The sequence below is a fragment of the Quercus lobata genome, chromosome 12 (assembly GCF_001633185.2).
Source record: "Quercus lobata isolate SW786 chromosome 12, ValleyOak3.0 Primary Assembly, whole genome shotgun sequence".
Lineage (NCBI taxonomy): Eukaryota > Viridiplantae > Streptophyta > Magnoliopsida > Fagales > Fagaceae > Quercus > Quercus lobata.
Window position 1 is genome coordinate 23,206,014 of NC_044915.1, and position 72,089 is coordinate 23,278,102.

At 34.3% G+C, this 72,089-nt stretch overlaps 4 protein-coding genes and 1 pseudogene across 7 annotated transcripts; all 5 read left to right on the forward strand.

Annotated features, from left to right (window-relative positions):
* The first annotated feature begins 3,757 nt into the window (after positions 1–3,757).
* Positions 3,758–6,994, forward strand: LOC115970774 (protein SICKLE-like). 3 transcript variants are annotated; one of them, XM_031090376.1, is made up of 4 exons: positions 3,758–4,025; positions 4,332–4,496; positions 4,841–5,158; positions 5,995–6,994. In XM_031090376.1, exons 3-4 carry the CDS (start codon positions 4,846–4,848, stop codon positions 6,705–6,707), a joined length of 1,026 nt encoding a protein of 341 aa, XP_030946236.1. In that variant the 5' UTR covers positions 3,758–4,025; positions 4,332–4,496; positions 4,841–4,845; the 3' UTR covers positions 6,708–6,994. The 3 variants fall into 3 exon arrangements, with proteins under 3 accessions (XP_030946236.1, XP_030946238.1, XP_030946235.1); XM_031090378.1 differs by having other exon boundaries at positions 4,345–4,496; XM_031090375.1 differs by lacking the exon at positions 4,332–4,496.
* Positions 6,995–11,515: 4,521 nt separating this feature from the next.
* Positions 11,516–13,462, forward strand: LOC115972039 (ankyrin-3-like). The gene has a single exon (XM_031092176.1). The coding sequence runs from the start codon at positions 11,791–11,793 to the stop codon at positions 13,180–13,182; it is 1,392 nt and encodes a 463-aa protein (XP_030948036.1). The 5' UTR covers positions 11,516–11,790; the 3' UTR covers positions 13,183–13,462.
* Positions 13,463–17,063: 3,601 nt separating this feature from the next.
* LOC115970411 lies at positions 17,064–28,638 on the forward strand (annotated as a pseudogene).
* A 3,420-nt stretch (positions 28,639–32,058) lies between these two features.
* Positions 32,059–40,712, forward strand: LOC115970004 (TMV resistance protein N-like). The gene is made up of 3 exons (XM_031089653.1): positions 32,059–32,824; positions 34,261–35,326; positions 40,209–40,712. Exons 1-3 carry the CDS (start codon positions 32,322–32,324, stop codon positions 40,665–40,667), a joined length of 2,028 nt encoding a protein of 675 aa, XP_030945513.1. The 5' UTR covers positions 32,059–32,321; the 3' UTR covers positions 40,668–40,712.
* Positions 40,713–51,095: 10,383 nt separating this feature from the next.
* Positions 51,096–57,168, forward strand: LOC115970878 (TMV resistance protein N-like). Of its 2 annotated transcripts, XM_031090500.1 has the most exons (9): positions 51,096–51,707; positions 53,255–54,359; positions 54,675–54,950; positions 55,041–55,343; positions 55,502–55,696; positions 55,799–56,260; positions 56,348–56,357; positions 56,400–56,899; positions 57,021–57,168. In XM_031090500.1, exons 1-9 carry the CDS (start codon positions 51,475–51,477, stop codon positions 57,105–57,107), a joined length of 3,171 nt encoding a protein of 1,056 aa, XP_030946360.1. In that variant the 5' UTR covers positions 51,096–51,474; the 3' UTR covers positions 57,108–57,168. The 2 variants fall into 2 exon arrangements, with proteins under 2 accessions (XP_030946360.1, XP_030946359.1); XM_031090499.1 differs by having other exon boundaries at positions 56,348–56,899.
* The last annotated feature ends 14,921 nt before the right edge of the window (positions 57,169–72,089 follow it).

Below are 72,089 nucleotides of genomic sequence, written 5' to 3' on the forward strand. Positions count from 1 at the left end.
CACTATAAGGAGGCCCTTGTCGTGTACAGGAACAACAACAACAATAGTAAGCACTATGGTATTTGAAAACTTGAAAACCAGGAAATAGAAACAAGAATTAAGAAAAGAAAAAAAAAAGATAAGAAAAAAAGGGAATATTAGAAAGGAAGGAGAGAAAAAAGATAGAGAGTGAGGACGGTAGGCATGCACCAATAGGTTCATTCACTCTCTCCCTCTCAAAATTCTTCTCTCTGCCAGAAACGAAAGATGTTCTTGGGTGCCAACCATTTAGGTCCACTTTCCTCAAAGTGATTAATTTCTACGGCAGGATCTCCTTGAGATTATTCACTTTGAGAAGGGGTGTTCTTCCCTCTCTGGTTTTGGTCCTGTGGATCAGACTTGATTTAATTTATTTACTTTCTCAATCAGCTCACATACCACTCACTCGTTCCCTTTCACTTTTCTTATAAAATGATTGCTGTTAAAACAATGGTTATCTTTCCTTAAACGAGGTTTATCTGTTCACTTTAATAAAGATCTCAAAGTATTTGATTTTATTATTATTATCATGTTTGCCTGCTGCAACTCACTTGAAACAGTTCTGCCTGCCGTAAGCGTGCTCTTGGTAGACGAGGCATAGTTTGTGTATAAGCCGGACCAAGTTGAGTTTCAATTGGACCGGTCTCAACTCTCATACCTAGAACACTCGGGCCCCATACTGCAGAAGGCAGCCCAACCCACTTTAACCAAAAAGGCCCACTACAATGTGTTTCCCTCTACCAAGTGCAATGGGTGTATACACATTTAGAAGATGTGTCCAGTAACAATCACCCTACAGCTGAAAGACTTTTATTTGGAACCCAATTACCCAAAACAAACTATCAAAAAAATTATATTAATCTCTCTCTCTCTCTCTCTCTCTATGGTAAATTCTGAGAATACTTGCTTTGCTTCCAATGGGAGCAATTCGCATAATTAGGAAATGATGTCATGAAAGTCTAAAGAAAGCACACGTGATGTTCTCTTGATGGAACATAAACTAAACTGTTAGTTCCTGGTAGTAAACCTCAAAGCCACGAGGGGTTTTCTTGAATTTACAAGGAGAAGAAAACTGGAATCCACTAGAGAAATAGTTTGTGGTTTCCTCTACTGAGTGCAATGGGTGGTGTATACACATTTAGAAGATGTGTCCAGTAAACCCTATAGCTAAAAGACTTTTATTTGGAACCCAATTACCCAAAACCCACTATCAAAAAAAAAAAAAAAAAAAAAACTCTCTTTTGTGTGTGTGTGTGTGTGTGTAAATTCTGAGAATACTTGCTTTGCTTCCAATGAGAGCAATTCCTATAATTAGGAAATGATGTCGCGGAAGTCTAAAAAAAACACATGCGATGTTCTCTTGATGGAACATAAACTAAACCGTTAGTTCCTGGTAATAAACCTCAAATCCATGAGGGGTTTCCCTAAATCCACAAGGACAAAAAAACTGGAATCCACTAGGAGAAAAAAACTGGAATCCACTAGAGAAATAATTTGACAAACGTCTGTATTTATTGATAATAGTCTGATTTGCTTTTGACGGCTACAAAACATATAAATATTGAGAAAAACGTCTAAAACTCTAATTCGTACTAATTACGCAATTAGGTGACAAAATACCAAAATTTACCAAAAATGGCAAAATTGAGTTAAATGCAGAATCATAAACTACTGACCTTAAGGGTCGTTCCAAAACAGACGGGACCTTATTCTGACTTTTAAATTAAAAGTTATTGAGGAAAAACAAATATTACTATAAATAGTAAAAACACTGTTTTCGGGGTCCTAATGAAGGAATTCGCCTAAATTTTAGCAACGTTCATAGTATCATGAGTTTGGATTAGAATGCTATTTCCTTTCAACTTGCTAAATTTCATGCAATTTCGACACTATCACCCTAATAGCCTCTATTAACACCCCCATTTAATCTTGCGATGTGACTGCGTCCTTGTTGCTCTAAAAAGGCATGTGCTGTCTGTTCTTAGAAAATATGATAAACATGGCATTTCTATAAACTTTTGAATAAATGGACCATGAAGAGCCCTCTTTTAGTTTTTGTTTGGTACATTTATTGGATCTTAAATAATTGATCTACTAATGATTTATTGGTTCAGAGGGTATGGGGTTTGGGTGGTGAGAGACTTTTCCTTTCAATCCAAAAGGAATGCAAAAAATTGATAAAACATAGATGTCTTTGTCAGTATTAGATTGTAATTATATATATGAGAGGATGTTGTGGGGTATAATATTGCAGGGGATTTTGGCACAGAAAGAAAGTTACTATTTCTCATGTCATTTGTCTTTGTTACATATATGAATAAAATGGACTCACTAATTCTGAGTATAAATGGATATGGTGACAATAGAGCATGATGGGCTAAAGCTGGGCTGGACATCCAAGCCATTTTTAGAGGACAAAGATTACACTATGGAGGCAAATAATGGACTTACACATGAATTTCTTCATTCTTGTTTTTTTTGTGGGTAATTATTAATATAATAATATCACACACTCTGAAATATTTTTATCTTTGATCTCATTAATCATTTTTTTTGGGAGCCCAAAGACTACTAATAGCACTCACGTCACATCGGTGTATAATAGAAAAATGTGTAAAGTTTACACAATTTTGCTCAAAAATAACCTACATCAATCCGTATATAATTGTGTAAATTTACACTATCATTGTCCAATTTGTATTTACTTTTTGGGATGTTAACCAATTATAAGGGATATTGGTTTACGAGCTATTTTTAGAAATATTTAATTCCGAGAATGATAAAATAATAAATGTTGTTAATAGCTTTTTATATTTCCTATAAAAGTGGTGTCAAAACTTTTCTATTATGGTTCATTAACAATTACCTTAAAGGCATCTGTTAACATGACCCTTAGTTTTTTTATTATTTCTTTACGTATTCTGAGAATGAAGGAAAATAGTGAATGATGGTTGCTGTGCGCAAAGATAGAGAAACCATTAAAAAAAATCATGAAAAATTGATATTTTAATGTAAGAGCAAGACTTAGGTACAATACTTAGGTACTATTCCTTAAGTTTCCCTATTAAGATTCTGTCATGTAGATTTTTCCTCATGTGATGGAAGTGTATTTTTTAGTTAAGTAACTACATGACTCAATTTTAAGTGGAAAACCTAAAAAACAGTACTTAAGTTTTGTTTTTAATATAATGTAAAATAGATAATTTAATTTAAAGTATTTTGAAAAGGTGAGTATGTAAAATAGAAAAAATAAATTCTTATGCTAAAGTAAATAATAATTTTTGAACGAATTGATATGAATCTAACAAGTAACAACTTTTGTTCTTTTATGGCTAGGTGAATTTATTGCAGATTGAAATTGAACCCCAAACATGATATGGACCCATAGCAAAGGTGAATGTACCACTGAGTCCAAAAGTCATTAACAACTTACAAAGAATTTTGTTTGTTTGTTTTTTTGAAAATGATCCTTTGAAATTTTCGTATTTGGTACGACAAGAAAATAGAGTCAATGAGAAATTCAGTTAACAAAAATAACTTAAGCATTTTGGGAGGAAAATGTTTTCAGTTCCTCAAGAGTAAAATAAATTTTATGAAAAACACTTTAAAATAGAAAAAGACTTTTTCACAACATCCCATTTGACATAATTAAGGTTGAGAAATCCAATCCAATCCAATCTAATCTAATCTAATCTAATCTAATCGAACTCATGATAACTATAAAAATCACTGTGTTATTAAAAGTGTGAGTTGGGTCGAGTTACTCAAACCCAATATTAAAAAATTAAAAAACCAAAGCCCATTAATCTTCCAAAATCAACTTGAGCTTACTAGTTGGGTTGAGTTATTGGGCTGGTGGGTCTAATACACACTCACACAGCCCAACCTCTATAGCCCCAGTTTGACACACTCTTAAATCTCACTCAACGTTCTCTCTCGCCGGCGACCTCACTTCCGGCGCCGACCCGCGTTGTCTTCAGCCTTTTCAATCTTCTCTCTCTATCGAGGTTAGTAATTTTCTTTGCTTAATGTGGGTTTTTACTATTGCCTACAACCTGTCTGTTGGAATGCTTCAATGGGTTTTCAATACATTCTTGTCAATAGCTATACCAAAACTTTCTCTTAGGAACTATTGGAGCGTCCTTAATTACTTCATATGATCAAACAGTTTTTTTTTTCCTCAACCTTTGTGTATGTTTCTCTTCATGAAACTGATCATAATTTATTAAAATTGTTTGTTTTTATATGATTCTTCTGTGCATTCTTTTAGATTATTGATTAGCATTTTGCTTTTGGGTTGTTGGGTGTTTGAGAATTTGGGTTTAGGTTTCTGGAAAAAAAACATGCCTTCTTTGATCCATGATACTTCAACCTTTGTGCAAAATGCCAAGTTCATGATACTATGCTGGAGCTTTGTGTAGGATGAGGAATTAAAAATCAACATGTTATACCACAGAAACAAAATACATGAAGCTAAGGTTTGTTTCATAATTTTGCAACCCAAAACTCATGTTTCCAGTTTTTCTATTTAGATTATTCTTGCAGCATAAGTATTAGAAGTTGTTGATTGAGGAAAACGGCGATGACAAGCCATGAGACTGGAAACAACTTAAAGTATGAAAATAAGACCTTTTTTTTTTTTTTTTTAGGTATACTCTGCTGGCATTTTTGTAAACTTCGATATCAGTTTACTTGTTTTGTTATCCAGTGCTGTGATAAAAGTGGAAGCATGGAAGTTTTTGCATTGAGCTGGATGACTGTTTGTTCATATTTTTTCATGTCTTCCCGGGTTTTGAGTTGTGAATACTGTTTTGATTATCAGATTAAATGGAGGAATCAGAGAAGAGGAGAGAAAGACTGAATGCAGTGCGCATGCAAGCTGCTCAGTCTGACTTTTCAATTAATGTTGCAAGTTCTTCGATGCCTGTTTCCCTTTCTAATCCATTGATTGAAACCTCTGCAACTATGGCAGTGCAGGAGGAGTCATGTTCTCCTAGGTTTGATTTTTACACAGACCCAATGTCAGCATTCTCTGATAGCAAGAAGAGTAGCAAGGCTAGTAATCAGAACAGACCAGATTATTTCACATCTCCCAATTATTGTGGTTCTCCTATGGCACAGTTTTCACCATCTCTTCCAGGTAGTTTGTAATCTTTCATCATTTTGTCATCTCTTTTTTTCATAGGATAATATCAGATTACCACACACAAGATGCAGAGGCACCTAATAGATCAGTATGAATGCCATGAGCTGTCCAGTAATAAAAGTAGTTGTTGTGATACTTTCTTCTCTATTCCTTCTTCTATAACCTGAGCTTGAAGAAGGAAGAGGTAAGAGGGCGCTAGAGAACATGTGGTCAGGGTGAATGTGCATTTGCTTGAAACAACTCTCTGATAGCTGTTTCAACTAGACGCATTTTGTATAGCCATGCTTGTCTCTCTGATAGAGTTTTCTTAAAAATGTAATTGTAGTTCTTGGGTGATGTGATTGTTTCACATTATTAATAAAATAGTGGAAATTTGAAACTATTGTCATTCCAAAAATGCTATTCTGTTTTAGCGATTTATGGTTTTATTCTGGTGCTTTGAGTATTTGATGGTATAAGTAGGAGCCACTTATAGAGATGAAACATGGGTTGGTAGAGAACTTGCGATCAGTTGTTATTTAATGTAGCTTTAGTGAATCCTGGCCATGTTTTTTCCAAGTGGTGGGACATAGGGACTGGAAAATATTTGGATTTCCATGCTCAGGGCCTCAGGCTTCAGTTGTAACCTTGGGCAAATTAATCACTACCTCTCACATAAGCATGTCATTGTGCAAATGCATGCAGTAAAGTTTTAATCTTATTTTTAATATCAATGAAAATAAAAGGGAGATTCTTGTATTGTAATTATTGTTATCATTATCATTGTAATAATGGCCGGAATGTTTTATGATGATTATTTGTCACCTGAAGTTTCTCTTTTCTTGCTTTAGCTGGACCAATGAACCCTGGAATGGCTCTGTATTCTGCTCATCAAATCCAGATTAGCAGTTCACCCAATCAGATAACGTACCAAGAACAAGGTTCTTGTTACAGCCCTGGTCCACATAGAAGCCCAATAGGAACATCCAATCCTTTTACCATGCATCCATGGTCTCCAGAAGTCTGGAATGCACCAATAACCCCAACAAGCAGTAGTTTTCCATATAATCCATCTAGAGGGGGTCATCATCCAAGCCCTGGGTTTGGACCAAGAGGTAGCCCGCGTTTTAATACTCGGCAAGGCTGGGGTCACTTGGTCAGCCACAGTTCAAGCCCTGGTTCAGGACGAGGAGGCAGTCCTAGCCCTGGTTCAGGAAGAGGTGGGAGTCGCTGGTATGGAAGAAGCATGAGCCCTGTTTTGGGACGTAGTAGTAGACGAGGGCGAGGTTCTCATGCTCGTCTATCAGGGCCACAGCAATTTTACAATCAGTCCATGTTAGAAGACCCATGGAAGTTTTTGAAACCAGTTGAATGGAGGTGCATGAGTGCTTTAGTGAATAGTTTGAACGCCCCTGACTCATCAAAATCCAGGATTACAAAATCTCCTAGCACGAGAAAGACCAAAGTTTCAGAACCTTCAAACAAGTCAAGTTCTCAACCAAGCTTGGCTGAGTACTTGGCTACCTCATTCAATGAAGCTGTAAATGACACACCAAGTATATGACAGTTGCTGGGAGTTCCATTAAAGCTGGGAGTTCTCACTTCTCAGTAGGATTTCTAACCAGAAAGAGAAGCAGGAAGGCTTAAAAGGTGTTTGGTGGATATCTAGACTCCTGAAGGCACCAAAAGAATTTCGTATATCTCTTTGTGGAGTTTCGAAGAAACTGTTACTATTTGCAATTGCATGTAATGATCGCTTATAAAATTCAGAGTAAATTATCAGAAGGCTGCAAGCATCTGATACTGTACAAAGTAATAACATAGCAAGTTAATTATAGTTGTGTTTTGCAAGTTCTTGTGGCAACTATCAAAGGTTTCCTTTACAATTGAGTATCTTTACAATATGATTGCATTTTTGTCACCTTACCAATTAAGGTGCATGTTGACCATGTGAAAGTGAAGGCAAGAGGCAACTGATTAATCCTGAGAAGATTAAGAGCTGTCAATGATTTTAAAGGGTTCCTCACCCCCCACCCCCTCCCTCACATTAGTGCTGCCTTGGACCTTGGGTATTTATTTATAGGACTTTTCTCTTGCAGGTAATTTTCATGGACCCTACTCCTACTTCCCTTTCTCTTTAGGGCACACAGGAATCCTACACTTCCTTTTGCCCAACTCTTCGGAATTTAAAAGGCACATACTTTTTTTGGTTAAACAAGACCATAATATTAATTAACAGCAAACAAGTTTATTACAAAATAGCCTGACTTTATCAAAAGCCAGCAAAGGTTCAACCACAGGCGGTGGTTCATTCAAAATAAGGAAGTCTATTAGTTGTACTGCCCCTGCAGTCAGATAAGAGGGGTTCCAACATAAAGCTAATAGATGAGGGATTCATAAACATATAAACAAGAACTTCAATATCCATTTCTACATTAATATTATTAATTCCTAGCTGCTGACCTAGGTTAAGGCCACCTTTAAGGGCCCAGAGCTTAGCCTTGACACTAGAAGTGGTCCCTAAATTCCTTGTACGTTTGGGAGCTTCTAACCTTGAGAAACCTGCTAGCATAAATGTGTTTCTTTGGAAAAATCTGAATTATCCACCCAAAAAAAAAAAAAAAAAATCATGGGGGTAACACACTCCCTTAGCTTGCCTTTAAGCTGACTCAAAATATATTTTGGAGGGTCTTGAAAACACAAGATTCCACACAGTGGTTGCCCTCTCTGAAAGTGTTAGTGATACCAAAGACAAGAGATTAGAAGGATTTAGAATTGATCTCAGATTCTCAATTCATTACAGTTAGTTTATAGGGTTAGAATTTAGAATCACCAGTTCTAATATCATGATAAATTACCAATTATACCAAAAGTTTAAGCTATTTTTGAAATGATGAATTAAATCACTTAATCAATATTCTAACTAACATTTAGTATGGCAACCTAAAGCTAAAACCATGCCTTGAAACTAGTTTTTGTTGGCAGCATATCTTGTCCATGAAGGTATGTATAAGCTGTCCAGCCAAGCTCAAAAACATGAACCACGTTTCTCTGTTGTTAAAGAAGCAGCTTCAATGAAAGGAGGCCGCTTGTAAAACCCCTCACTCTTGCTCCTGTTGAAGTCTTACTACAATGCCTGAAGCTTTATTTGCAGGGTGGGTTGCAGGGATTGCTAATTTGTTACTAAGAATGATTTTGAGCTATAATTGTATGTTTTGCTTTCCACTTTCTAAAGCTGTGAAAAAGCTTCCATCTGATGCAGGTGTCACCCATTTAGCTTCTGAAATACCCAATATCTCAGTGCTGCTAAACAAAGAAACCTCGCAGAAATATTCAGCTGAAGGATGAACATGGTCTATTTTCTATCTCTTCTCTGGCCTAAATACAATGAAAATGGGTTGGTCTGGATAATCACTCATGGCAAGACTTGCGTTGCCACAACCCATAACCTAGGAAGTATTTTAACAGATGATCTTCATATTCTAGCACAAAGATCTCTGAGGTAGAGGTGGAATCTTCAAATTGAATTTGACATGCTGCTGAAAATATTTCAACCAAACATCATGAGGGAAAAACAAATGCACTATCTAAATGAGTAAAAGAAAGAAAATGTTATTAATTCTTCATATCAAAATGGAGAATTATAATTTCAGATTCAAAACTCATCCTATGTATACTTTCATGATTCCATTGACTATGGTTATGATGCCAATTATTACTGTTGACAAGAATGCCCAATGTAAAAAAAAAAACTATCATATAATTTCATTCTGAATCTGCATGAAGTGATGAAGTGATGTAGTGAGACTTCAAATTCTAAAAACTGAGTACCTTGCCAATTGGACATTTCTTTTTCATCTTGAGAGAGATGGTTGATAGGTAAACTTACCCCCAAGGATGTCAATTGAAATAATGTGTGAAATATGTATTCACGACACTCTCCAAAGGATTAATAGCTGAAAGTTTAAATTATCATTAATATAGCAGTAAATTCGAATTAGAAAATGAATACAAGTGGAGTTTCAATAGGCTTTTACTAGATTCTGATATTGGTCTATATACATTCACCAAGTTGGTCAATTAATGCTGTATTTTCTTTTATAATTATATTGTTAGAAATTTTTGTCTTTCTTTTATGCAATGGAATTGGGCCTGAAGGTGCATCTTTCCATATAGTTGCTTTAGTAGCTGCTGTGAACCAGTCATAATGTTTTGGTTCTTGCCTCTACAGACTGAAAAAGTAGTAAGTGGAACAAAGGTAATAATCTTGTTTGACAACTAATGGAATCAATGATTGTAACAGGGATAAGCACTATTTAGATTCTTTCATTTTCAAGGATTTATTTATTTATTAATACTATAAATGATTAAAAATTGAAGATTGAAATTTAAATTACACAGTTTTCCTTATAGTTCATATTTAAATAGGTGGATTGGCTTTCTTAAATTTTAGTTTCTACTGGAGCTTCTATTATTGTTTGGATAAGAAAATACCAATTTAGAATGAGCTTCCAACCATAGTACATTTTACTTGGATGCATATTTGTCTTTTATTTAGTTCAATAAAAATAAAAAAATTAAAACTTAGGGGCACCCTTAAATTCTTGTTATATGATTCTCTACAATTTGGAGCTTCTTTTGGCTGCTTTCAGTTTTGCCTTTAACGATGTGTATGCTGCCAATAGCATGAGAGTCTATGTCAAGACATACTTCCATGTATATCTTGACAAACCTTTGGACAAATTACACTTCTTTTATTAAGTTATTTTTGAGTCTGTTGACAAAGCATCTGCCAGAACATCAAACATTAATTGTGTTTATGTACTTGCAAGTAAGCCAGGATGTAAACCCATATCTGTTGTTTTGCTAAAAACTTTCATGGCAGTTTTGGGCTCGTGTGCACTCAACTTTCTGTCCTTTAACAACCTTTACGCCTCTGAACTAATTACGAAACACTTATGCCTGCATTCTTGGAAACCTTGTTATGAAGTTTGCAGACGATAAACCATTATTATTGATAACCAATTTTTTCTTTTTTGGGTGGAAGAAGCATATCTTAAGAGGAAAATACTTTAATCATTTATGATGATCCTTCCAAACAAAGCATAGATTCACTTTTTCAGGTAGGGAGATTCAGTACTTGTTCGGTTTGCTATTGTCAAACAACCCAAACCCAGGGAGTCATTGACAAACTGCAAACTAAGCAATGTTCTCATCTTTCATTAAAAATGTATATATATAAACAAAACAAAAAATGAAGACATTGAATGTGTAAAAAAATGAGAACATTGAATGAGAACATTAAACAAAAACGATGACTTTTTAAAAATTAACATGGCAAAACTAATTAAATGTGTAAAGTTACAATTGGTGTCATGGTTAAATAAAAAAATGAATAAGAATGTTATTTATGGCTACAAACCATACAAAGAAGGCCCATGGAAAGTGATATTATGAGCTCATTAGATTTAAAATAATCAATTTGTAGTTGCAAGCACAGACATCTTTCATTAGTCAAATGGCAATGGTCCCCATATATGTCCATGGACCAGTCATGAAATCACTACCTCTGCAAGAACAAGTGATTTGATACTAAGCTTTAGGAATAATAATTATATGCATAATTTTTTGCGAAATGTGATGGACAGTTGCTATCTACCAGACTAGAAGTTACAGGTTACTAATTTGGACCTTTTCTGAACGTCTGTAATTTCCAGTAATATAAGTCGTCATGCTTACATGATGCTTGACATTTTGGCATTCTCATTTGCATTACATGCTCCTACCAAAACCAATTAAGTGTAAGAACCATATAAATTATTTTCTCTAATGCCTAGTATGTTAAACAACTGCCTGTAAGTCTGAAATCCAATATCACTCAATTGCAATAATTATTTCGGCTTAATAATCTAATATGCCATCACTAAAGTCTAAAAGATGTGCAGTGTGTTCTGCCTGGGGACCTTGCTTTGGTTACCAGGCTACGGCAAGTCCCCTCTTAACTAAGGCACATGTTTCCTCTCATGAATGTAGCCAGCATTAGCCTAACAAAACTCACGAATATATTGTAGAATTAGTTTAAGCATTTTCTACAGAGATTTTTAATTCACTATAAGAAAAATATTTCCTAGATGAACAGTCTAATCTATCAAGATTAATAAAAATAATCTGATCTCACTGTGGAAATTGAACAAAATGCTCCTACTGGGAAGCTGCAGAAACCATCAGTTCATTTTTAAAAGTCAGACCTACACCACAAGTTGAAGTTGTTGAACTGTTCCAGTCAAACTACCAATTTTTGTATTTTTTAAGAAATAAAACAGAAGGTACCTCATTGCCTTGCACATTTGAAAAGTAAGTGCAAATGTTCAAACAGGCCAACCTTTGATTAGCGACCCTTTCAGTCCACCATCCTCTCATTTTCAATGTCTTAATCTCGCTGCCTCCATACCCAAACCAACAAACATTATCAAATATTTAGTACAAAAAACCAGAAACAGCATCTAAGCACACATCTTCTTTATCTGGCTTGCATTGAAACAGACAAACCCCAAATTCCAGTTCCAATTTTCTCAGCAAAACCAAAGACTTTCCCAAGAAACCAAAAGGGTGTGAGCAAAGCAAAAGGCAAGTCATCACTCAGCACCATGGATAGGCTGGTGAAACCAGACCTTAAAGAAATAAACTTGGCATTCAAAAAAGGCCAAAAATACACCGCCACGTTTCGTTTAACCAACCTCATGCACGCCATGGCTGTGGCAGTTTCTCTAACCACTACGAGCCCATCTGTATACTCTTTCAACCAAGCTTTCTCTGTAATCCCACCACTCTCTTCCTCAACATACACCCTCCTTATCTCTCAGCCCTCTGATAAACCTCCTCTCTCTTCTCCTCCTGATATTATCACCGTCCGATCCTCCATGCTCCCCATTGGAAAAGCTGACCAGGATTATCTCCGCCGCTTGTTTTCTAAGCCTGGACCCCATGTTTTCAGGGATGCCACCATACCCATCAACCTTGTGGGTCACCAAGTTGTTGACTTTCTCATTTCCCACCATACCCAGATCCCAGAAATTGAATTCTTTTTGAAGAAAGGGATTTCTGGTTGTACTAGGACTCAGCTCACTTCATTGCTGAAACCTGCTATATTGTATAGTAATGCTAATTTTGTTACTGAAATACTTGATGCTGGTGCTGATGTGAATTGTAAAAATTCAGATAAAAGGTCAATGATTACATTGGCTATTCGTGCCAGTGATCTTGGTATCTTGAAGGTTTTGATAGCTGCTGGTTGTAAAATTGATAATTCTGTTGACAGGATCTTGCACGAGGCGGCAGCTGTGGATAGAGTGGATTTGATGGAGTTTTGGCGTAAAAGGTTTGGAGATATTGATGTGAACTCGGTTGATTTGGATGGCCGGACGCCAATTCATGTCGCAGCAGTTAGGGGGTTTGTTGAGGTGATAAGGTTTTGTGTATCAGTTGGTGGGAAAGTTGATGTTTTGGATTGTAATGGGTGGAGTCCTCTGCATTATGCAGCTGCAGAAGGGCATTTGCAGGTTGTGAAGTACTTGTTAGAATGTTCCAATGTGAAGTATGTGTTGAATAATGAAGGGAAGACTGCTTTTGCACTTGCTGTTGATAATGGGCATTTACATTTGCTGGATTTGTTGCATTTAGGGAATGTGTTGCATAGGGCAGCAAGGGTGGATGATATTCATGGAATGAAGACTTGCCTTGCAGAAGGGGCTAACGTGAATGGGAGAGATCAGAAGGGATGGACACCTTTGCATAGGGCTGCATTCAAGGGGAGGGTTGAGAGTGTGAAGTTGTTGCTTAATAATGGTGCACAAGTTGATGTTGTTGATGATGCTGGATACACGCCACTGCATTGCGCGGTTGAGATGGGGCATGTGCAGGTTGCATTGGCGTCGATTGCTCATGGAGCTAAAGCAAATGTCAAGAGTCTCAAAGGTGTAGTTCCTTTAAATTTTGGTCGTTTCAAGAATCATCCTTCTGTTGATCATCCTGTGTCATGAGAAAGAAAGAGCTTTGAATGGAGAACGGGATTATCTGTTTTGTTGAACTTTGTTAATGTATTCTGCAATTTATATATAATCTTGTGATTTCTGTCTGATATGGATTGTAAGGAATCAATGGTTGGAGAGAAAGAGAACGGACTGTATTCCACTTCCAATCAAGGTGTACATCTGTTTCAGAAAGGGATCATATGGCCCTTGAACCTTCAATTTGGTTTAATGAAGATTTAAGTTCCCCATTCCTATGTAATGAACTGAGGTTTTTGTTTTTAAATTTTAAGGTATTGTGTCGTGTGTGTTTATTTTGTACTGTCCCATGCTTCTTATAATTTTTTTTTTATTTATTTTTTTTTATTGTTGAAAATATTATACTCTTCTCGATTGTTGTTTCTCCAGAAAACTGAGATCTTTTAAGAACTTTGCATAGCTGAGTGGCATTGAAAGGGCATTGTTGGCTGTTTGTTCTGACCAAATTGTGAAATTATGTTGTTAGTTCTTGGGCTATATTTGATAATTCAGTTAGTTCTTGCACATGAAATGTATGGAAAGAGTATTCATTTGGTGAAGCCCATTGTGGCTATGGTGTCACTGAAATGACTTGAATTTAAGCATGCCGCTTTTGAAATTGTGGAACTGAATTTTGTTGATTTGGTTTGTTGTTTCGAATTTGATTTTAATAAGCATCTTAAAATTTGTTACATCTCTCACGAAGGAACCTCCTAAGTTCCAACCAATAAATGTAGTTAATTTAGCTACTGCAGAAAGGCATGTAGAGGCTGGAAAATTCTGCCTGCCTACTTTCGCTTTGTGTGAGATGTCAGGATAAGTACAGAAATATTGCTTATTAGCTTTGGAATTAGTAACTACTTCTTAGAACTCGATTCTCTTCGCTTAGGTGTTGTGTTGCATTGAGCTGATAGAGTAGATGATGATAATAGATTAATCACTCACCCCAATCCTAGCTAGGTAGATAGAACCGGTGATTTGTCGAATCTTGTAGCAGTCCATGCTCTCATTGGACGGTAGGAAGAACATACTTCTTGTTCTACCTCTTTTTTGGATCAATGGGAGAGGAAATTTGGGAATGGGAAGATGAGGAGGTCATGGAGATTGTTGAGAAATAAAAAAGGGAAGAAATTGGAAACAAAATCTTCAAATTTTCAGCTTGAAATCAAAAGCAAAAGGAAAGGAGCCAAACAACAAAATTTGGTTAGAACAAGAGAAAAACACTAAGATAGCTCTCAAGTCTCAGCCCAAAATAAGGTTCAAACTCCCTCTAAATTTTCACAAGAAAAAATGAAAAAGAGAAGGAAATTTTTTTTGGTTATTCAGCCAAGCAAGAATTAGAGGAATGGGTTTTTCTTCTTTGAAGTTCAGTTAAAAGGAGGAACTAACAGGTGAATAGGAGTTCATAGAGAAAAATAATTTGGCGGGAAGTAAACTCCCATCATTAAGCTGGGTATGTGAGAAAAATGAGTCTTGGGCTTAGGCCCAACCCACTTCCAGTTTCTAAAAGTTTCTCTTTCAAGTCCATTTTAATCCTCCGAATTATTTAAATGCCTAAGCCCATTTTAATATTTCAAAGCTTTTCAAATAGACAAGCCCATTATGTAGCATGAGATTTTGTTTGTTTGTTTGTTTGTTTGTTTTTTTTTATTTTTTATTTTAAGGCTTGAAACCATTTCCTAGCATTTTCTAGAAAAAAAAAAAAAAATCATTTTCTATGAAAATGAAATAAAGTTTCTCTCCAAACTTCAAACTCTTCATATATCTTTATACTAAGTGTTTGTTTGGCTAACTTATTTTACTATTCAGTTTACTTTTGCTACTATTTATGACTCTCACTGCACTTTTTGGTATTATTCATGGATCCCACTGTACTATTTCAACTAACATTTACCTTTATGTACAGTACTTTCAACAAAAAGTTTTTAGTTTCAGCAAAATAAGCGGATCCCAAATAGATCCTAAGTGTGAATTTTGAAAATCCAACCGTTAGATTGCACATTCTTACTATATCCTTTATACTTGCAAAATTTTAAGAAAATCAAGGATCAATTGTTATAGAAAATTGATATGAGTGGTATCACAAGTCAAAATATTATGGGAAATTGAAAAGGCTGTTATTAGCACATAATAAGAGAAGGAAATTGTCATGGGAAATTGAAAAGATTGCTAAAATATTAATTTTTTTTCTTTTCTCATAAAAAATTTCTTAAAATGTTTTACTAACAGATGCCTTTAAGGTATTTGTTAATTTTTCCCTAAAAATATATTATATAAACTTGGTATTTTATTGTGTAATAAATTTGTAAATAATATCCTAAGTTATCAAATTATATTTATAATTTATTAATAATATAAATAGTCATTTTCATAAACAAAGATTATTCTATTAATGAATCTAATCAAATTGTCTGATTTCATTACTTTGTCTTATCAATATTCTTAAAATTTCTCGCAATTGATATCAACTTCCACACTATATATATATATATATATATATAATAATCAATTATATATCCTATATATTGATAAAACAATTTTTTTTTTGAATAAATATTTTATTGACCAAGCCATAAAGGATAATAGTTAGAAAAGTTGGGCGACCGGAGGAGATGGGCAAAACAATTTTTCTTTTTTTAAATATATATATATATATATATATATTGATGATGCCGAAAATACCACCAGTAAGTCACACGATCCTCATGCGCTCCAAATAGCACCTGCACAGCAAAAAGAAAGGACCTAGCAGAGTGCACCGGTGTGGTACTGGCCAAATACCCTCCGAAGGTCAAGGAAAAACTATTCTCACTGCTCTAGAATGCTAGAAAAGGTCAATTATGCGTACCTTAGCTAGTGAGGGTATTGAGACTTTTATAGTAGTAGAGGGTTGACCTCTTTTTCTTACTGTAGAAATATTTTCCTTATAAGAGTCTTTGTGAGCATATTTTGTGGAATCCTTTCCTTGTAGGAGTTTAACACTGAGCGTGATGTGCAACATATTTCCTTATATACCCATGCGTGGAAGTCAAGTTAAGGTTATGTCGGAACCGTCAGCTTTGTGCGTCCCCTACAGCCTTGAGCCGTCAGCTTTCCAACGTCAACGAGTTGACCCAGTCGCCCTAAAGTTCTTGATTCCCTACTGTCACTTGCCAATGGAAAAAAGTGAGGCTGATGAGTCTGATTAGAACGTCGCTTCACGCCACATCAGGGTTGTCAGCTTCACCTACTCCCTCGTCGGGGTCGTCAGCTTCGCCTACTCCCTTGTTGGGGTCATCAGTTTCGCCTACTCCCTCGTCAGGGTCGTTAGAGATTCATATATCCCCTTTAGCTTATTCTCTTCAGCTTACTGTATTCAGCTTACTGTATTCAGCTTACTATCTTCAGCTTACTATTTTCAGCTTGCTGTCTTCAGCTTAGTGTCTTCAGCTTACTGTCTTCAACTTACTCTCTTCAGCTTGTTGTCTTCAGCTTACTGTCTTCAACTTAATGTCTTCAGCTTACTCTCTTCAGCTTACTGTCTCCAGCTTACTATCTTCAAGATGTAGCCGTCAAGTATGGGGTGGAGCTGTAGACTTTACAATAAGGTTGTCTCTCATGAATGAAGTTGACAACCTTCTTATGTCCGTCACCTTTTTGTTCCGTCATGGGTTAATTACAAAATTACCCTTATCAGCTGCCCCTACTCCATAGCCTCGTCAGCTTTAGCTGATGGGTTATGGAGTTAATGTCGTGGAAATGTCATTTATATGTGATGCCTCAAGATATGTTTTCGCAAGTTTAGAGACGCATCCGTCTATTTAGTTATAGATCCGTCTGTTTGCTGTAGTCAATAACCTTATCCTAACGGGGTGAACCTGCTTACAGACTTAATCATGCACCCATCAGCTATTTATCCCCGTCTAACTGTCCAAGTCGTCACCTTTGGGTGTCGGTTGACCAACAAGGTGCTCTCATCAGCTTTAGGATGGGACCGTCAATCTCATTCTATCGTCGCTCGCGCTATGGTCGTGTTGGTAAGACTGACGACTTCGCCTAACATGGATTGATTTACCAGCGCTGCAAAACTTCTCTTATCAATGAGCACTTCCAACCGCGTGGGAGCCACGTGAGTACTGTGCGTCTCCCTCTATTGGGTTCGTCTACCTGGGGTCTGTCCCCTTTGTTGGATTCGTCCATATTGAGGTTCGCCTAATTGAGGTTCACTTCCTTTGGATCTATCTGCCCATGGAAATGTATTCGTCAGTCTTGTCATGTCGTTAGCTTTGTAGGTCTAAAAATATCCTTATCATATATATATATATATATATATATATATGAAAGACTTTCAACATATGACGTTCGCTCCTGATAATATTCTTTATCATCAAATCAAGATATCAATCCCAGATCTCTTATTCAACCATTAGAGACTTTATCAGTTGAACTAATTGAAATTCACTTTTTTTTATTTTATTAATATATTGATATCAAACAATAATAAAAAAAATGACCTGCACCAAGGACAATAATGTATGAGCGGTACCAAAAGACTAGTCATCAAACAAATTCATTGAACTCGTTATTATGGGTGTGTTTGGATACCACTTATTTTACTTAAATTGAAAAATTATTACTGAAAGTATTGTAGATAAAGGTAAAAGTTAGTTGAAACAATACAATGGGACCCATAAATAGTGCCAAAAAGTACAGTGGAGCCCATGAATAATAGCAAAATTAAGCTGAATAGTGAAATAATTTTCATTTTTCATCCTAATCGTTTGAATACTGCTTATTGCTGAAAACTGAAAACACTGTAGCAAAATAATTTTTAAACGTGTGAATATTGCTGTGGAACCCAGTTTTAACATAAAATTTGCTGAATTCTGTACTTGTAGGTCCCGTGAACAGTGCACGAGATCCACAGAAAAAGCAAAACGCGCTAAACTTTCAGTTTTCAACAACATCCAAATTCACACTACGTGTGTTTCTCTCTGCTCTCACTTTGGCTTCCTAACTAGCTAGCTCTTTTAACTCACCATTCCTTCTCTCTCTCTTGCTCTCTCTCACACAAAAATGGTAGATTTGAGAGTTTCATGTGTTTCTCTTTGTTCTCATGCTGCTTAATGCACAAGGAAATGTTGCATTGACAGCACAGACACAGAAAATGATAGCTAAGGCCAACAAAGATGGCCCTTATTTGGGTTTGGTGATTCCGAACCTATTTGAATTGAACCCTCTTCTTCAATCTACAAACTACATGTCTAGCAACCAGACCATAGACATTGCTGGTAAGTGGTAAACTGGTAATACTAGGCATACTGAAATCATTTTATTAATGGTGTTTTTTTTTTTTTTTGGTATAGAAGTTTTGAAGGGAAGGATTTTGATTTCAGTTTTTAATTGTTCTAAATGACTTACATTAAGTATGAATGGATGAATTAATTGTTTTGTTAAAGACATTTATGAATAGATTTAAGAAATATTAATATGTGGATTTGAAATGATTAGATGTAAGATATTTACTTCAAAGCCATAATTGTGTTTAGGAGGGTGTTCAACTGTCCTACAAAATGCTCTGATCTTCTTGTGATGTTCTAATTAATTTGATTAGAGCTAGGTTTGTGTCCAAGGTGTTGTCTCTTTAGCGAAGGGAAAGAGTTTGTTTAGTAGTTCTTTGATTGTAAGGTGTATAGTTTGTGAAAGGATATCTTGTACTCACTGTATATGTTGTGTTTTCTCACAACATGGTGGGTTCCATGCACTAGTGAAGCTCGCATGTGACTTGTGAGTGACCTACAGTAAAATGTATACCATGTAGGGGTGTGCTCGGTTCAACAATATTTGTTCAACAATTTACAGTATTACACATAGATTCCAACAAAAAATTGAAAATATTTTGAACTTTACCGTTGCTGCACCATAGCAGAAGCCTACCCCCATGCTTGAGTAGGGATGGCAATTTTTGCTCGACTTGCGAGTACCCGGCCTGGCCCAACCCTAATGGACCGGGTTTTACCTGGTCTGATTAGGAATAAGGTCGGGTATGGGTTTAAAAAAAAAAACTGGAGCCGGTTCAGGTCGGGTCCAGGTTTTATGAAAAAAACTTGAGACCCGGCCCGAATCTCTGCCCGTTTAAAAACCCGTTACCCTAAATTACAAAAATACCCTATATATATATACCTATAATCTAACCCTAATCCGGTAATCCCTCATTTCTTCAACCTCCCTCGCCTCCCTCAGCTCAGTTCGACACTCCCTCACTCTGACACTCCCTCTCCCTCAGCTCAGTCTCTCATTTCAGCTCACTCTGACACTCCCTCACTCCCTTACTCCGACACTCCAACACTCCCTCATTTCAGCTCAGTCACGCCTCCCTCGCCTTCTCACTCTCACGGCCTCACTCTTCCTCAGGACCGATTGAAGTTCCGGCAAGCAAAACCGAAGGTACCAAATTGCCATTTGTAATCACGAACTTTGAGATGTGTGTGAAAATTAGGTAGTTTTTATGTTTGAATTGGTTTCAGTTTTTCTGTTTCGGTTTTCCTCTACCCAAAATTGGGTAGTTTTTATTATGTGATATGATGAGATGTGTGTGAAAATTTGGATGATTGATGATGAGGTATGATGCTCTGTTTTTTGTGTGCGTGTTCTAAGTGTATTTGTTGATATTTATGTTTGAATTGGGTAATTGCCATTTGTTTGTGTTGTGCCACCTTTTACTAAAATTATTCAATGAGATTCTCTTTGGGTAATATCTTTCGATCCAGATCAGAGAAGTTTCTATACAACTTGGGTTTGATAAAGTCATATGCTTGAGCAGTTAATTTGGAGAAAAAAAAATTGTTTCCAATGCATGTAAATATTAAGTAAAAAGTCTGTTTAGTTGTAGATTGTGCTTTAGGACCAAATTGCAAAGGTTTAGGTGCTTCCCATGTAGATCTTGGTCTGCTCTCAAAATTGCAATCTGTCAACTTGTAAAGTTTCATGTGCATACAACTAGTTGCATCTTTTGGTTATTGTTTCGTGTATATACATTTACCTGGTTGCATTTTTTTGGTATTAAAAAGTGTTTTGCAAATACAAGTGCACTGCTCCATTACTTCAAAATATTCTCTCTTATTTCTTGGTCTGGTAGAATTTTAATGCCATGATATTGTTCAAATAAAAGAGGATGGAAGTGAGTTTAATGTGAGTGTGGTTTAAGTTTTTAAACTGAGATCAAGGCCCCTGAAAACATTAAAGAATGTCAGGCTTCATGTAGCACAAAGACATAGTTTAGTTGATTGGTGAAAATGACTTGAAAAAATGTCAAACACATGGCTCAAATATTGGATTGAAGTGCTGTGTTGCTTCTAATAAGGGTCAGGACCCTTTATATATATATATGGAGATTTTGTTTGTTTGGTAATTAGGATGGGATTTGATGATAAGTAATACATTGGGGATGTTGAAATCAGTGAAACTAAGTGTGAAATATGGTAGTGAATTTTTGTACACATATCTTTCACCTGATTCAAGTCTCAAAGCATTCTGTTCCCCTGTTATTTCCCTTATTTCTGCATAATTTGTTTAATGGAAGAAATTGTTTGTTTTTTGTGTTAGTTAGGAATGCAGATCCTAAAACGGAGATAGAAGACACAAACACAGACACAAACAAATATGGTTCTTCCTCGCCAAGTGGCTCTCCCTTGAGAATGGGACGTTGTCCCTTGCCAACTATGCGGTCTCCTTCGCCATTTTCATGATCACCCTCGCCATTGTCGCTTGGCAGCTCACCCTCAGGATCACCATTAAACAACGAGTAAGTGTTTGAATTTGTAGTTAATTATGTTTAATTATGATTGCTTTGATAAAATTTGTGAATCTGTGTAATTATGAATTTGTGTCTATTAATCAATGAGTATGTGTAATAATAAATTTGTGATAATTTGTTTTGAATCTAACTCCCAAACTTCTAAACCAATTAGGAATCCGAAATCCCCGACGGTGGACTTAGTGAGAGAAGACTTAGAGGTAGAGGAACAAGAAGGGATAGAGGGAGAACAAGAGCCTACAAATGAAGACTTGGATACAAGTAAAAAAAAGAAAGACTACCTCAGATGTTTGGTCTCATTTTACAAGGAAGAAAATTGATGGAAAAGTTAAAACCCAATACCATCATTGTAACAAACTTTACTTGGGTAAATTTAGCCAAGGTACAACTCATTTGCATAATCATTTAGCAAGATGTCCACGGATGAAGTTTAAAGATATAACGGATATGTGACAACAAGTCTTAATTAAACAACAAAATAAGGTGGATGGAACTATGAGTTTGAATACTTACCAGTTTGATCAAGTTAGAGTGAGGAATAAGCTTGCTCGTATGGTCATCCTACATGAATATCCCCTTTCAATGATTGACCATATTGGGTTTAAAGAATTTGTGGCCGATCTTCAACCTATGTTTAAACTTGTCACAAGAAATACTTTGAAAAGTGACATTCTTAAAATCTATGATAATGAGAGGGAGAAAGCTTTGAAAATGACGGATAAGAATAGAAGTAGGATGGAAATTACAACTGATATGTGGACTTCAAGTAACAAAAAGAGAGGGTTTATGGTCATTAGTGCTCATTTTATTGATCATACTTGGACGTTGCAAAGCCGGGTTTTAAGGTATTTTTTTTATCTATAAATTGAATGTTAAAGACTTTACATTTAGAATGTTTATTAAGTTATGTTATAATTATTCATATTATTTTTCTAGGTTTGTTTATGTTCCTTCTCCACACATGAAAGATGTCCTTCCTGAAGTCCTTGTTGATTGTTTTTTAGAGTGGAACATTGATAGGAAGTTGTCCACAATAACTGTTCATAATTGTAGTACTAATGATGTCATGATAAGACTTCTTTTGAATAAGCTTAATACTAGTTCTCTTATGTTGGATGGGTCTATGTTACATATGAGGTGTACTGCACATATTTTGAATTTGATTGTTCAAGATGGGTTGTCTCTTATTGGTGATGGTATTGAAAAGATTCGTGATAGTGTGATTTATTGGACTAAATCACCAAAAATGAGGCAAAAATTTGAAGAAAATGCACGTCAATTATGTGTTCAATGCACCAAAGAGTTAGTCTTAGATTGTAAAACTTGTCAAAATTCAACTTACTTAATGCTTTCTACTGCATTGACTTATAAAGATTTTTTCTCACGTTTGGCTAAACGTGAAATATCTTATACTTGTTTACCATATGATTATGATTGGGAGTTAGCCAAAGATATTTGTGGGAGGTTGGAGTTGTTTTATAGTGCGACTGAGTTTTTCTCTGGTCGTAAGTACCCCACAACTAATATGTATTTTACTTTGGTGTGTGAGTTGAAAATTGCATTGAATGAATAAAGTTTGTCTTCAAATGAGATGATAAGTACGATGGCAGAAAGTATGCTTGCTAAATTTAATTCTTATTGAGCTAATGTTAGTGTTGTTATGACTATTGTTGCTATCTTAGATCCAAGATATAAGATAAAGTTATTAGAGTTTTATTATCCTAACATTTGTGGTGATAATTCTGATTTGGAGATTGAAAAAATTAAGAATCTTTGTTATGATTTGCTTGATGAGTATGGAGATATAGATGAGTCCCCTGTAGATAATGAAGGAAGTTCTCATATTCCTGGAAGTACTTCAAGCCCTGTGGCACAAATGAAGTTTAGGTTAAGTGGGGCAATGTCATCTTTTGATTTGTTTGTGAACAATAGTTCAAGTAGTTCAAAGAAACATGGGAGTGCTAGAATGGAATTTGATCATTTCATTGATGAGGGAGTGTTGAAGAGGAGTGAAGATTTTGATATTTTGGGATGGTGGAAAAGTAATGGTCTCAAGTATCCTACTTTACAAAGGATTGTTAAGAGATATTTTAGCCATTCCTGTCACAACTGTTGCTTCAGAATCTACCTTTAGCACTAATGAGAGACTTTTAAGTCCACACCGTAGTAGGCTACATCCCAAGACTATAGAGGCAATGATGTGTGCTCAGAATTGGTTATGGAGTGATATCAACGGTTAGCAATTGTCTAATTTCTATTTATAAAATCAAAATTGTATTTTTATATTTGCTAGTTACAATTTGATGAAGTTTATTCCATTTTTTAATTCATTGTTGTTGTAGGTTCTTCAACTATGTCTGGAGATTGTACATTTCAATCAATTCTTGATGATGGGGAGCCTAATGAAGAGGATGGGAGTTGTGTCACAATTGTGGATGATTAGACATTTTGTATTAATTTAGTAGCCTTTTTTAATTTCTTAGACTTGTTGGATTAATTTGTTGGTTTGTAATTATTCTAAGCCTTTTTAGCCTCTTGTAATTTCTTAGCCTTTTTAATTTGTTGGTTTGTGGAGGATAAGACATTTTGTAATTTCTTAGCCTTTTTAATTTCTTAGACTTGTGGGATTTGTTTTGTAACTTTTTAATTTCTTGAACTTGTTGGATTTGTGATACTTCTTTCTTGGACTAGTTGGATTTATTTTATTTTTATGTTTAGCTGGTGATTTTAGTTATGATTTATTGATTTATAGATGTATAATTAACAAGTGATTTATTGATTTGTGATTAACCTATGATTTGAATTGATTTGGCTGCATATGATTTTGATTGATTTGGCTGCCATATAACATGGCCCAAATGCCAAAAATCTTAATACAAAAAAATCTTAATGGGCTTGAATCTGGCAAAAAAATCTTAATGGGCTTAAAAAAAAATTGGTTGGGCCAGATTTGGGCCCAAGCGACTAAACAGGGCCAGCAGGGCAGGTCTGGGCCTTGGAAAAAAAAAACCCGATTAATAATCGAGCTGGGTCCAGGTCGCGGGTCCGAGTATGCAAAAACCCGACCCGAACCCGGCCTGTTGCCATTCCTATGCTTGCGCCTACCTCCATGTCTCTGTAGTGATTTTTCAATCTAAATTGAAGATAGAACAGAGATATGTGACTTAGAGAGAAGAGAAAGGCATGGCCATGGTCCATGGGACTTAGAGAACAAAAAGAAAAGAAAAGAATGAGGTGGTTAAACGCAAAGACCATGGAGAAAATTGCAGAAGGACCGAAGGGTAAAGAGAAAAAATTGAAGCAAGAAGGGTAGAGAGAGAGAGAAAACAAAATGGGGAAGGGGGCGGTTGAAGAAAAGAAAAGGGAAGCTGAAGAAAAGAAAAAGGAAGAATAAACAGGGGTATTTCCATATTTATGCTACTACTAGGGTTTTAAAAAATTAAATAGCAAAACAATACTCACGTCCCACACAAAGGCTCAAACCTCGGATCAGCTAGCTAAACCGCACGGAGCATACCACTCAGCCACTAATCAATTATGTATTTAAGTTACATATATATATATATATATATATATATATATCGGTTGGTTCAGTTGGTTTCGGGTTGAAAAAATCTAGCACTGAAACCGAAACCGAAAATTTCGGTTTTTGAAAAATGAAACAGAAATTGAACCACACCAAAACCAAACTGAAATTTTGGACACAATTCGGTCGGTTTTGGCTGGTTCTTTCGGTTCCTCGGTTTTTTGCACACCCCTAATACCATGTATCGGAATTACATATCATGTAGGGTCCACATGCTGTGAGAGGATTGTAGGGAATTAACCCAAAATTCCTAACTTGTGAGAGACAAAAATAGAGAAAACACATGACAAAGAAAAAAAAAATCACACGCATAAGACAATATTTATGTGGTTTGGCAATTTGCTTATGTCTATGGAGTTGCAAGAATTTTACTATTATTAGGGAAAAATACAAAGTGCGGCAGTACAATATTTCAGTCTCTCAAGAACGACGACCATAAAAAAAACCCTATCGGCCTAAGTCTTTGCTCCATGAACTAAGCCTTAGAAAATCTCCCATTAAAAAACCACGCAACATTATTTGGGTTAGGTTGGGTCGTTAACTGAATCAAACATAACTAGGCTCCACAAAGCCCAACAAATCTCCCACTTGGAGACTAGTTCAATCACCAACATCAACCGCAATCCTCCAAAAAAACAATCCCTTATCCCTGCAACTCATCCTCCTGTCCTCAAGCTAGAAAGCCAACTGAAGCTGCACACAGCTTTACCTTCTCAGTAATGACACCCTTAGTCAACATGTCTGTCGGGTTCTTAGATCCACAAATCTTCTCGAGTATTACTAGCTTATCTTTAATAAGGTAACAGATAAAGTAGTATTTTGTCTGTATATGCTTCGACTTTGAATGAAAAGCCAAATTTTTTGCAAGAAAGATTGCATACAGATTGTCACTTTGTAGAATGTTTATCTCTTGTTTCTTACCCAATTCATCTAAGAAACCATGTAGCCAAATCATCTCCTTTCCAACTTTAATTGTTGCAACATACTCAGCTTCTATAGTAGACAAAGTGACAATCTTTTGTAGATTTGAGGCCTATGATATAGCTGTACCACCCAAAGTAAATACAAACCCATTAGTATTTTTTCTACTATCAATATTACCAGCAAAATTAGCATCTATATAACCCTGTAGTTTCAAACTTGCACCTGTGAAGCAAAGACATGTATCAGATGAACCCTTCAGATATCTCAGAATCCACTTGACTGCCTCCCAATACTGCTTTCTTGGCCTACTCATGAATCTGCTCACAACTCCCACTACATGTGCAATGTTTGGCCATGTACACACTATAGCATACATCAAGCTAGCTAGCTAGCTAGCTCTTTTAACTCACCATTCCTTCTCTCTCTCTTGATCTCTCTCCCACAAAAATGGTAGCTTTGAGAGTTTCATGTGTGTTTCTCTCTGTTCTCATGCTGCTTAATGCACAAGGAAATGGTTCATTGACAGCACAGATACAGAAAATGATACCTAAGGCCAACAAAGATGGCCCTTATTTGGGTTTGGTGATTCCGAACCTATTTGAACTGTACCCTCTTCTTCAATCTCCAAACAACACGTCTAACAACCGGACCATAGACATTGCTGGTAAGTGGTAAACTGGTAATACTAGGCATACTGAAATAATTTTATTAATGGTGTTTTTATTTTTATTTTTATTTTTATTTTTATTTTTATTTTTTAGAAGTTTTGAAGGGAAGGATTTTGATTTCAGTTTTTAATTGTTCTAAATGACTTACATTAAGTATGAATGGATGAATTAATTGTTTTGTTGAAGAAATTTATGAATAGATTTAAGAAATATTAATATGTGGATTTGAAATGATTAGATGTAAGATTGTGTTTAGGAGGGTGTTCAACTGTCCTACAAAATGCTCTGATCTTCTTGTCATGTTCTAATTAATTTGATTAGAGCTGGATTAATTTGTGTCCAGGTTGTTGTCTCTTTAGCGAAGGGAAGGAGTTTGTTTACTAGTTCTTTGATTGTAAGGCGTATAGTTTGTGAAAGGATATCATGTGTTCGCTGTATACACTGCTTTTTGTCACATACATGGGTTCCATGCGCTAGTGAAGCTCACATGTGACTTGTGAGAGATCTACAGTAAATGATATATCATGTACATAGGAAGTACGTATCGTGTAGAGTCCATATGCTGCAAGAGGATCAATGTGTGGAGCCCACATACTATAAGGGGTAGATGGATACCTCCAATGCATGATATACTTTTCTCTAGTTGTATAGTACGTATTTTATTTTGACCCCTGTTGTGTATTTCTAATAATAATGTCTACTTATTCATCAAAAAATAAATAAATAAAAGAAAGATAACATGGCAAGAATTTTTGTTTTATTAAAATCTTGAAATCTAAATCCATTATTTACTATCCTCCCTCCCTCAATTATTTCTTATTCTTAGGAAGAAGATTTCGGTTTGGAACCATTGGCAAGAAGAAAGTCATACTAGTTATGACTGGGCTGAGCATGGTATTATATATTCTTTTAATTTTGATTTTATTTCCTTTGGTGTTTGACCCATTTTTCTAATTTTTTCTACACTCAAATTTTATGAGGGGTTAACGATAATTGTTCTTTCTTTTTTCTTTTTTACCTAGATAAATGCAGGCATAACTACTCAGCTTTTGTTGAGCTTTTTCAATGTAGAGCGAGTAGTGCATTATGGTGTAGTAGGAACTGTGAACCCATCTATCAATAGAGGAGATGTGACCATTGCTGAATATTGGGGACATACTGCTCTTTGGAGTTGGCAGGTAGTAAATTTGATTTTCGACCTTACATCCAAATTTAGCTTTATGAGTTTGTGGATAGTGAAACTTTGTATAAAGATTGTGCATACACTCTAGTATTATAAGGAGCATCATGAAAATGGATTCTTTTCACAGGTTTCAGAGTGAATAAAATTATGTTAGAAATGCCATGTTTGTAGTAACTATAATCTAAAGTACCGTTGATTTTTTGCAAATGTTTGTCATATATATGCTGCAGAGGTATGGGCAAGGGCCTGAAGATGTGCTACCCCTGAAATCAAATGGAGATTACACGAGAGAATTTGGGTATTTAAATTTTGCAGATTATACAGTAAATGTCACAGATGGTAGCTCATATGACAACCTCTTGAACAATATTTGGTTTCAACCTGAGGAAGTTTTCCCCATAGATGGGACTCCTGAGGAAAGGGAGCATGCCTTTTGGGTCTCTGTTGATCCTCTCTACTTTGAAATCTCAAAACAGCTAGAGGTAAGTTACCTATTGTCTTCATTTTGCACTTTATATTGGTATATTTATTATAAATTTTCATCAATCAAATCATTGCTTGCTCTCTATTATTTTTGAGAAAACACAAACAAACAAATACTAATTTTGATGATTCCCCCCAAAAAAAAAAAATACTGACTTAAAAAATAATTAAGGATAAACTCCAAATTGGTTTGGATCTATCTCTTCAAACTATAAGACTATTCATAAGTATTATTTAAATAAATCACATAACTCATTAGAAAAGTCACCAAATGGATTTGAAACTAAACTTGTTCCAATAATTAATACATTGTACACCAATCAATGGTCATGCACTAGTGTATTAATTGTTTTTTTTGGAATCATGCGCTAGCGAGTAATTGTTTTCACTTCATTCCAATAATTCTCTCATGGAGGATAAATTGGGTTCGAATTCCCTCATTCCATTGTTGTGTCCCCCCCCCCCCCCCCCCCCACCCCCAACCCCAAAAAAAAAAAAAAAAAAACAATACATGTATATTGCTGGTGGCCTAAAATTTAAGTTACATGCATATTAGGGTCTTGTACTAGAAGGTTGCATTAACTCAACAACATGCTTGTCCGAGACACCAAAGGTGACCATTGTCCAAATAGGAACAAGTACAAGCATTTTCCTAAGCAATTTCGCATATTGAAACTTCATCTATAACAAATTCAATGTAAGCCCGGTAGACATAAAAAATGCATTTGTGGCTCTGATATGTCTTCAACAAAGGAAACCTTTCATCGCTTTTAGGGCTATCTTCGGCCAACCTGATAGGGGTTCATGTTAAACAACAACTTGATTTATATCTTCAAAAAAAAAAAAAAAAAAAAACTCACACATTGAAGCATGCTTTTATTAATCATATCAACTATTTTTTAAATATAATGGGGGTAATTAGACTCCCCTCCCATGAAATTTTGGGGAATGAACACTCCACTCCAAACTTGAAGGAAAAAAAAAAACTCTCCTCCTTGAGGCTTCAGGAAGATAACACTATCCACCTTCCGTTAATATTAGAAAATGGATTTTCTAATTTTTTAAAAGATTCTCTTTACCAAATTTTAATCATGGTCAAAAAGAGCATATTATAAATTCAATCTTATTTGGTGGGTAAACAAGTTGACTTTTATTTTATTTAATTTTTTGTTTGAAACAAATATATGGGCCGCAACTAAACCACCATAACATAAACTTTATGTATAGTTTATGCGGCAATATTAGATCCGATTATTATTTAAAAGCTAGGGATGTATGGGTATAACTCATATCATGCCTTCTCAATTCTAACAGGAACTCGGCGGGAGAATTCGTCCGGGTGAGCAACAATTGGCTTGCCGATGAACTCCCCTGCCCAATTTTGCCGAGTGACATTGGTCGGTACCAAGTACTTTTGTTTGCTTTAAATTTGATGCTTTTCCTTATTTTACTTACACATATACTAATTGATCTTCTTGTCATTTTGGTGCAGAAGGGAAAAGATTTAAACCGGACCTTAGAGTTGTGCATGTGAGGGACCTCAATTTTGTGCTCAGGTGGGAGATATTTGTGCACTCGGACAGATAGCTTCAGGCGTCCTACCTATTACTCAGCTACAATCTAGTATACTCTACCTAATAGTTGTTCAGCCAGACTATACTAGTGGACAGCCCTCTACTACCGTACATTGACGTACGACATTCCAATTTACTCCCCCCATCTTTAACGGTTGGTGAAGCTCGGGACCTTAGTCCCCGTATAGTCAGAGCGAAATCATTAGTACCCCTCAGAGACACTTTAGCATAAACAATCTCCAAAAATTGAGTCGTCCATAGACTTGTTGAAAGACCTCAAGATCCAGCCCCCATTCAAGTAGCCAAGCCAGCAACGGCTGAATCTGTAAATTCCTTAGGAGCAGAATCCAATACCGGTGAATAGGAAATGGTGAGTAGACGAGCAATGACTATCGACCGCTTTTTGCCTGGCGCTTGTCTAGTAGCGCAACAGTAAGAGCCCCAAGGAAGAAATCCAACTCCCCTTCCTCCTCCCCCGGCCGCTCTCAGAAGAGACAGTGCACGACAGAGCAACCTCCTACGAGCCCGGTGGATGCGCCTTAAAGAACTCCCCCCCAAGCGTCTGGGGGAATCACTATCCGAGAGCCCCCTGGCGATGTTTGGTCTATTGCACAGGTTAGGTCTCATGTCGCGTCTTGGAAGAAAAACTTAAAACCCCAACACTACCTTATCAAACCTGTTCCCTTCCTTTTAAAATATTCTCAAACCTTCCTCTCTCTTCCAAAACTGTCACAACTCTTTCTAACTCCATGGCCGATATCCTCCGCTCATCGCCATTGCCGCCACCACCACAATCGGTGATGGTTCTTTCTTTGACATACCTACTCTCTCTATCTCATGATTCACTCAAACTCAGACCCAAATGGCTCAAACTCTCTCTATCTCTTGATTCTCTATCTCACAAATTGTTGTCTCTCTCTCCTAGATTGGTAAGTCTCTCTTTTTCATCTCTTTATCTCTCAACTCAGTGGTGTAGATTGTGATGGAGATAGATAATGGTGTATTCTGATGTTGGGTCTGTGGGTCGTGAGGTTTGTTGATCTAGGTTTGTGGTGTTTGTTGATTTCTGGGTTTGTGGTGTACACTGATTTTTGTTTGTGGGTTTGTGTGTGTGTGTTGATTTCTAGGTTTGTAGTGTGTGTTGATTTGCGGTTGTGTGGTGTATGTTGATTTCTAGGTTTAATTGTTGATGTATGTCAATTTTTGGGTTTTGGATTTTGGTGGGTGTATGTTGATTTTTGGATTTTGGTTGGTGTATGTTGATTATTGTTCGATCTAAGTTTTGAATTTTGATTTGTTTGGTTATAAAGAAAGTACATGAAAGGCAAAGAAAAGAAAAGAAAAAAAGAATTAATTTACTAAAAACATGAAGAACATGAATACTAAGAACAAAAAGAACATGAATAGTAAGAACAAAAAGAACATGAACTGAAAAGAAAATTTTATTTTATTTATTTAATTATTATTTAAAAATAATTAAATAATAACTAAAATTTTATTTTATTTTATTTTAAAATAATTAAAGAAAAGAAAAAAAATGATGTGGCATTATTTAAATGCCAAATTAAAATTTATTATTAATATTTTAATAGCCACGTAGGTGTTTTGAGTGCCCACAGTGCACTCCGTTAGTTATGTAGGATATTTTTATTAGAAAGATGACGGTAGAGATAAAAACAGAATGCATTTTTCAAAATAGGGACTAAAACCAGTAAAAATAAAAGGTAGATATCAAAATGAAAATAGAGTGAAAATGTAGGGACGAAAATAATATTTCTGCCTATAAACAATTAAAGCCAACCCTTTTGGCCAAATATTTAAAAGTGCAGATCAATCAGTTTACAAATGGGGGATAAATCTAAAAGAATTGGAAAGCAAAAGTACACTGAAACAATGACTAATCAAAAAATGTAAATTGAGCAACTGAACTTATAATGTTGTCACCGGATAATTGTAGTATCACATTGGAGAGGATGTTTATTTTAACTGGGAGTGATAAAAGTATAAAATGTGCTTTCAGAGTACTATAGATTTTGGACTATTGAAAAACCAAAGAGAAAAATACTACAGGTTTCTATATATTAAAAGAGGATAAAAAATTCATTTACAAGGGTTTATTTTTCTTTTTTCGATTTGGTCTTTGGTTTTGATAATTGACAATTGTCAAACATGCTTGTAAATATAGATCATCAAGAGAATTGAAAGATCTTATCACTGAATATACAATTTTTGATTCACGACGAACTCCACATTCTGCAACGTGTGAGGGAGGGACAGTCAGGTAGTGTGAAGTGTTGAGTGACTTGAGAGTCAAGTCCACCAAGGCTGTGGTCCTGCGGAGATGTGTAGCAGTGCGATGATGACAAATGTGTAGCTTAGGGTTTGGAGTGGTTCGGATTGGGCTGGGCCTTACTAGTGGATGCAGTAGTCAGTCCAGACTATTGTACAATAGTCTTTTTTTTATTTTTTCTTTTTTTTTCCTCAAAAAAAAAAGACTATTGTATAATTTTCCCTTGCCGTGATAATTGATTTGTTGCAGCAACTTCTTGTAACAGACTTTTTTTTTTTTTTTTTTAAGGAGAAAAAAATAAGGACCTTTATAATTATATTACATCCCGAACAGGACGCCAGATGACCTCAAACGGAATAACCTAATCTCGAGAGCCTGCATGTACCACTGGTTCGTTAGTGTTTTAATATATTATCCCTTTAACCAACCATCGAAAATCGCACCAAACTTTTTGACTATCCCCACCTGCCCGCCACTTTCCCCTCATCTTCCTTGGTGGTTCTTGGAAGATCACAAGAAGACTACCGATCGACCAACTCTACAATTAATAACGTTTCGCTTCGCATTGGTCTTTTCTAATTAGCTTTGCTTAATTTCTTTCTTGGAAGAATAGTTTGTTGCTCTGCTTTCATGGCGCTAACAACCTTTTCTTCATCATTCACATCCAGCCCAAGTCCTACATGGGGTTACGAAGTATTTGTAAGTTACAATGGCGATGATACTGGCAAAAGCTTTACAGACCACCTCTTTTCTGCTCTGAAACGGCACGAGATTCGCGCCTTTAGAGATGACAAAGAGCTCCCGAGAGGAAAAGATATTTGGACCGAGCTAGAGAAGGCAATCGAGACATCAAGGATTGCTATTATAGTGTTCTCCATAAACTACGCTGCTTCGAGCTGGTGTCTGGATGAGCTGGCTAAGATCTTGGAATGCAAACGGAGCTTGCAGCAAATTGTGCTGCCCATTTTCTACAATGTGCAGCCGTCCAAGTTGCGTGCACTGAAGGGGAATTTGGCCCAAGTATTTGCCAGTCATGTGGATCGTTTCGGGGAAGATAAGGTGCAGAGGTGGAGGGCTGCTTTGACTGAGGCTGCAAACTTGGCCGGGTGGGACTCGGGAAATGACGCACATCGGTAATTCATTTTTTTGCTAAATATATTTGACAGTAATGATGTAGATACTACAAAAAAAAAAAAAGGCAAATATATATAGTGATGGTTTCTAAACTTGTATGACGTTTCTATGAGTGATTTTAGTCCTACACTTGTGATCTAGTCTAGGTACTAACAAAGTTAAAGTGATTGTTTTGATCTAAAATCTGTTTTTAAGAAACTTTTTTTAGGGTGTAAAAAGAATTTAAATTATATAAAATCTAATTAAAAAAACTTGAATATATTGACATAACAAAAAAAAAAACTTACAAAGTTACAATTTTTTTCTACTAACAAAATGAATAGGCAAAAAGTGACTAACGGGAGGTTTTTTTTTTTTTTTTTTTTTGGTTGTTGTTGTTGTTGTTGTGAGAAACGACTAATGAGAGTTAAAATGAGAACTAATAATGTTGATATGAGAGTAAAAAAAATGAAAGAAGGTCTAAAATGTTAATCATAAAGAGAAAATTTGAGAAAGTGACAGAGAAAGGGGCAAATAGTAACAAATGATAGCCATTTTGGCTAGAAGTCAAGCCGTCGAGCAAAGTTGCTAGTGTTGCTAAGTAAATCTCATGGCCAAAGTATCTCTCTTATTATCGCTTTTAGGAAAAATGAAATTGGGCAGTATTTTTATATAAAGGGTTGAACGAGTTTCGAATTAGATTAGAAGTTTTTATTTTTATTTTTTATGTTTTTTAATAGGCTTTTGTTGAATTTTTTGTTCATTTGTTGTTCTTTGGGCAATTTTTACTATTATTTAGGTTCATTTTTACTATTATTAAAGAGTTAAGGATTATGTTTGGGGGGACCAAGATAAGTTTTATGAGAAATTATACGTTTACAACAATTTCATTACAAATTTTAGGTGATAAGTTGTTATTGATGTATAAAAAAAGTGATGTCAATGGTGTGTCTAATTGAAAACTAGTAACAATGTGCTACTTAAGATCTGTTGTGAAATAATTGTGATCATAACATTACTCTATTTTTGTTGAACATACTTAAGATGCTGAAGTCATTGTGTTCAATATTTAGAGAAAATATTTTAGTTTAAAAATAATTATGCATATAAATTTTTTTTTTCAAGTATAAAATTCTATTTTGGCAACTAGGGTGTTCATTTGAACACTCTAAAATGCATATGGCGCCGTTCCTAATCATTTTTTTTCCATATAAAGTTATAAGTAGCAGTTTTTGGTTTGGCAATATCGTGTACGGGACTAAAAAAGCAATTAAGGACTAAAATAGCTCATGAGTCATGATTAAATCTTAGGGAGCAACAAAAATGTTTTTTTAGAGAAACAAACACACAAAAAAGGGAGCAATTTTGGTGTTTCATTCTATTCATGGTTAATTAGTTTCATCTTAAATAATAAATGATCGCTGACTTCTATTTTTATTTTGGATACAACTTGCAGTTCCGAGTCAAAGCTTATAGAGAAAATTATTGGAGATATTTTGATTAAATTAAATCTGGCATACTTCACTGTTACACCCTACCCAGTTGGAGTTGAGTCTCGGGTGCAAGAAATCAATAAGCATTTAGATGAGTATGCAGGTGATGTTTGCATGGTTGGCATTGGGGGGATGGGTGGCATTGGCAAAACAACAATTGCCCAAGCTCTATATAACCTAATAAAATGTAAATTCGAAGTAAGTTGCTTTCTTGAAAATATACGAACAAGATCTGAACAATCAGGTGGTCTGATTGATTTACAAGAGCAAATTATTTCCAGTGCCCAAGTAAATTCCAAGAAAAAAGTTAGGGATGTTTATGAAGGAATTGGTGTTATAAGAGACATAATTCAGAGTAAAAAGTTTCTTCTTGTTCTCGATGATGTGTGGGGCACTGATGAGTTAAGAAAGCTAGGTATTGATAAGGATTATTTTCAACCAGGAAGTATAATTATTATTACATCAAGAGCTAAGGACCTGCTACGTGGTGCTGGGTGTGATTTCATCTATGAATCACCGTTCCTGGATTACAATGAGTCTTTTCAGCTCTTTAGTTGGCATGCATTTGGAAAAGACCATCCTAATGAAAATTATGTAGAGCTCACAAACGAAGTAGTATATTATGCTAAGGGAATTCCATTGCTATTGAAAGTTTTGGGTTCTAGTCTGTTTGGCAAGAGCACGTTGGAATGGAAAAGTTCAGTGAAAGAATTAAAAGATTCTCGTTTTGACTATCTTGATATATTGATGGCAAGTTTACGTTCACTAAGCGATAAGCAGAAGGCGTTGTTTCTAAAAATTGCACTTTTCTTTGTTGGAATGGAAAAAAATTATACTTCGAAAATACTTGGAGACTCAGATTTCTCCTTTGAAAGTGAACTTGCAGTTTTGGGTCGTCGATGTCTTGTAACCATCGATTGCTTGAACAGACTGACAATGCATGATTTGATTATACAAATGGGTAAAGAAATTAACCGCAGACAATCTTCGGAAGGAGCTGGAGAATATAGCCAACTATGGTTTCATGAGGTACGTCTTTTGTCTAAATAAATATCACACGGTACGAATAATAAGACACTTCCCTTTGCATTTCACATTTGTGTCAATCAAGTATCTTTCTAATTGCAGTCTACTTTAATTAGATGAATAATGCTAATCTTAAAGTCGGCGATGTTTCTGCATAAGCTACAGTGTTTAGTTGATCTTCTACTGTTCTACATAAACTGCAAGTAGGTTCTGTTTATAGCTGGAACTTCAATCGTGTTGCCACATGCTGATATTCAATTTGTTAGGATTGGGTTAGTACTGTTGATATTTCTGTTATGACACGTGTACAGAGCTGTATGATGTTAGTTTGTTTTAATTTCCTGCCAAGTTTTTATCTTTGCTCTGGTGTATGTATAACAGAGCATTTGTAAATTAATTGGTTGGTTAAGCAGGGCTGACCCTAAGGATCTTGGGCGGGCTAGATGGATTCTTGGGTCAGGTCCGGGTCAAACACTCAGGTCAGTCTTAGGGCCAACCCGACTCGCCCAATCTTTTTTTAAAAACGACAAAAAACAAAAACAAAAACAAAAACAAAATCCATTTGAAAATTATTAGGAATAATTTTGTGAAATACTGATAAAATTAGAAAATTGTTAATAAAATATACTTAGCTATTCTCTCACCTGTTTGGAGGAGGAGTACTAGAGGTAGAGGATGATTGGCTGGAAGGAAGTGGTGCTTGAGAATATGAAGACATTTGGTGCTCAAAAAGGAACAGGAGTTAGGTATTGTTTTGTGCATATACGTGTGTGTGTATATATATATATATATATAGGACAAATGTATGGAATAGAAATGTATTTTTTAATTAAATAACTACATGATAGAATTTTAAGAGAAGAATCTAAGGAACAACACTTAAGTACTATAACTAAGTCTTGCTCATATATATATATATATATAGAGAGAGAGAGAGAGAGGGAGAGAGAGGTGATTGGACTAATTTTAGTTCGTAGGCTAAAACTAATGGGGTAGTTTTATTCTTTTTTTTTTTTAGAAAACAGTTTTATTCTTGTTTTGGTTCTAGTATTTCATAAAATTAAAAGTCTAATGTTATATACTTATGTTCCTAATATGGTGTTCTAAAATATTATTCATAATACAAATTTTCTTCTTAATTTCATCAATTTTTTGTCAACCATAACCATCACTTGAAAATTTTCTAATAGAAACATTTTGAAAATTATTTCCTTTTAAGTCATGTTTTCCTCCATTAAACCTTGATTTTAAATTTGAATCCCATTTTGAATTTGGTTTGCCATTATAGATTAGGAATTTGGCTAGATTAGATTGCCAATGTCCCAGTCAAGTCTAAATTCATTAGCTAATGAGAAAATCAAGCAATTTAAACTTATAGCCACCCAAAACTCCCCTTTCCTCTTTTCAAAATTAATTCCCTACATTCATTGGATATGTTATTATTCGTTTCTTTATTTCTTTCCCCCTCCTTTACACGCAATCCCCAGTCTTACACTTCAGCATCAAGTTTTAAACACTCATAATTATTAGATTTAATTTCTATCATTAAAACACTGTTTTGGTCCCTATATTTTGGAGTTATAGTCAATTTGGTTCCTATATTTTATTAGTAGTTAATTTGATTCATGTTATTTTCAAGTTTCAATTAATTTGGTCCCTACCGTTAACTAACAGAAAATATCTACGTGGCAAATGGTTTGCATTGTTGGCGGGCATGTGGCTAACATAATAATATAATATTAAAAATGTGCTATGTCCACAACATTTTCTCAACAAATCATAGATGATTAGTTGTTATTGGTTCAAATTTGAACATAACATTAAGATTACTTTTTTACCTCAATAATAACAACCAATAACAACCTGTCACTTAAGATTTGTTGTAAAAATTGTTATGGATATATAATTTCTCTTAATATTAAATATTTAAATATTTAAAAAGCCACCTAAGCATTTTTTTTTTATCAATCAAACTATGCATTTTAATTTAAAACAAAATCTATATCAGACAAAAAAAAAAAAAAAAAAAAAAACTAAAAATATTAATTGGAAGAACAAAAATAAAGAAAATGAATTTTTTTTTTAAATAAATCTTGAATTTCTTTTATTTCCTTTTCCATCCCTGCACTTTCTTAAATACCAAACACAATAACCAGCAGCACCAAAATCTGAAACTAAACAATATAACTTCTCTACCTCTCTGTCTCATTCACTCTCACACACATGCATAAATCCAATCTATTTTCAATAATATAAGCTTCCTTGCCTCTCTCTCTCTCTCTCTCTCTCTCTCTCGCACGCATACACACAGAAATCCAAATATTCATTTCCAATAACCATGGCTGAGCATGGTGGAGCAAGAAGGGACATCAGTGACTTCGTGCAAGGCTTCGACAGTAGATGCCCAAGGGGAATAGCAGGCGCAGAGGACGTCATCGTGGGCAACGCAAAGGGAGAAGCGGGTCTCGTCTGTTCGATACCGACAATAGGGATACGGTTCTAGGCCTTGCTGTTTTAAATGTTTTGTTGGATTAGAATTGGGAAAACTAATTTCCGATGGTTGAGGATTTCAGTTTGGGGTGGTTCAACCTTCAATGGTTTGGATGTTGATGGTGGCTGTAAATGGTCGAATCTGACTGTGGTGGTTTTTTATGGTTGTGTGAAGTTGCTAGGAAAATAGATAAAAGTAGATAAGTGTAAAAGAAAATTGAGTTTTAATAACTGTGATTATTGTTTAGTTTTAGATTGTTGTGTTGCTGGGAATTATGGCTAGTAGCTAAGAAAATGTTTTAAGAATACAGAAGAAAAAATAAAAAGAAATTGAGGTTTTTTTTCTTAAAAATAATCATTTTTTTTCTTTCAATTAATATTTTCAGTTTTTACAGGGGTTTTGTTTTAAATTAAAATGCTTAGGTGGATTTTTAAATATTTAATTATTTAATATTATATTATTATGTTAGTCACGTGTGCACCAACCATGCAAACTATTTGTCACATAGATATTTTCCGTTAGTGAGTTAACAGTAGAAACCAAATTGACTATGATCCCAAAATGTAGAGACTAAAATGATATTTTTACCTACAATTATTCAATCTTATAGTTGTAAACCTTTTGTGTTTAATTTCCTCATCACACTAACTTTCTAATTTGGTTGGTGAATTTTCGGCACATTTAGTATATTGTAATGATAATTACATAAGAATATGAATAAGTATTACAATGAATACAAGATGTTAAATTGAAATAACTATTACTTATTCATTTTAAAGAATAGCTATTTATACCACTACACACCCTTAGTATAATGGTCATTTCACAAGTATAAGTGCTTGTGAGGTGTGGGGGTTAAGGATCAAGGTTCAAGTTTTCAGGAGGGAGTTTACATACATACATACTTAGATTAGGTAATATTAGAATTTCTATCTTATATTAAAAAAAAAAAATAGCTATTTCTTTTTTATGAAAAAAAGAAACTTTTTGTATTCAAATTCTTAAAAAGAGGTGATGGTTGGTAGCAGTAAAATCTCACAAAGTCTTCTCTCTCCCTCTATAATATACCAGACATGTGCCTTGTGATTTATGGCAGCCATGGAAGGAAAAACTTTCCCTCCAATTTCTTATTCCTTTTCTAACATCAATCACACTTAAAGAGCAAGATTTAGGTGCTGTTCCTTAGGTTCCCCTTTTAAGATTCTACTATATAGATTTTTCCTCATGAGATGGAAGTGTATTTTTAAGATTCAGCCATGTGGCTACTTAACTTAAAAGGAGAATCTAAGGAACAACACCTAAGGTACTGTACTTAAGTTTTATCCACACTTAAATACTTTATATTTATTCTCTTCCCTCTTGAAAAGTTTTATTGTTCAAATCTTTAGAATTGTTACCATTTTTGAATTTTGAGATTTTTTCCATGGAGAGACACTGTGAATCAAGCCAGCCAATTACGTAAGTCTAGGCTGTCTAGCTATTTTCCTTCTCTATGATCATGATCATGAGTCTCTCTATATAAGATTAGTTCATAGTAAAATGTGTAAGTTTAAACCATAGGTAGTAAAATGCACCAATTAAAAAAATCCTCAAAAAAATGTGGGAAAAAAGGCCCAAAACAACATGGGAGGGGGAATCTGCGGGTTGGGTTGAGTTTCTCCCTTAGAGAACTCATTTTTTATTGGGTTAGGTTGTGCCGGTGCCTATGAACCCGATCCAATCTCAGTCCTAGTTAAGCTAAATGCAATTTCTCATTAATATTTTCTCACCCCAAACACAAGTTTCCTTTGTTATTTCTTGCTTAAGCTTCTATAGTTAAAAATAGCACAAATTTTTACTACGTAATCTTTATAAATTGACGGGGACAATGAATGTGATTGGTAGATTTTAAAACATAACAAATAAATGTTTGATTACCTTATTTTGCTTGGTGACACACCAATTTACAAAGGCTATATAGTAACGATAACACCACTTTAATAAGAAGACCACATATGACTATTTTAGTGACTAAATTAAATAGATCATGTGACAACACTAAAATGATTTTTTTTTTTTTTTTTTTAAATACCACACATTTTTGTTTGCTGTTTAGACTTATTCAAAGGAAAACTGTTTGAGTCTTTGAGATGTGTCTATTTTACGTTGGATCGGATTTTCATATATTTACATTGTAGGCACATAAAAAGTGGCATATATTGTAAACTTTTTGCAAATGTCAACACTTTACCACTTTTTATGAATATAAATCTACATTGCAAATAATTCTCAAAAAAAAAAAAAAAAAAAAAATCTACATTGCAAATACAATGTAAAAGGAACGTTTATGGTTTGTCCATTTTATATTTGATTTATGCCTCATCATTTGTTTTTGAGCTTCCTATATTCTTGTAGGATCGACCTTCCAAAGGTAACGGGCGACATGGTTGGCCCAACTTCCAAGAAAATTTGCTAGAGACTAGGTTCTTTGAGGGCGAAGCTCCCTTTGAGCACAACCTGTACTTGTCAGACCCTCCAATAATGGCCATTGTGAGACAGACTGAGCAACTGAGAAGTCTAGAGGCTGAGCGAATGTTGTGGGAGGCTGAGCGCCAGATTTTGCGCCTACAGTTGGAGAACGAACGAAGGGCACATCTAGCCACTTGTGAGGATGCTGCCAGGGCTTCTTGGCAACTAAGAGTTCAGAATGCTGCTTTGAAGAGCGAGAATATTCACCTTCGTATGTTTTTAGCAGATGCTAGGAAATTTGCCCCACAACTCAATATGGTTCTTCCCTGTTCAGAATTGGCATCTGAGAGTGCTTCTTCTTCATTAGCCTCTAACAGGGGCGGCTTGATGCATTTGGGGGCCTAAGGCGAAAATTGATCATCTTATTTAGATGCAAAATTACTACTAATTAACATGAACTACATAGAATTTTTTTTTTTTTTGGAATTTTTAAGACAAAAAAAATTTGACAAAATTTTTCATACTTGTTGATGTGGTAGATTGATAGTGGTAAGTAAAACAGTGGTGTTAGTGGTAGATTTAGATGAAAACTAGTAAAAGTTTGCTAATTAAACTCTTATTATTATTCTTTTTTTTTTAGAAGTGCAACATTCACAATATTTTTTACAACAAATCCTAGATTTTAAACTGTTTTTTGTTTTTTATTTGAAAATATCACTATAATTATTTTTTTGCCATCAACAATAGGCTGTAATAACTTGCTACTTAGCATTAATTGTAAAAGTGTTGTGAAAAATATTATGGACGACGTTACATTTTTCTCTATTATTTTATTTGTTTTTCATCTAATAAAAAAAATTATTTTATTTATTGATTATAAATAATCCTATTGGTTAAAATTTAGGGGCCTTTTTTTTACTTGGGGCCTTAGACGGTTGCATTTTTTGCTCCACCATAGAGCCGGCCCTGGCCTCTAATCAACCTACAATAGCAACCACTACTCCCGTGGCTTCGATAAGGCCAGACACTCTTGGTTTGGACCATGCTACTTTCCTTGACTGCCTGGTCATTGGCATCCAAAGCTTCGGTGATCCATCAGAATCCACTCCACCTATAAGAGGCTCTGACCTCCCACAATAGATAAGATTTTTCTTTTCCATTGGTGAGTTGAGAGCATATTCGATTCCAAGTTTTTTTATTTTTTTTAAATTTAATGTTGTACATTAATTTGAATTGCATGTATAATCAGTTTTTAAGTTCCAATTCACATAATTTTGTAGTTGGTAATACTGTTCAGGTAAGCAAATCACCCATCAGAGGTATGGATAAAACTTTCCGTCAATAAAGCTTTTTGGGCTTTTTTTTGCACGCATGGTTTTAGGACGACAGGCATGCTAGGTAGTTCACTCTGCGGGTCTACATGTAGGTCGTTTCTTGTTAGTTGTTGCCTAGAATTAGCAACTTGACATTTGAGTGTGTCAGGAATCAGGCGTTGTGTAAGTTATCAATCAACCTTTAGAAACAGAAGAATCTATATGGCTTGTGCTTCTACGGGACTATCAGCTACTACCAAAAGAGTTTCCAGACTGCTTTGACTACAAGCGCACGGGATCAATTTACGAAAAAAGCAAATGATCCGAGGATGGTTTTTGTGTGTTGTATTTGCAAGCCGCTTTCACGAAATTCATGGATTCTCTCTTTTATATGAATTAAAAAATAATACCAAGGACATCATGTGGCACTATCGACAACAGGATTGTCGTGTAGTACCTTGTCAAGAACATATATGGTTGCACTCTGTACCGCTAAATCATGCCATGGCACAGCTGTTGGAAGCTGGAGATGAAGTGGAGTATTCAATACAATTTATCGGTAGTTGCCGGCCGAAGAAATTTGGGGTCAACCTGATTTATGAAAATGATAAAAAGGATTTCCGCTACTATTTTGAAGCAGTGATCCAGAATACATCCCTTCATGAAGATGTTTCTACAGATAGAGTAAAGGCTTTTGATAAAAAAAAAAAAAAAAAAAAAAAAAAAAAAAAAAAACCACCTTTGGGAGGTGAAAATGGCCACTACCACTATTTAGCAAAAAAATTAGCAATCTATTACTGTTTTAGAAATATGTAAGGATTTACCATTTTTTTGAAACTCGAATTTGTGAAACTCAAGTTTGCCGTGAAACTTGAATTCCAAAAACTCAAGTTTTTTGAAAAAATATATTTCAAATTTGCCAGAAAAATTTTTATGGTACTCAAGTACCATAAAAAATTTTCAAAATTTTTCCATGGTACTCGAGTTCCATTAAATCGAGTACCATAGAAAACTCAATTTCACCAAACTCAAGTATCCAAAAAGTGGTAAATCCTTATATATTTTCGAAACAATAGTAAATTGCAATATAGTTTGCAAAAATGTGTTGTTTGGCTATTTTCGCCACCTTTCAAATGCACAGGTAAACTTTTATAACTTGCAGGCCACCTAGTAGTAGTAGGACCTTGATATCTCACAACGTAAACGAGTTTAGTTAATAGTTTTTTTTTTTTTTTTTTTTTTTTTTTTAAATAAATAAATAATTTAATCAAGTAGCTTGTGAATAAGTTTAAGTTGATTCGACAGGAAAATTAATCAAGTTTGAACATGCAATCTTATTTGGTGATGAGTTCTAGCTCAACTTGTGTTTGAAATAAAACTAAATGATAAAACTTGAACTTTTAATACTCAGTATGGCTTGTTTGCAGCTCTAACTACATACAAGGTAGTTCAATCTATTGTTTAGACATGTAGGTCATTTTTCTAAAAATAGAGAAAGAAATACAAACAAAGAATATAGCAAGAAAGAGAGTGAAAATGAATGAAACTAGTGTGAAAAAAGAATAGAGCAAGAGAATTCTTAAGAGAAACTAACTAAATTGCATAAATGAATTAGTTCTCTCATTACAATATGGGTGATGCGATGATATATCTTATAATCTTAGATTATCGTAATCTTAGGAAAAATCAAATCACTTAGGCTGTGTTTGTTTCGATTGTAATGAAAATTGGGAAAACATTTTACATGATGGTCGGTGTTTGGTTTGGACTGAAAATTTAGTCAACCCGAAAATTAGGATTTTTGACCATAAAATAGGTGGGCCTGAAGTGTAAAATTGTTTACACTTCAGATTTATCTTCAAACCATTTCCATAGTCTACACAGAGAGAGAGAGAGAGAACTAGCCACACACACACACACACACACACACACACACACACACACACACACACACACACACACACACACACACACACACAGACTAGAGATAGAGGTCGTCGACGAGGGAGAAAGCACCACCGACACCTAAACTTGAGCTCCGGTCCACCGCCGTCCGTGGCCTTGCCTATCACCACAGATCAAGATCAAATCCGAAGCCCTCTTCCTCTCTCTCCATCCTTCTTTCTCACTCTTCCTCCCATACCGATCTTATTTCGCTCTCTCTACCTTTTTGTCCTCCCTTCCTCCCGCACTGATTTGGCGTCATTGTTGTGGATTTTTTTTATTGGAAATATATTTGTTTTTGTGTTTTGGAGAACTAGTGGTTGGGGTGATTTGTGTGTTTCAATAGTGGTGGGTTAGGGTGAGTTCTAGTGTTGATGGTGGCCAATTGGGGGTGGGTTTTGGTGGATTGGTTGCTTGGGAGATTTGTGGGTTTCAAGGGTGGTGGGTTGTGGGTTTGGTAGATGGGTTATGATTTTGATTTTGAGATTAATGAGTTTTGATTTTGTTTATGATTTTTTCATGTTAATTTTTTATGTGGTAGTTGATGGTGGCTAGGTTTATGGTGGTGGCTAGGTTTGTGGTAGTGACTGTGGTGGCTGGGTTAATGGAAGTAGGTTTTTATATGCAAAACCAAATATTGAAAATAATTTTAAGGCAAATTTTCCATAAAGCAAACAAACAACTGAAAATATTTTCATTTTCATAAAACATTTTCAATTGAAAATATTTTACACTTGGAAAATATTTTACATATTTCCAAACGCAGCCTTATTAAGGTCACATTACAGAGAACCTAACCCACCTATATGTACCCTTAGATTAAGCCTAAACTTAATATTGTTATTGTTCATGAGCCATTGGAGAATCTGTTACAAATCTAAACAAGTTCCATTAATCATACCTAGGAGTGATATTAGGTTAGGTCGGGTCAGGTTCACTATGACCTGAATCGAGTTTGGCTGATTGAAACCCTACCCGACTGAAAAAATCGGGTCTATAATCAGGTTAGTTTTTCGGGTCTCGAGTTGGACTTTTTAAAAAAAAAAATATATTGCTAGCTGTTCATATATTCCTTCACCAATCTCTTCCAAGAAGCACAATTCCATAACAGAACCATCATTCACATCTTCAAAGAAAACCCAAATCATCCAATATTGTGAAAAAATCAATAATAAAACAACCTAAATTCATCAACCTTGATTATATATGTTAAATATCAAAATGAAGGTCTTAAGGAGAATTTACAAGACCTTTTCATAGGTTTGAAGAAGCAAAAGAAAAACCCAAATCATTACAAAGTATACAAGTTTTTGCATTAGCAGATTTATTTAATAAGATTTCTTTATAATAGTCTAGCAAATCAGGCAAGAATCACCCTTTGCCCTTCTCCAAAAAACAATAATTAGCACGTCACGACCTTCTACTTAGGACCCAACCTCTTTTACCTTCAAGATTACAATCAAAATTGCAACACCAAACAATAATCAGCTGTCAGCCAATGACAAATGAACACATGGTTCATTAACTCTAAATATCTAAATTTATTAATTTACTAAACCACACCGTGTGAGGGAGAGAGGCTAATCACGTCTTTTTTTAATATGATACCGTTTGGCTTTAGAAGAATGACATCATTTTGTATAGATTGTAGTTGTTGTTTCATATTGGTTGAAACGCTGTTGGTTTTTTTTTTTTTTTTACAAGATAGAATTTCTACTCTAACCTAATCTAAGTGTATTTATGTGTGAAACTCCCATCTGGAGACTTGAACACTGGCCCTTATCCCCCACACCCCACAAGCACTTATATTTGTGGAGTGACTACCGCACTAAGGGTGCACGGTGGTGAAGCGCTATCGTTCAGAATTGTACCATTAACATTGTTGCTTAAAATTAGCAACTTGGCATTTCAGGTGTTAATAAGTTATAAAATGTAGGCTAAAATGTAAATTGTAAATTGTAAATTGCCCCCAATCATCTAATTTTATTTTAGTTCAATTGAGTCTTTTAAGTTTCATATTTATTCCATTTAGACCTTCTGCCTAATTTTGTAAAAAAAATTCCATTAAAAAATAGGCTAAAATGCTAAGTGCCCTCTAACTTAAATTTATTTCAATCTTCTAATTTTACCTTTCATTCAATTGAGTACTCTAAGTTTCAAAGTTATTTAATTCAGGTATTTTATCTAATTTTGTTAAATTGTTATTAAGTATACAATTAACTAATGAAAAAAAAATTGAAGAAATTTCTTACATACAAAATCTATAAAATATTTTTATTAATTCTATAGATTTTTTTATGTGAACATAATTTTTTTTTTTTGGTGAGGAAAAATTTTTAACAAAATTAGGCAGAATGCTTGAATTGAATAAATTTAAAACTTAGAGGGAAATTTATTATTATTATTATTATTATTTTGATAATGTAATTATTATATTTTGTATTAAAATTTATGTATGATTTTTATATACGAAGTTAGTAAAAAGAGCACGCGCGCGCGCGCGCACACACACACACACACACACACACACACACATATATATATATATATATATTCTTGAGCTAGTAATAAGTATATTATTATATTTGAACTTGACTTGTTTGGTTAAGCACATATAAACAAATAATTAAATTACTAATTTGGTCACTCTAAGTATTGAACAAAGTTTAATTTGGTCTTTCTACTATTTTCTATTTTATAGATTCAATAGAATTTGAAACTTATAACATTTGTTCTATAATAATTTCTCTTTACAATTAGGCCAAAACATGGATGAGTCTATCAACTATTAACTATGTTTATTTAATCTATTAACTTTAAAAATCAAGTCAATGTCATCCTTGAGTTTCCTCTCCATTCTTAAGTTCTCTCTCCAACGACATAAAGCCAATTTCTTTTCCTTCCGACAGACTTACATAACTGGACTACAGCCCATATTATTGAGTAAATCTTCTTTTCGGCAATTTGTTGTTGGTTGGTTTTTGTATTTCTATTGTTTTAAGGGATTGCTAATTGTGTAGCCCACATTCACCAAAAGAGAAACGGATTAAAAAAAAGAAAAAGTGTAGCCATAATCTTTGCTTCTTGGGCCTGTCATTGTAATAGATGGTTGGAGTTTATGGCAGCAGATAAATCTGAACTCTTGGCCTCTTGGGCCTCTCGCTCCCAATCAAGGTGTACATCTGTTTAAGAGAGAATCATATGGATATGGCCCTTGAATCTTCAATTTGGTTTTATGAAGATTTACTTTCAAGTTCACCATTGCTGTGTAATGAATTGAGATTTTGTTTTGAAATTTAGAGATATTGCGTTGCTTGTGAGCTTTTTTGTTTTGTTCATAACGTATACTCTTGCTCCTTGATTGTTGATTCTCCTGAAAAATGAGGTCTCTTAAGAACTTTGCATTGCTGAGTGCATTGAAAGGGCGGCATCGTTGGCTGTTCTGTCAGACGAATTTGAAGAAATTATGATGTTGAATACTGGGATGTATTTGATAATTCAGTCAGTTCTTGCACATGAAATGTATGCAAAGAGGATTCATTTGGTGAAGCCCATGTAGTTTGTGGGCTTTTTTGTTACTAAGGTGACTCAAGTTTAAGCACACTGCATATCGAAATCATTGAACTGAATTTGGTTGGCTTGGTTTGTGGTTTTGCCTTTGAATTTTACAAGCATTTTGAAATTTGTCACACATCTCAAAGGAACCCCCCTAAGTTCCACCAAATGTCCTTAGCTAATTGAGCTGCAAGGGCATGTAGAAGCCGTGTCTACTTCTCTTCGTGTGAGACGTCAAAATAAGTACTGAAAGATTGTATATTACTGTAATATAGCTTTTGAATTAGTAACTGTATTGAGCTGACAGGATATATTATGACAATAGATGGATAATAGCATTAGCCTTTGCTCAAGAGGTGAATCGGAAGGGCAGCACAATGCCTGAAATTTTGCATGCTCTACTTAAATGTGGAGTCTATTGTGCAATCAAGGCAGCATGTGTCATCTATCGTATAGCTCAATTGAGCTCAGGTAAATGAGTTATAATCTTAAATTAATGCTTCATTACAACTTGTATGGTCTGAATCTGATCTAGAGTATGAGCCTGAACCTGAAGTGGGTTAGTTTTATCTTTTAGCTTTCTTAATACCTAAGTTTATACAATATCAAGATGTATGCTATTATTTTAGGCAGACTATTATAGTATAACTTTTTGAGGCATGAATGACAGATCATAAGGGGTTTTGAACTAACTAAGATCTTAAGAAAATAGAAAAAGTAAATGGAAAGAAAAACGCTTTTAAAATGAAATTCTCTTCCATTTCAATATTAAGATTTTATTTTTGTTGGATTTGACCATGTATATACATACATATATATATATATATATATATATGTATAGCCAAACTTTAGAGAAAATTCAATTAAAATTTAATTGGATTTTCAATTTTACCCCACGTGTCTCATTTAATTTTTAATTTTATGCCAAGTAATTAATTTATTAAGTGTAAAAATCAAATGGTCCAAATCCAATTAGATTTTAAATTGGAGTCTAATTTTCCGCCACATCTAAATTTTTAATTTTTGTGGTAAGTGAATTATTGAGTATAAAAACCGAAGAATCTAAAACCAATTAAATTCTAAATTATATATATATATATATATATATATACACACACACATAACCGAAGCATTTGACTTTTGGTTGACCTCTCCACAATTTTCCACATTAACATTTTTATTTATATTTTTAAATTTGATTTAATTTAATTTAATTCTTTCAATTTTATAGTACCAAATTGCAGAAAATTTATTAAATTTCTTTTTTTTAAAAATTAAATTTAGTTATTTGGTGCCATACAACCACTATATTTAAAGGAGACCTAAATTATCACCTAATCAAGGAATTTTTAGATAATCCTAACAAATTATAAAATAACTCTATTAATATAAATCTATCCCAAAAAACGGAATATATCTCTATTAATTTGATAATTTCTACGTTGATGACATTTTTATTAAAAAAAGAATTCTATCATATTTCCTTATATCTATCAATCACATTTTCTCTCTTATTTTTTTTTTTTTAATATTAACGTTGATTAGAAATTATAATTTCAATAGGATTTAAACTCTATAATTATATCAAATGAGACTCAACAAGTATATATCATTTTTAAGTTCAATAGGATTTAAATTTTATATCAAATGGACTCTACCAACATAATCATCCTTTAATATATATATATATATAACCAAATTTGATTAGGAATCCATAACCCTATATTATATTATAAATAGTTTTTTTAAAAACAAAATTATTTAACTTTTTTACACCTCATTACAATTTATTTTATTTTTTAATTTCTTCAATTAGATTGAAAAAAAAAATAACAACTTAAAAATACAAACCCAAATTGTATCAATCCAAAGTAGAGTTCTAAAGAATACAAAATTTCATAATAAAAAAAATACACCAACTGATTGTGTATATATATATATATATATATATATATATACATTCTCCACTAAAAAGGAGTCCAAATAAAAATCAAATACCTTAAAATTCTTGAACTCTACGTTAATACCGTGTATGTATCAAAAGTTTTTTATTTTTTGGAGGGGGGATATATCTGGCTTTTTGGGATAGATTTACAATGCCATTATACTTATAAATTCTATCAGCTCATAGTTCTAAGCTTATCATACTCCTTTGTAATATATTATATATATAATTTCGATCTCAAGTCTCAACAACAAAGCTATTATCTTAGGGTAAACTTGGCTTTAGGTTCAACCCACCAGTAGATTGGTTCATCTAAATAATTTCATTGTGTTTTAACTGCTGACTTTTTGATTAATTTTTTGTAATATTTGAAATTTTCTTGAAGATTTCAACAATTATAACAATGGATTATTCTTTTGAGTGTAGAACATCTTTCTTTTATATTTCTCTGTGTGGTTGCATTTTTTTTTTTTTTTTTTTTTTTGTGTTTCAATAATTTGTAGGCACCAAATTTTCTAATTCTTTAGTTTCATCTGAATTTTTGGGTTTATTTTTTGCATTATCTGAAATTGTTTGGCATATTTCAACGATATCTTTCTCTTATATTTTCCTTTTATGTGTAGTGACTGTTGTCATATATTTTTTCTATTGTTTCAATAATTCTAGGATTAGAATCTTCTAATTTTTTGAAATTATTTTTTGACATTTTGGAAGTTTTAACATCTGACTTTTTGCATTAGTTTTAGCAATATTTGAACATGTTTGACAAATTTCAACAACTATACCATGGGTAATTCTTTTGAAGATAACTAATTTTTCTCTTTTATTTCTCTATTGTGTAGCTATATATATTTTGTTTTGTTTCAACAATTCTTAGGCAATAAATCTTCCGATTCGTTAATATTTTAAGCTTTGACTTCTTCATTAAATTGTAACACAAATTCAAGTCCGATAGGAGCAATTTATGCAATGATATAGTTTCATAATCAATTTAATATTTCATAAAATTATTTTACTCTACCATACAAACAAGTAAGTTCTCATGCATTGCATGGATTAGCGACTAGTATCATATATAATTTGGAACCTCTCCTAAAAAAATATATAATTGAATCGTATAATTGTGATTATTTTTAATTACACCCATGCGAAGCTACACACTAATTTGGAGTAGCAGCAAATATCAAAAACCAAAACTTAGTGTCTATTTGGAATAGCTTATTTATTTGAAAGTGAAAACTTTTTATTGAAAGTGTAAAAAAAAAATGTTAAAAAATAAACTGAATATAGTTTATTTATGCAATGATATAGTTTCATAATCAATTTAATATTTCATAAAATTATTTTACTCTAAGTTCCCGTGCATTGCATGGATTAGCGACTAGTATCATATATAATTTAGAACCTCTCCTAAAAAAATGTATAATTGAACCGTATAATTGTGATTATTTTTAATTACACACATGTGAAGCTACACACTAATTTGGAGTAGCAGTAGATATCAAAAACCAAAACTTAGTGTCTATTTGGAATAGCTTATTTATTTGAAAGTGAAAACTTTTTATTGAAAGTGTAAAAAAAATGTTAAAAAATAAACTGAATAGTATAATTGGACTCATAAATAGTATGAAAAAGTGCAATAATACCCATAAATAATAGCAAAAGTAAATTGAAAGTGAAAATAAGGTAAAAAATTCAACACATTCCAAACACACACCTAAGCAAAAGGTAATTATTGATTTAATTTATTTTTATAAATATTTCATTAATGTAATTTTATTTGCAAAAGAAAAGGAAGAAAAGGACGAAGAGGCTACGAACTGTTCTAAGTATAAATTATGTAGTACGTACAAGGTACTATCACTTATTCTGATACTACAGTCAGAATATGAAACGGAAAAAAAAAAAATTTTAAGACCCGACAAAATAAAGAAAAGCAGACGCGTTAGCTGCAACGCCAATAGTGAAAGAGTCCACGCCTGCACAGGAAGCCTCGGACAATTCAGTCTTCACTGCCCCATTATTTCCAACCCCTTTCCATCGTTTCCTCCTTCCTCTCCTCTTTCCTGCAATCACATAAATATAAGATCATCCACCAAGTCTATAGGCTATACAAGCATTATATGTCCCACCAAACATGGTGCACTGATTTTTGTCAATTTGCTATGCTTTCATCCATCATGGCCCAAGAAACCTGTTCTTCTTCTTCATCCCCATCCTCATCCTCATCCAACCAAACATGGAGTTACGATGTCTTTGTTAGTTTCCGTGGCGAAGATACCCGCTACAAGTTTACCGATCACCTCTTTGCGGCGTTGGACCGGAGTGGGATTCACAGCTTTCAAGATAACAGAGAGCTTGAGACGGGGGAAAATATATGGTCCAAGCTTGAGGAGGCAATCCAGAAGTCCAGGATTGCCGTTATAGTGTTCTCAGAAAACTACGCTAATTCGAAATGGTGTCTGAGAGAGCTGGCGAAGATAATGGAATGCAGAACTTGCAACAAATTGTGCTGCCCGTTTTCTACGAGGTTGATCCTTCCCACATTCGAAATCAAAAGGGGAGTTCGGAAAAAGCGTTTGTCAGTTATGAGAAGCGTTTTGGGGAAGTCGAGGTGAAGAGGTGGAGAGCTGCTTTGAATGAGGCTGCAAACTTGTCCGGATGGCACTCGCAAAAGGAAGAACATCGGTAATTCATTATCTTGCTCAATCTATTATTATTAGAGCAGTAAACAATTTTATAAAATTCTTAAAAAAAATTGTTATGAATTAAGTAAAAATATATATTTTTATAAATTGAACTGCCAATCAAATAATCCACAATTTTTTGTTGGCTTGCACGCCCATCTCTCTCCTTCCCATCATTGGTAATTTTCTTTGGCTTTTTGTGTTTCTAATAGCATCATCGTGTTTTTCAAAGACGTTGAGTATGGGGGGTTTGTGAGACTATGGACCGTACGGCTACGGTGGTGTTTTGGGTCGGTGGCCAGAAGGCCATTTTCTTTGAAACTTAAGGTGGGTTTGTTTGAAGGTGATATGGGTTGGATAAAAAATTTTGAAGAGAAAATAAGATGAAATTTTTTTTTAGAATGTGCTTAGAAAGGTGAGGGAAGAAGAAGAAAAATAAATGGTAAATCTGGGTGTTTTATCCGCAGGCTCACCAAAAAAAATTTTCATCAAAGTAAAGAGAAATTATCAGAATGTTTGGAAAAAAAAAAAAAAAACTCTCTGCTACTGTTCACAGTCTCTTTTTCTATGCTTTCCTGCTTTTTTTTTTTTTTTTCCCGTTTTGTCAATTTTTTTTTACACGTTGACTTTTTATTACGTGTCAGCTGTTTTTTTATAAATTTCCTTTTTTTAGTTTTTTTGTCCTTTTCTTTTTTTAATCTCCTTTAATTTTTTTTTGTCGTTTTCTTATTTTTTATTTATAAATTTCCTTTTTTAGCTTTTTTTCGTCCTTCTCTTTACACTTTTGGTGTTTTTATTTTTTTATTTATTTGTATTTTTTTATTTTTTATTTCTTTTTCCTATTAAAAGCATAAAAATAAATTTATACAAATTATATTTTCTATTTTTTTATTTTTTTACTCTTAAACCAACTACTACGAGAAAAAACTAAAATAAATTTTATCTTTTCATTTTTCTATCTTCTTCTTATTTTCAATACTTTCATTTTTTGACTCTTTTAACCAAACGAAGCTTAAAGGTATATCTCGTTTGGCTTTAGGAGTTTCTGTGTAGTGCAGCAATTTTTAATGAAGCTAAATCTGATATCCCTCTGTATTTATAAAAAAGAAAACTGCAAAAAGGGAAGGAAGGGAGATAGTTGATTTTATTTTATTTTTTAGAAAGTCATTTAATATATATATAATTTTTTTTTTTGAGAGAGTGCATTTAATGAAATTTTAGTTCTAATATATGATGTGCATTTCATTTTTTCTAAGGGCCATTCCACATCAGCAGTTTATAGAAACTTCGTAAAATTGTTTGTGGCTCTACTCCATTATTATAGAATATAGATGTAGAACTGTATCACTGGAGTTTCCAATGGGAAATTCTCTCTTCTGATATTGGCTACTACTATCACTTTTGAAGTAGTTTATTCATTTTATCCGAAAAAATACATGTACGGAACCAATTATATTTTCTCGGGATTTTGCTATAATTTTCGAGGTTAATTTTATCTTATATTACATTATCACTGATTTATATTTTTACTGCGGATACAACTTGCAGTTTTGAGTCAAAATTTATACGGAAAATTATTGAAGACATTTCCGGCAAACTAAATGAGTTGGCACACCTTACGGTTGCATCCCACCCAGTTGGAATTGAGTCTCGAATGCAAGAACTCAATAAGCTATTAAACAAACATTCCAGTGATGTTTGTATGGTTGGGATTTGGGGGATTGGCGGCATTGGTAAAACAACAATTGCCAAAGCTATCTATAACCAACTACAAAGAAGGTTCGAATCAAGTTGCTTCCTTGAAAATGTAGGAGAAATTGCTAAGCAATCACAAGGTTTGATTTATTTACAGAACCAGATTCTCTCCAGCGTCCATGTAAATGACAATAGAAAAGTAGAAGTTGTTGATAAAGGAACTACCGTAATAAAAAATAGAGCGTGGTGTAAAAGGGTTCTTGTTGTTCTTGATGATGTGGATCACCAGGACCAATTAGATAAACTGGCTATTATGCGTGGTCATTTTCAACCAGGAAGTGTAATTATCATTACAACAAGAGATAAGTCTATACTCAAATTGGATGAGATTAATGAGATATATACGCCGCTAGCACTGGATTACCATGAGTCTATTCAGCTCTTGAGTTGGCATGCATTTGGGAAAGACCAACCTAAGGAAAATTATGTAGAGTTATCAAAGGAAGTAATATATTTTGCTAGGGGGCTTCCACTGACACTCAAAGTTTTAGGTTCTTTTTTGTCCGACATGAGCACAACTGAATGGAAAGATGCATTGAAAAAATTAAGACTAATACCTCATGATGAAATTCAAAAGAAGATAATGGTGAGTTTTTGTTTACTAAGTGACACGCAGAAAGAGTTGTTTCTAGATATTGCATGCTTCTTTGTTGGAATGGAAAAATATTATGTATTCAAAATACTCCAAGACTCAAATTCAATCCTTGAAAGCGATCTAGGGGTTTTGGCTCGGCGATGCCTTGTAACAATTGAAACCTGCTCGAACCGGTTGACAATGCATGATATCATCAGAGACATGGGTAGAGAAGTTGTCCGCAATAAATCCCCCAAATTTCCTGGAAAACGTTGCCGACTATGGCTTCATGAGGATGTCATTGATGTACTGCAATATCACGGGGTAAGATTTTAGATTTCTAAACTATAATGTTGATTGGGTCAGACTATAAGACTAACTTATCTTATTTAGTGTTAAAATAGTTGATTTGTTTCTGTATTCATCATAGCACATTGGTTGAGGAACCAGAGACATAGTATTTGTCCCTCAAACTATGCAATGCAGAATGCACTTTTGTCTTTTTATTGCAATCAATAATGGGACGCTACCCTTGTTTTTATATGTACACAGTGGCGTTCTCAACCTATTATTCTATATATTCATGTAAATTGCTATTTCCTTAAAATCTAACTTTTACAAAATGCTCTTTCTTTTTAGGGAACAGATTCTGTTGAAGGCATTATGCTAAATTTGTCCAAGGACCAAAATTTACAGGTGGAATCCGGAGCATTTGTGAATATGCAACAGCTAAGAGTGCTTCAACTAAATTATGCACAACTTCGGGGGAATTTTCAATGTCTTTCTAGGAGGCTAAGATATCTGGAATGGTATGGGTTCCCTCTTAAATCCATACCACCAGACTTGCACATGGAAAACCTTGTTGCTATTTACATGCCTTATAGTAAGCTGATAGAACTTTGGAAAGGAACCAAGGTGTGCAAGATTTGTTTTCTTCTTTCTCGTTTAGATCTATTGAATTCATACGGATATTAATTCAATATTTCTTTTTTTGGTGGGGAGCAGATTCTAAGAAAGTTGAAGTTTCTTGATTTTAGTCATTCCTCTAACCTAAGGAGAACACCAGATTTCTCGGAGATCATCAATCTGGAGGTGTTGGTTCTTAATAATTGTAATAGTTTGGTCGAGGTTCACAAGTCTGTTATATGTCTCGACAAACTAGTTACTTTCGATCTTACATACTGTAATAACCTTGAGCTTCCCCAAGAGATTGACGAGTTCATGAAACGTGTAAACGACAGGGAAACAGGACTTAAACCCAAATCGCCATCAATAATAAGGCAAGCATTTCACATTCTCCCGGGGAAGGTAATTTCTCCCTCTCTTTTGTCTTAGAAAACTGGGTTTTTGGACCTTAACTCATTACTCATGAATTAATTGAAGAGGAATTGATTGCACTAGAAAATTCTAGTATTTTTTGTACTGGAGTTGAAATTCATGACGACTGCTGCCTCAATCTGTTGCAGGATTACATCATTTATTTTCCGGGGAAGCCAAGGCGGTCCAATAGTGCAGCAGCTCATCATCCTTCTCAGCCACAACCACCTCTGAAGGAGAAAGCTACTTTTGTGGAGGTTGATGTAAATGTTCTGAATACAACCTTTGAAAGGGAACCAGAGGGTTTGGCTCTCCCGTGTATGAGAGGAGTCGGACAATTCAAGGTATGCAAGTATTTGTTTTCATCTTTCTTGGCTTGGATAGTTTGGATATGTTGAATTCAATGGGATGTTAATTCAGTACTTTTCTTTTGGGTGGGAGAACAGATTCAGGAAATGTTTACTATCAGCCATTTGCATTCCCTAGAGAGAAAACATGATTTTTTCTCAAGATTCACCAATCTCGCGGTGGAGGATCTCGTAAACTATGCAAGACTTCTAGAAAGAACTCAATTCGGAGCTAGACATGGTCTCATGACTGGGACCCCACTCCCACTCCCACGATTACAACTTCCACCAGGCGTACTAGTTAAGGACCTGAGAATTCAAAGATCATTCCTGAGACCCATTCTAACAATGTCAACTGCAAGCATCGCTCGATTTCATTTATCAGTTGTTATAAATTTCATTGATGAACTCAAGCTTGAATCTAGCTCATGCAGAACACTTCTAATAAAGCAGCTTTCAAAAGGTTTAGAAGCGATATATGAAAAATTTGCCACGTTCTTGAAATGGATATTTGTAAATTACTCTGAACTATTAAAGGAGAGTTCTACAAAGCTTTTCGAGGTCTGTCTCTCTCTCTCTCTTTAATTTCTAGTTTGATTGAACTGGGATTTTGGACCATAACTCGCTACTCATGATGTAATGTAATAGGAATTGATTGCAACCGTCAGTATTAGCTGCTTCCTATCTCGGGGTGAGATTCCAGAGTGGTTTGACAACATTAGTACGGGATCAATTTTATCTTTTGTTGTTGTACCCCCACCGTTGAAGCAAGAGATCCAAGGTTGGCTTTTATGTGTTGTATTTGCAACCCGATTTCATGATATTCATGGATTTGATATCATATGTAAATTCAAAAATAATACCAAGGGCATCGAGTGGCAGTATGAAAAAAGGAATTGTCGAGTAAACCCAAGTCAGGAAAATATGTGGTTGCACTCTGTACCGCTACATGACATTGTATGGATGTTGGAAGCTGGGGATGTAGTGGAGTATTCAATACAAGTTAGAGGCAGTTTCCAACTGAAGAAGTTTGGGGTCAAACTGATTTATTGGAATGATACGGAGTATTGCCGATCCAATTTTAAAGCGAGGATCCAGAATGTACCCGTGCCCCATACGGATGATTTTCTTGATGCAGTTGCTTCAATAGATCAAGCACTATTGGCTGGTGATAAGAAAATCAACATTTTCTATTTACAGGTGAATTTTATAACTCTCATGCAACCTAATAGGACCTGTTTATATTACAATTGTAAAAGAGTTTCATAAGTGGTTTTTATGTTCTAATTAATATTCTCTCTGCTTCCCCTTAATTTTGTAGGATCAACCTTCCGATTGGGGACGTGGTTTACCCTACTTCCATGAAAATCTGCAAGGGACTATGTTCTTTGAGAACAGGGCTCCCTAGACAGGAATTTTCTTTTCTTTTGGTGAGTTGAGGGCATAAGATGTAGAAAGATTTTTTTTTTTTTTTTAAATTGATAATTTTATCTCAAACTCAATTACATATAGATATATCCAGTTTTATTTAAAGATAAATTGTACGATAACTTCAATCTCTATGTATAGTTTGTTGTTGGCAATATCAGTCAAGTAAGCAAACCATTGCAGGAGCGGTAAGGATAAAATAACTCGATTACAGAAAGCTTCGTCGGCTTTGTTAATTTTGCACCTATGGATTAGGACATGCCAGGCAGTTGGCTCCTCTGGTCTACGTGTGGTTTCTTATTACCCAGTATTAGCAATTTGACGTCTTCATGAAGAGTTGTCACTCTTTGTGAAAAGTTGCTTCTCTTAGACCCCAATAACTTAATCAACGAATTAATTGATCAACAGTAATTAGATGGTTTGTGTTTATTACACAAATTGTTACATAAACTCCATTTTTTAAATATAACTGGAATTTGAAATCACGATTTTGACCTTTAAATTTGGAAATCATAGCTTCAATTCATGAATTAATTAAAAAATGGGATGTAGGTAATAGCTTGTGTGCAATGAGTATAACCTTTATGTTAAAGCCCAAGGTTAACAACCATTAAATATAGGAACTTTTTTATTATGAAATTGTTGTCTTTATACGTAGCACTATCGTTGATATTGATGATATAGATTAGAGGTGTGCTTAATTAGAAGATATATACAATAAAGGAAAATACAATATTGGTCTCTAATTTTGAGTTATGAGTTTAAAGTGATCATTTTTAGGCTTGACAAACTTAGGGCTTATTTGATACATGTGTTTAAAAATTGAAAATTGTTGTTTAAAAACATTTGTGGAAATACGTGTGGGTGAAAAAATGTGTGAAAATACGTGTAATGTTGTTTAAAAACTGAAAATGGTTGTTTGAAAACACAAACCAAACACCTCCTTAAAGTGGCTATTTTTAGTTCCTACGGAATTATGACGTATCAATTTTTAATTTGGCTATTTCATGTAAGAGACTAAAAGCAATTACTTTAAATATTAATGATTAAAATCGCTTATGGTATCAATTTAAATTCTAGATAAAACACTAGAAAGTACCAATTGGTGGAGCTAAAAATCTCTCAGCCACCTCAAGTTTCACTTCATGTGACTTGCAAATATTAATAAGAAACCAAACTAAATTAAAAATTGGGTTATGTTTAAGTTACAACTTATATAATTTTCATAACTACAAGCAACGGTGGTCAAATTTTATTAAACATGTCACTTAATTCCCCGAAATTGCCTTGTTTGGGATTTCAGATAAAGTGGTGTTAACTGTCAATTTACTATGTGCACACAGTAGCAAGCAGATGGCATGGCAATTTCACTTTCCTTGAAAAAAAAAAATTGACAATTTTACTCTTGGATTCCGGATTCGAACTTTCAACTTTTGAGGGTTTTTTTTTTTTTTTTTACTACTTTCGGTAGATCATTTTTGGGGTTACGATTTGTGTGATTGTGATTGCCTTATTTTTCTTCCTGGCTTCATTTCAACTTCGATTGTTAATATATTTATGCAAACTGGATTATATACGAATAAATGAAAAACAGTGCCTGCATATTTTAGAATCGGGCTAGACAAAAGGGGGTAAGAGTATCTTCTCTACGTTTTAAAGTTTTAATTGAGCAAACTAGGAAATGTAGGACACCCCAAAACTGTTTGATAAAGAGAAAGTGTTCCGCCGAGGAAGATAAGACACTGTCAAAAACAGCAATAAAAATAAATAATTAAATAAATGCTCGAAGTTTTGTAGAAGAAATTTGACTTTGAAGAGTGAAGAGGATGGCTTGATAACTGTTGAATCTGGATGGAATCGGGAATTTGCCTTAGGGGCCAAAAAAAAAATCATTCAATAATAATAAATACATTAAAATTTAAATTATCAATACATAAAATAAAATAAAAAAATAGTGTCTTCAGTTTTAACGAAATAGTAACAAAATAAAAGATGCAAATAACAATTTCTTGATATATTTCAACTCAAATATTAAGGATATATCAAAATGGAACTTGACCTTCTTTTAAATTCTAAAATCATATATCATTAATTTTGTAATAAAATTTCACAAAACAACTATCTTTTAGCTTACAACAATACATTAGATTCATCAATTAAATTCAAAAACATAGCTATATATATATATTTAAATTTAATTATCCCTAAAGGAGATAATATTGTTTTCGCTTCATTTGTCAATGTTCTCATGTATTTAAATTCAATTAAAAAAAACTTAATGTATTGTAATTAAGAACCATACATAAGCCTATGTCATTTTGTTTTTTCTTTTCTTTTTTTGTTTTGATAACTATGTCATTTTGTTATTGTTTTAGGTAGGAAGCCATATATATGCCAAAGTATGAATTTGATATTTAATTAAAATTTAAAATAATATAAAGCACTATATAATATTGAAAATTTTCAAGAGCCTCTTGATATCTCCGTCTCCAGTTCGAAAGGTTAAAAAAGGGCGTAAAATTTAAGATAATTTTTTTTAAAATAAAAAAAAATAAATGGATTAAAAGTATAAATAGATTTATCCCCAGAGAAAAGAAGTTTCCTCGTAACAGTTCAGCTATGAGTAGCGTTGTCCTGATAATTTCGGCACTTGTGCTTTCATTTGGACCATGTTACTGCTATTTGTTGAGTGGAAATTAAACTACCTGCTTATCATCATGACAGAGTTTCAGCTGTATCCTTTGCTCTTGAGTATATGCAAGCAGACAGGTCTTACCTGATCAATAAGGTCTGTGCGTTGCAACCGTGGCTCATCCCATGGGCCAAAGAAGCTCTGCTCCATCCTCATCGACCCCAACATCGACATATCATGTCTTCACTAGTTTTCATGGCCTCGATACCCGCACAGCTTTTACAGCTCATCTCTGGACCGCTTTAGAGCTCAGAAGGATTCGTGTGTATAGAGATGACGAAAACCTTCCAAGAGGGGAAGTTATTCAGACCAAGCTCATGAAGGCAATCGAGAGCTCAAGGATTGCAGTTGTGGTGTTCTCGAGAAACTTTGCTACTTCGGAGTGGTGGCTGGATGAGCTAGTGAAAATCATGGAATGCAAAAGTCAGTTAGGGCAAAAGGTGCTACCTGTTTTCTACAATGTGATCCATCCAAGGTGCGAGAACAAACTGGAAATTTTGCGCAAGGACTCCTGATCGATGGCCCTCAAAACAAGGTGAGCAGTTGGAGGAATGCTTTGAGAGAGGCTGCAAACTTGGCAGGTGAGCATTTGACACCAAATCGGTAATACATCTCGTTACATGCATGCTCTATTCCATTTTTTGATTTCTTAAAATATAAACCTATTTGAAAAGTTAATGACATAATATTATTAGTTATTACAATAATATTAGAGGCACGATAAAAATTTACAATAATTTCATAACATTTTAAAATTAATCTACCACCTCAAACATAGGCTTACCAAAGTCTATCACCATTTTTTTTTTTAATGACGTGGTAGCCTAATTGAAAAATATAGTGAAATTGTTGTTAATTTTTGTTGTGTCCATCGCGTGACTCATATTTTTAGTTTTTCCTACTCACCCTTAACTATATTTGAAAGTTTTATTGATAGCAAAATATAATGTATATATATATATACACACACATTTGAAAAGAGAATATCATTTTTTATTTGACTTTTAAGGATCATTTTGGAAATACAACTTTGTGTGAAAGACAATAATGATGCTTCCTTAAAGACAAGAATGGACATTTTTCACGTGTTCGGCTTACTTCCAATATTTTTTTAACTGAAATATCTTTTTGTTTTAATGAAAAACTAACACATCACCCACTAACTAAATAAATTGTGAAGATTAAAACCCACTACTACTTGTCATAGTATATTTAAAATAAAAGAAGATGTCCAATTAAAAAAGTATTGGAGGTAAGTCAAACTCATTTTTCACAAGCTCTCCCATATGGCCCTAAAAACAAGGTGAACAATTAGAGGGCTGCTTTGAGAGATGGTGCAAACATGTCGGGCTTGCATTTGAAACCACGTCAATAATAAATCTCGTTACATACCGTATTCAATTCTTACGATGCCTTAAAATATAATCTATTTGAAGAGTCAGTCCACATAATATTATTACAATAGTACTAAGGACATACAAAAAATTTACAAAAAATTCATAATATTTTAAAATTAGTCTACCACCACTACAACAAAACGTATTTTCAGTGATGAAAAAATTCATCAGTAAAAGTCCAGTTTTTCATCACTAAGGACCTTTAGTGACGAAATCGGACTTTTAGTGATGAAACTCATTTTGTCGCTGAAACCCCGTTACTAAAAGTCCTAGTGATGAAAAATTTCGTCACTAAAAGTCCGATTTGATTTATAAAAAAAAAAAAAAAAAAAAAAAAAAAAAACTTTTAGCGACGAAAACGTTTCGTCGCTAAATGTTTTCCTCGCTAAAAACACCATTCAGTGACGAAAATATCTCGTCACTAAAAACACTTTAGTTTATTAAATCATATTTAGTGACAAATGATTCCGTCACTAAAACTAAAACTATTTTCGGTTACATATAGTGACGAAAAAGTTCGTCACTAAAACTATTTTTAAGAAAATCCAGGCACAGATAGTGCCGAAAGTTTTCATCACTAAAACCATTTCTTATAAAATTTTGCTACATTTAGCAACAAAATATTTTGTCATTAAAACAATTTTTTGTTGCTATATTTTTTATTTTTTTCAAAGCTTTGATATTAACCTGTAACCTATTATTATATTATTAAAACCTCACATTTGAATAATACATTTATTTCAACAACACATTTATAAAAAAATATCCATACATTTCACAAGTAAAAAATAAAACAAGTATTCAATTCAAACTCATTTCATACAATAATTCTTTGCAACATATACAATAACTCAAGATGTTTTATTACAATACAAAAAGTGTAGCATAATATAATTAGAACTAATGGAAGATGTTCTCATATGTCTTCAAGTAATGCCAAAAGTAAATCTCCTAAAAGCCACCAATAAAAAATCTGCAAAAATATAAAAACAATACTACATTAAAATCGTAAAGTAAAAACATTAACTATATTATAAGAAACATTTTTAACAATGCATTAAGAGTAGTCAAACCATGTACTATGGGTCAATTGCTAAAATAAAGTACTAACCAAAAAATGTTTTAACTTAAAGTTGAACCACCCCCATAAGTAAAAGCGTCATCATAACCCTTCCAAGTCATGTGAACATATAAATAAGCATTTAAAATTCTTTGAAACCTATTGTGCAAGTGTAGACACAACTAAGCATGACCTTTGAATATGATTGATTTTGGAAGCTTGATTTTAGTACTGCCACCAGAAACAAGGATTCCACAAATGAAAGAAATAACCAATCTTCTGATTAGCTTCACAAATTCCTTAAGCACATCAGTTTGTGATACCAAACTGGAGGACTTACACTTTGTATTTAAGAAGAATGAAATTTTAAAAAGATGTACTTTGAAAAAACTACTACTTGAATCTTTTAATATTCAATCTTCTTAACTGTGTCTTTGAAATCAAGACCTTATAGTTTAGACAATGATATTGTTTAATCTCTTTGTAGTGGGCCTTTTTTATTAAAGTGGGTTGGGCTGCCTCCTGCGGTATGGGACCTGAGTGTTCTAGGTGCGGGAGTTGAGACCGGTCCAATTGGAACTCAACTTAGTTTGGCTTTTGCACAAATTATGTCTCGTCTGCCAAGAACATACTTACGACGGGCATAACTGTTTCAAGTGAGTTACGGCAGGCAAATATGATAATAATAATAAAATCAAATACTTTGAGATCTTTATTAAGGTGAACAAATAAACCTCATTTTTAAGAAAAAGATAACTACAGTTTTAACAACAATAGTTTTATAAGAAAAGTGAAAGAGAATTAGTGGATGGTATGTGAACTTGCTGAGAGAGTAAATAAATTAGATTGAGTTTGATCTGCAGGACCGAAATCAGAAAGGAAGAACACCTTTTCTCAAAGTGAATAATCTCAGGGAGATCCTGTCGTAGAAATTAATCACTTTGAGGGAAATGGACCTGAGTGGTTGGCACCTAAGAACATCTTGGTGCATATCTGCCGTTCTCACTCTCTATCTTTTTCTCTCCTTCCTTTCTAATATTCCCTTTTTTCTTAATCCTTCTTTTCTACTTCCTGGTTATCAAGTTTTCAAAATACCGTAGTACTTACTATTGTTATTGTGTTGTTCCACTTTTTTCTTGTACTCGGCAAGGGCCTCTTTATAGTGCCTGCCGTGCTCGGATCTTACTATTTTAACCCTTAACCACCTTTGTATGGTCTAGGTGTACCTGCCGACCACCACTGGTCCGACTGTGAGCCACTCCCCATCGTCAGACAAAAGATAGCTATTTTGTTTATTTGTCTGCCGTGGCACCTTTTCCTGCTACGGTGTGGGTGCCTTCTCTCTCCCTATCCCTCATGGCATGCACCTAGTGGTTCCAGCTCATCTTTGCCAGTTTAGGTGGTGTGTCATCCCAGCAGGACACTTCCTCTAAAAGAGCCTTAGCAGGAACCCCAAAATAGGTTTTCCCCTCTCCCCACCACCAAACCATACCCCCTTACCTCTGATCCATAACCTCACCGCATCCTGTATTGGCTAGGTACAGGCTGGTGGAGTCTGGGCCTTGCGCGTGCCTCTCTTCCATATATGTTCAAAATTTGCCTGCTGCTCATGTGTCTGCCGTGGTTGGTCTGCATAGTCTGCCATCCATTCTCGACCATTTTCTAGTTTCCCTTTCCTTTATGGCTTGCCCTATTTGGGGCTGGGCCTTACCTGATGGTGGGCTTTGCTTTTTTCCTCAGCCCACCCATTCTTCCTACTACTATTTCCTACCATATCACTCTATCATTCCTGTTGTGGAGTTTGTTTTGTTTCAATCTGGCTGGATCCCTTTGGGCCTGCTGTTTATTCTTCCCCTAATGGCCCAGTAAGGCCATTGGTTCTTGTATTACATTACTAGTGGGCTCCTGTGTCCCATTTGTTTTCCCTTGGACATCCCGGGCCCGTTTGCTTTCCTTGGGCTTCCTCGGCCCTTTTCCTAACTTCGCATCACCATGAGCTTTTACTAAATTCTTTGGGCTTCCCCAGCCCAATTTTGTTATTCCTCATCTTTGGGGTTCATAGGCTTGCCATCAACTCCTTACTTTCTTTGTTTTCATTACTTTGGGTTTGTCGCGACCCATTCTCACTTTTCCACATCATATATTGCCCATGGTTTGCTTTTTCTCTCTTTCCGGACTCCTTTAATCCCATTTACCTCTTCAAGACCCATTTGTTTGTCTCATGGGCCTGTGATCCATTATTCTTGCCCCTTGGGCTTAATGGGTTTTCCATCTGTTTGCCAATACTCCTTTCTATCCGTGTTGCTGGGCTTCTTCCTTCTACTTGGGCTTCCGAAATGGCCATCAACACTCTTTTATGAAGAAAATTATGATTTGAATTCTCCACAAATAAGACAACTCATGCATAATGTATTCTAATATCTAAGTCTATAAGCTACTTAAATAAAGTTCCATCCCATTCATGAATGCACAAGTCTATATTAATACTTAAACAAATATACATTGCACATAAATATACACTCCCAATATAAATTTAAACCACCTTATAACATCATGCAAGCCACCCACTTGCTCCAACACAACAACCTACCACAAAACCAATCACAAACATCACAAGTATAGAGTGTTTACAAGTATTGAAATTAATTAAGTACTATTCATCACATCTAATCAACAAGGTCCATTCACATTTGCAAGAAACTAAAAACACTCCCAATATGAATTTAAACCACCTTATAACACCATGCAAGCCACCTGTTTGCTCCAACATAACAACCCACCACAAAACTAATTACAAACATCACAAGAATAGACTGTTTACAAGTATTGAAATCAATTAAAGTACTATTCATCACATCTAATCAACAAAGTCCATTCACATTTGCAAGAAACTAAAAACACTCCCAATATGAATTTAAACCACCTTATAACACCATGCAAGCCACTCGCTTACTTCAACACAACAACTCACCACAAAACCAATCACAAACATCATAACTATAATGCTTACAAGTATTGACATCAAATAAAATACTATTCATCACATCTAAACAAGCATAGTCATTCACATTTGCAAGAAATGAAAAATACTCCCAATATTAGTTTAAACTACCTTATAATACCATGCAAGCTGCCCGCTTGCTCCAATACAACATACCACCACAAATCCAATTTCCAACATCACAAGTATAGAGTTTTATAAGTTTTTAACTAGAATTTACTTACTTTTCTCAAGCTAAGTTTACAACTTTCAGAAAAAATCCAAAGTTAACTTGTGTTCTTCACCTTGTTCCTCACAATTTCTTCAGCCACAAAAGAGAAAGAGACATGGAGATAAAAGAAAGATAACTTTTAGTTAGCTTTAGCCCACATACCAAAAAAAAAAAAAACTTTTAGTTTACTAAGAAATGGATAACCCACCAAAAAAAAAAAAAAAAAATCCCAACCAAAATTAGCTCAGTACTTAAGCTTAAGCACAAACCCATCAGTCCAGTTACAACAACAACAAACTTTAATCAAATGCTAAAAGTTCAATCATCAGACCTTCACTGACTGTAGTTGGAATCACACCAACAAAAATTTTCTTTGTTTTGATTTCATTAGCTTGTGCAAAAGCAAAACCTTTAGGAATGGTTCTTTTGATCTCAACCTGGTCCAAAATTCAAATTCATTACACATATCACAATCAAACACCTCAACAATTATCCACCAAAAAAAAAATAATAATAATTATCACTGCAATAGAGAAACTACAATGCAAACATGAACTCAGTCAAACACCAACAAGAACTACATCATATATATATAATATATCAAACATTCAAACAATACCCATCAACGAAAACAAACAGGCAAAAATAGTAACTTTTCACACACAACAACAATAGCAAACCCCCCCATTACAGATTCAAAAACACCTATCAAGAGAATCATAGAAAAGAATAGAATGCTCTCTCTTACCGTAGGTGGTGTCCTTGGCTAAGCCTCCAATGAAGATTTTATTGCACCAAAAAACACACATAAAAGAGAAAGAAAAAAAAAAATTAAAACCTAGAAAAAACCCATTAACCATAGGCCTAGCTCATAGACATTTATAGCAAAAAGAGAAAGAGAACGAACCCAGGACTGGCACCATTGACACTTCGCCCAAGGGGAGGCGAAGCAACGCCGGCGCGAAGGGGAGGCGAAGTGACGCCGGCACGAAGGGAAGGCGAAGCGTCGCTGGCGTAGAGGGAGGCGAAGCGTCACCGGCGCGAAGGAAGGCGAAGCGTCACCAATTGCGAATTGTTGCGAATGGTTCGCTGGGTTTGTGCTCAGATTGGCAGCGACAATGTGCTCAAGTGGGTTCGTATCGGCGGTTCAGGTGGTCCTTGAATCAACGTGCTCAAAAATCGTTGCGAATCGTTCTTATCGGCGACGGTTCGGGTGGTTTATCGGTGACGGTTTAGGTAGTTTATTGGCAACAGTTATCGGCGACAGTATAGGTAGGTTATCGGCGACAGATTGGGTTCTTATAGGCGACGATACAGTGGGTTATCGGCAACGGTTATCGACGACGGATTGGGTTCTTATAGGCGACAGTACAGGTGGTTTCTTTTGGGATCGGGGTGGGTTGGGTTCTTTTGGGAACGAAGGTGAAGGCTTAGGAGAAAATAGGAAGAAATAAAACAAACAGGGGTATTTATAGTGGTCTTTAGCGACGAATTGGTCCATCACTATTGCTACCTCTTCGTCGCAAAATGTAGTAGGCTTTTAAGCTTTTAGCGACAAATTCCAGTTTCGTCACTAAAGACCCAGGCTTTGTTAAGATTTTTAGAGACAAAATTCATATTTCGTCGCTAAAGCATACTTTTAGTGATGAATTGTGATTTCGTCGCTAAAAACATGGAAGTGCAAAACTATTATTATATTTAGTGACGAATATTTTTTGTCGCTAAGTCTTCCTTATAGTGACGAAATGATTTTCGTCACCAATACTATCCACAGCAATACCTATAGTGATGAAATATTTCGTCACTAAAAATTTCAACTTTTAGCGACAAAATATTTCGTCACTATAGATTAATTAAACTCACACCAAAGTTTCCTTCCACTGGCACCCATTTTTTCAAATTACAATAGCGGCAAAATTTATTTTCCGTCACTGAATTTTATAATTTTTTTCATTATTAGTGACGAAATTCATATTTCGTCACTAAAGCTGTATTTTTAGCAACGAAAAATATTTCCTCACTAATTTTTGTCACTAAAAATACATTTTGTTGTGAAAATGTAATTGGAAGATATTGTGAAATTGTTGTGAATTTTTATTATATCCATAGCGTGACTTATATTTTCAACTTTTCTCACTCACCCTTAACTATATTTGCAAATTTATTAATAGCAATATATATATATATATATATATAATTGGAAAATATTGTGAAATTGTTGTAAATTTTTATTATATCCATAGCATAACTTATATTTTCAACTTGTCTCACTCACCCTTAACTATATTTGCAAATTTATTAATAGCAATATATATATATATATATATATATATTGAAAATTGAATTTTCTTTTTTCTTTTTTAATTTGATTTTGAGGGTTGTAGTGTTCCGATTTGTGGCCCAAACCCAAAGTGTATGGGAACTCAGTCCAATGAGCCCAATACAATAAATTTGTAGAGAGTGGGTCAAAGAACTAAATCCTAATGAATTGAACAACGACTAATATGAAATTAAATGACAATCAGGCACAAATAAGATGTATTGATATCAACAGACTCCGAGGAGGCCACAATTATGTATATTCATCACGGTTAAATACAGAGACAATTGAGATTGCTACAGTGCTTCCTTTATCTTTTTTTCGATCCCCTCTCCATGAAGAGTCTTTCACCTTATATATCCTCCTTTGGATCATCTTCACCCTCCACCTGTTGATCATCCGAACCCTTACTGGAGTACATGTTCCATCAGACACCCTCTCTGATTTTTTATGAGTTGTGGTAGCCAAGATAGTACTATTCAGAGGTCTTCTCCACATAAATGCGGCCAGAAAAGTAGCTGCAATGCATTTAATGCGGTGGTGGTAGCTTTCCCTTAGATATTTTTAGGTTTCCTTTTTTCTTGTATGTTCATGAAGCATGTCTCTATCATTGGAACTTTCTGGAGGATTATGCTAACAGATGGAGTACATATTATGAGCTATATTCATCACATCTAAAGAGGAGTTCCTCCTCGGATTTAATTGGGAACATTTAACAACTACTTGCTCCTCCTCGGATTTATCAATCTCCTCAAACAAGGCCCAATACACTATTTTGGGCCCTAGTCCCTACAAGGGTCATTTTGGAAACTTATACATATGTGTGTGAAAAACAATGTATTGATGATCCTCCCTTAAAAGGTTAGATCTTCGAAATAGCACACAATATAAAATGTAAGGAGTATTTATTTGTTGTAATTCATAAAATACATTGATAAAGACAATTAAATTTAATCGTGTTGTTTATTGGTCAATGTAATTATATAATTGAATTTAATTGAAAACTCTAAGCTACAATACCTTAAGTAAATTTTATCTTTTAAATATTGTCACATATTTCTCTACTACTCTTACATACATTAGTCACAACTCCATCACACATATCCTCAATCAACTTAATATCTTATAGTGATATCAAAATATGAACATTTACGAAAAATAATAAAACATGAAACTAAAAAATTTTATTAAAACTAAAGATACAACAAAAGTTCACTACACTCTAAATTAGTTTACCACCTCGGGACGTAAAGTCAAAGTGGGAAAAAATTAAGATGTAGAATGACCTATATTGTTTTGTACGAAGTGTATCCACCACTTAGACTATTGCCATTTTTTTTTCTTTTACAAGTAAGTGAATGGGGACTAATTAACATCAAAGTAAAGGGGACTCAGCCCCCCTTTAGATATAACCCATGTCCTCCCAAATGGGAGAATATGGATGCACCACTTGATCCAAAGACTTGGTTAAGCTATTAAAAAATTTATGAAGAAGAATGAAATACTAATGTTATAAAATGGAAGTGACTAGAAATTTTTTTACAAAATTTTGTTACATAGTATGTAATTTTACCTCAAGTGTTCTTTTTAAATCTTGGTGTCGAATTCTTGTAAGTATTTTAATTTCTTCTCCATTAAAATTCTATTACAATCTTGATCAATACCTTTTGTTTTTTTTTTTTTTTGTTACTTTTTGATGTCGTGAAAGCCTAAAGAAAGCATACACGATACTCTCTTAATAGAACAGAAACTAAATTGTTATTTTCTGGTAGCAAACTTCAAATCCACGAGCGGTTTCCTTGAATCCATGAGAAAAAGAAAACTAGAATCCACCAAAGAAATAATTTGACAAAAGTCTATATTTATTGATAATAGTCTAATTTGCTTCTAACAGCTACAAAACATATAAATACTAAGAAAAACATCTAAAACCCTAATTCACACTAATTATGCGATTAGGTGACAAAATGCCAAAATTTACCAAAAATGGAAAAATTGAGTTAAATGCAGAATTATAAACTATTGGCCTTAAGGGTCATTCCAAAACAGACGGAACATTATTCTGACTTTTAAACTAAAAGTTATTAAGAAAAAAAATATATTTCTATAAATAGCAAAAACACTGTTTTCGAGGTCTTAATGAAGGAATTCGCCTAAATTATGGCGACACTCATGGCAAGTAATGAATCTGGATCAAACACCGTTTCCCTTAAACCTACCAAATTTCATGCAATTCCAACACTGTCACCCCGATAGCCTCTACTAGCACCTCCCCTTTAATATTGCGTTGTAACTTCCTGTGCCTCTGCTGCTCCAGGAAGGTATGTGCTATCTGTTCTACATCACTTTTACAACCCAGAGTTAAACTATATAGAGGAAATTGTTGAAAGCATTTTTGAAAAACAGAGTGGGGAATCCCTTCCAACTGCATCTGCTTGTTGCTAGAGTGATGTTCCTAAAGCTAATAAGTGGTACTTGGGGAATCCCTTCCAACTGCATCCGCTTGTTGCCAGAGTGATGTTCCTAAAGCTAATAAGTGTACTTGCTGTAATTGTTTTACCGTTTACTTGTATAAAATTTGTCCTTAATTTTATTTGTTATTTTCTTCTTTTTATGTGTTATCATTTTTGTAAGAGTTGTGCTTCCATTGTTTGGAAAATTTTTTATTAAATAGAGTTTTTTTTTTTTTTTTTTTTTTTTTTTTTTTTTTTTTTTTTATAGAAAGAGTACATGTAACTAAGTTTAATATACCTGAGGGTCGAGGACCCATTAATATGTTGTGTGGTGATATTTCCTAGTAGGTTTGGTACACCTTGTTTCTTTAGGGTTTGTTTTCAAATTTGATGTTAGATTTTTAGGATTAATTTAAGTTTGATTTAATGATTGGTAGATGTTTATTATAAAGAGAAATGATATGTCTACAACATTTTTACAACAAATCTTAAGTAGCAAGTTGTTACTAGTTGTTATTGTTAAGGCAAAAAAGTAGTCTTAGTATTAGTTTCAAATTTGAACTAATAACAACTAACCACCTGTGATTTGTTGTAAAAATGTTGTAGACATAGTATCTCTCTTATTATAAATATTAAGGTTAAAATTCTTAACAAATATATGCATGTGGTACTAATTTTCTATTTATAATAAAAATTTACTTGTTAAAAAAAAAAAAAAAAAAAAAAACTGATCCATAAATTTTTGGAGAACTAATCCAAATTGAATTGAAACAATGAACCCAAAAAGCTGGCCTTTTGCCTGTGGACCCTCCAAATTCAAGATAACATATAAACTATTCTTTGATTTATACACAAATCAATTCTAAATTTCTAATTATTAAACTAAATTAAAAAAAAAAAAAAAAAAAAAAAAAAAAAAAAAAAAGAAGAAGAAGAAGAAGTAGAAGAAAGACAAAATCTTATTTTAAGAATCAGATTAAACCTAAGGAACTCGAATGTTCCCATGGTCCTTCATCCGCTTGACTCTAGTCTTCCACAATGTACCACTGCCATCCATTGCCACTACAATGGCTCACCAGTCACACTCATTACTTGCTCTCTCTCTCTCTCTCTCTCTCTCTCTCTCTCTCTCTCTCTCTCTCTCTCTCTCTCTCTCTCTCTCTCTCTCTCTCTCTCTCTCTCTCAACTTTGAATCTTATATTCAAACCCTAAATATTTCCATTAAAAATACCAAAAAGTATGAGTTGAGCTACAATATTATTAAAAAGACTTAAGTCTAATTTATTATGCCGCTTTATGTAACACTTTGGGAAACAAAAACAGGAAAAATAAAATTATTGCAACTTTACATTTTCTAACGAATGAAAATAAGGGGAAATTGACCTGAAAATGCATCCTAATTGGAACCTCCCCCAAGGAAAAAAAAAATAGATTTGATGAGGAGATGTGCATGGCTTTTAGATATTCGATGTGGGGAGACAGTAGAGGCTTCTTGGTGCTCTTCGATTCATGGAATGGGTGATGATGCCATTCTTAAAAAGGTAGACAGATGTGGCAAAGATCTATCTTGGTGGAATCGAAATATATTTGGGAATGTTAAATTGGAATTGGAAAGGCAGAGAAAGATGTTGGTTCAGGCTGAAAGGAAAGCTGTGAGAAATGGACTTAATTTTCAAGTCTGGGAGCTCAAAGATGAAATTAATATTTTTCTGGACAGAGAAGCCCAGATGTGGAGCCAACGTTCCCAAGTACTATGGTTGACTAATGGCGACAGAAATACGAAATATTTCCATACAAAAGCCACCCAAAGACATAGAAAAAATATGAT

Excerpts from the sequence above, each read along its gene's own strand:
- LOC115970004 (XM_031089653.1), top strand. The coding sequence starts at position 32,322 with ATGGCGCTAACAACCTTTTCTTCATCATTCACATCCAGCCCAAGTCCT. Across the intron at positions 32,825-34,260 it reads TCGGGAAATGACGCACATCG|TTCCGAGTCAAAGCTTATAG; the intron begins GTAATTCATTTT and ends TACAACTTGCAG. Across the intron at positions 35,327-40,208 it reads GCCAACTATGGTTTCATGAG|GATCGACCTTCCAAAGGTAA; the intron begins GTACGTCTTTTG and ends ATATTCTTGTAG.
- LOC115970774 (XM_031090376.1), top strand. The coding sequence starts at position 4,846 with ATGGAGGAATCAGAGAAGAGGAGAGAAAGACTGAATGCAGTGCGCATG. Across the intron at positions 5,159-5,994 it reads GTTTTCACCATCTCTTCCAG|CTGGACCAATGAACCCTGGA; the intron begins GTAGTTTGTAAT and ends TTCTTGCTTTAG.
- LOC115970878 (XM_031090499.1), top strand. The coding sequence starts at position 51,475 with ATGGTGTCTGAGAGAGCTGGCGAAGATAATGGAATGCAGAACTTGCAA. Across the intron at positions 54,360-54,674 it reads ATGTACTGCAATATCACGGG|GGAACAGATTCTGTTGAAGG; the intron begins GTAAGATTTTAG and ends CTTTCTTTTTAG. Across the intron at positions 55,697-55,798 it reads GAGGAGTCGGACAATTCAAG|ATTCAGGAAATGTTTACTAT; the intron begins GTATGCAAGTAT and ends GTGGGAGAACAG.
- LOC115972039 (XM_031092176.1), top strand. The coding sequence starts at position 11,791 with ATGGATAGGCTGGTGAAACCAGACCTTAAAGAAATAAACTTGGCATTC.